The sequence below is a fragment of the Diadema antillarum genome, unplaced genomic scaffold (genome assembly GCF_040938485.1).
Source record: "Diadema antillarum isolate AM-2024a unplaced genomic scaffold, OU_Dant_1.0 scf00000006, whole genome shotgun sequence".
NCBI lineage: Eukaryota > Metazoa > Echinodermata > Echinoidea > Diadematoida > Diadematidae > Diadema > Diadema antillarum.
Genome location: NW_027270895.1, coordinates 5,442,100 through 5,514,188, shown reverse-complemented (window position 1 = coordinate 5,514,188; position 72,089 = coordinate 5,442,100). Strand labels below are relative to the sequence as shown.

Genomic DNA, 72,089 nt, shown 5'->3' with positions numbered 1-72,089 from the left:
CTCAACAAGCATGGATTGGGAGTATTTTTAAGCTACATTTCCCCTGTTCAAAATTCATAATTAATCTTTTTTTTATAAAATGCAAGTTGGCTGAGCATTTATTTCTAGGCATGTCTTGCATTTTTTTTTTGCAGTAATTGGTTGATTAATCTAATGCCTGCGTGTGGCAAGGGAGAGTAAAATTGTCGGCTATATTCTACATTCATTGAAATGCATGTGTTCCATTTCTTTTTGTTTGTTAGTTTTTTCATGTCTCTGGACGAGCAAGCATGTTTAACTTATTAGGTGAAGCTTGTTCTGTACTGATATTGTTACATCCTCTTTCCCCCGTAAATTATCAATCTTTATCAGTTTATTTCAGGTTTTTTGTTTTCGTTCTTGCAATAATGTTGATCACTGAATGATGCGCAAATCGTATGTCTTTGCAAGCTTGATCATGGCATTATTCACATAATTGATTGGTAACAACCACTTATCAACTGTGTGATATCACCATGACTAATAGATACTAGAATATCAGCACACACCTGCCAATAGATTTCTTCTTTTTTTTTCATCATGTCGAACGCTTGGAGCATAGGTTTAGTATATTGACTATTGTATGCTGTGGTTATTCTTTATACACTCCTCCATGCTATAACACAAAGAGGAAACAATCGTGGATTAGAAATTGCGGGGTTACAAAAAGTTTGGACTGATTGTAGAAAGTAATACACATCACGCGATCGTGGTTTCTATTCCTTTGGCAGTTTCCTATCCGAAGAACTTCCTTGTCTGTCTGTCTGTCTCTCTGTCTGTCTGTAAATATGTGTGTTGTGTGTTTCCAAAGCAAGGTTATGCAGCCAGTTATTTACAGTTTGTACTTCCTCACTCTGCATACATTATATATCGCAAAGGTCTGAAGACAGACGTGTTCACTCTATCACTTTGTGTTGCCATGAAAACATAAAAGTGAACAGTTGGAAAAACAAAGTAAGAACGAGAGGGGCCGTCAAAGGCGGCAGACCCACGCTACAGAGTAGTTGCAATACTATATCTATGGGGTCAAAACTACAAGGTCACATTGAATTTCTTACGTCACTTCCACCAAAACACTCTACATTGAAAAAGAGTGCGAAGCGATGATCTTGACATATATGGTGCTGCATGCAACTTTCGCCCAAGATTTCAGTACTTGTTGGGGTCGCTGGTGCGTTTAGTGCACTACGAAATGGAAGCATACGCACTGCAGTCTGACTGGGACCAAGTAAAAAATTGTCCGTGATTGAGGGATGTTCCTCCTACGAAAACAAAATCAATATTGATATAAAAATTCACCAATTCACGGGCCATTTTGTGACGACGGATAGCGAATTTTCACAAAATTTTCACAAATTAAAGGGGATGGCTAGTAACTAATCAGTGGGATTCAGTGGGAATGCTGGGGGATGATTGTTCCAATCCTTGTGGAATTCATTTAAGAGTACATTATATATCTATTGCTGTGTGAAAATTATTTGCTTCAGAATGGTCTCATATTCAAGTAATGTGCAATTTAATGTTTCCGGGTTAGCATGCCTGTACAGTGACGGGGCGATCGTTAACAGCCCGTTAATCATCGGCGTGGGTAATCAACAGTAGCAATACACTACACAGTTGGAGGAGAGGTTGTTGCTTTCTTTTTTCTTACAAAAATATAGAGCCTTGACATACTTCCCTAAAGAGCCTAGTTTGCCGTATAAGTCACCCTCCATTAATACAAACAAACAAACTAGACGAACGACATTAAAGGGATAGTACAGTATTGGTGGAGATGATAATTGGGCTTTTAACTTTTTGCGAGATACCAAGAAAACACTTATGATATGGTACAAAGCATACCATTTTAAGAGGAATTCAAAGTTTATTTGAGGAAAATCGGGTTTGGAATGACTGAAACATCCAAAAACAAAGTAAAACAAAGCGATCATAATAAAGTGTGGGTCCCACACTTTATCAGAATCGCTCTTTTTTGGATATATCAGCCATTTCAAAACCAATTTTCATCAAATAAACGTTGGATTCCTCATGGAATTACATGCTCTTTCATATTTGATAAGAGGTTTCTCGTTATCTCACCAAAAAATATTAGAAACCTGAAATTAGGTCTCAACCAAAACTGTATGATCCCTTTAAACAAACAGATAAACTAAAAAACTAAGACAAGTTTGAAGGACGAATCCTATCTCTGAGGAATACTAAGTAAAGTCTTAGCAGAACCCTCCCCCTTGCAAATTCCAGGGCTGATACAAAACTAGTTGGTATGAAGTAATCCGAACGATATCAAAACACCCTTTGATTTTAAATAATTCTCTTGTAAACATTGTGTTTTTAGGAAGTATCACTATTGATGGCCATCTGGTGTGAGATCGTCTATACAAGATTATTAATGACCATGCAACTTGGTTCGAAGTCTCAAGCCAAGTAACATAGGGTCATAAAGAGGTTTGCGTTGTGTACGCACAAATGACAGCGGTAGATAGCCGAAAGTGCAGCAAAGGGTTTGCTCGAATAAATCATAGACTCATTCGAAATAAACGACCTTTCAGTTTCTATTCTGCTGGCAGTAAGTATCCGAAGAAGTATTTTCTTCTTCTTTTTTTTTCTGGCTTGTGATAAATGGTGCAGCCATTCATATCCACTGGAATTGATTCGCATTCCCAATGGGTAGCAGAACTATGCCCTGCCATGCATATATAAAACACTAGACGTCCGAACGGCGTAGACGGGCATTGAAAATACCAAGACAAAGTATGCTGTCAGTTGCTTGATTCTCTTGTTAATCTTCTCTAAACTTCTAACCGGAGCAGAGGTCCAAGTGGTGCCAAATACGATTGAGAATGGCGATCAGACCAATAAACAGTATGGGAGATGATCAATTTACGCGTCAAGGCAACAGCCTGTTAGACGACAAGCAGGCGTTTCTGCGCCGCCATGAAGCTGAGCGAAATGACGTATTGCCCCACGGATATCTGGAGCAATATGTCTCGAGTCTATGAAATATTTCTGGCCTCTCCCTTCGAGCAAACGCGCTTACGCTGATTTGTTATCTCTGCAGATATTAAATTGTTCTCAAATAGTAAGCTGTCATCAAAATATGAAAAGTTTGAAAATAAAAAGTCTCGCTTGTGTTTTAGTGTCTGGTCGTTGTTTTTATCTCTCAAGTTTTATTTCTTATTACCAGTACTTGTCTTTTGATAGAGATGCTACTTATAGAGAACACATTTCCTGTTCAGCAATCATGTATGAAAGAGTTTGACTTCCAGAACAGAGTTGAATTGGAGCCACCCGCGGAAACCTATTTCCATCAACTCTGTTTTTCGTTGAGTGTAGATCTCCCGCCGTCGTGTCACCGAAGCAACTCATTTGCATATCTATTTTTTTTCTATAATTTTTTACACTGTAAACACATTCAAAATACAGTGCGTATAAAAAAAAGGTAATCCAACTTTGGAGGGCTTCTATTTCATAATTGTCAGCTTTAAAGAGCACAATATCGGTTGTTTGAAAAGACGAACTCCTCCTTTTACTATTGGTACCTAATTATGTTGACAAATGTCATGCATGACTGAGCACATGAACTTTAAGGACAACAATGGCAAATTGCACCTTTTCCGAGTTTGTGTGTTATTGTGAATGAACAATGCATGTCTCACTGCATAGATGAGATCTGTTAATGAAAGTGGCCAAATAGTCCAGCCTGTACGAATGTAGGTTTGTGTTCAGGGCTTGTGTTTAGGGTTTCTCCTAACATTTTATGGCTCATAACCTTGAACATGGCCACCTTTCCGATAACCTGGTCACTCCCACAGAGGCCAACCCACACAGTCCATTTTCTCTGTTCATATTCAACACATAGCTGGCAGCGACAAACCACAAACCATGTCTTGAATATGAGGGGACAAAAAATGGATATGGACCAAGTTATCGACAATATGGCCATGTTGACGGTTATGAAGAATGAAAGGTTGGAAGAAACCCTAAACACGAACCTGCAGATGGGCAGGCTGGCCTAATGATTTGACCACTTTCATTGACAAATCCCATCCATGCAGTAAGACATGCATTGTTCCTTGACATTAAACACGCGAACTTAGAAAAAGCGCAATTTGTCATTGTCGACTTTAAAGTTCATGTGCTCAGTCATGCATGACGTTTGTCAACACAACTGTGTATCCTTAGAAAGAGGAAGAGTTCCCCTTTCCTCACAACTAACACTGCACTCTCCGTAACTGATAATTATAATATAGTAGCCCTCCAAAGTTGGATTACGGGTGGGTTTTTTTTTTTTTTTTGATACGCACTGTAGAACGAATCCGCTGTTCCGCACCTCATCTCTGCACTTACTTCTGCACACAAAGAATATGACATCATTGAGGTATTCGTGGAGTTCTCAGTTTCCGTTAAAATTGAGTCCAAAGATAACATATGGTGTCAGGTGGACAATATTATCTATTATTACCCATACATGGTAGTTTTGCGAGGCAATTGCAGTTGGTATTTTGCAGGGTCGTAGAGGTCAGCGGGCAATATCACTTGGTATTTTCCTCCTTCCGGGTTTCGCCATTCAATTTACATCTAAATATTCCGGTCGACCACGAAGCGAAGACATTCAAGGACGTCGCTGTATGTCGGTTACACACACCGTGCACCAAACAATACGTTAGCACGTAAAAACGAGGACGGTCGCTGCGACTATGTGAGCGGGCGGCGTACCTGATTGTGCATGGGGTTGTGTGCAAGCATGTGGGTGCACTCGTAGTTGAGCGCAGTGGTGTAGCGTTCGACCTGACGCCGAGTGCATTTTGTTACAGTAAATCGGAAAGTTACATTGTAATGTAACTGCTCGAAGATGCCTAAAATGCCTGAAAATGGATAATAATAATAATAATAATAATAATATGGGCTGTCCTTTCGGGGGATACGACAATTCTTGCCCTCACTACTATAGTATTGCCCTCGTCTTCGACTTGGGCAATACAATTCTAGTTCGGGCAATAAAAGTCGTATCCCCCTCAACGCCAGTCCATAATTCTTATATTAATATTCCATCTCGGAGTTCTTATAGCTGAACTCCACTTACATTCGGCTGTGACAAATGAAATTATCCCCCAAAAGTAAATTCATGCTTGTTTAAGTCGTGATAGTTATCAAGTCATTGAATAATGTTCTATATTAATATATCACAAAATGTTATGTAATTATACATAATGGTAGGCCTATATTCTATGACAGGAGATTTATATCATAATCACAATCATATCATATCATATCATATATCATATTATATCATATCATATTACCGATGGTTTGTTATGTTTCTATCTATGAAATTGGTAGCTTCCTGTATAGTGCACAAGTCCGCTTTTCGATTCTCATTGCACTTTGACGCCGACAATCAACTAAACATGACATGATACACAGAAACATACCTGCAATATAGGGGGGGGGGGGGGGGCAGAATTCGGAAAGACATATTCGGCATGAATAAAGGTTGAATACGTAAGCCATAGGTTTTTGGTTTAAATTACAATATTTGCCGGTTGTTCAAAAAAGTGTTCAATCACCGTATGGCTGCTTGACTTTTGGTCCATGAAATATAAGTGCATCTGCTGAAGAAGGCAAATTTGGGTTTGGTTTGTATAATGCGTGTAATTGATTAACTCGTAATCAGAGGAAGACGATAAGATAGTATGATACATTAGCCAAAAAAAAAGGGGGGAGGGGGACTCTGAAGGATGTTCGATTAGGTGTACATCAAGTGGAGACGTAGAAATCAAATTAGACCCGACTCTTACTGAAGGACAGGTCATTGGGCTTTAACAACGTCGTATCGAGATTGTCACCGTGGTCAAATCCCCTTTCAGATAAAAGAAATCGGCCTTAATTCACTAATAAAACACGAAGAACAAAGATCATCTCGAGCAATGAAGTACATGACGTAAATACGGTTGCCAAGTCACATTAACTTTAAAACCGATGCTATGTGTAAAGATTATGCCCCTACCTCCTCCCACATACGCATTTATGCATCCTCCTTTACCTTCTGAGGATTTGATGTTTTCTTCAAAGTTTCTCATCCGGGATACACCCTAAAAGAGTCAACGCTCTATTTTGCCTTGTTTTTTTCTTGGTTGGTTGTATTTTGTTTTTAGAACTTTTTTTTCCAGAAAATCCACAGAACTTTATGGAGGATGGAAGGAGACTCGTGGGTAGGGTGTTATTTCCCCGGTGCATTCTAGTCTTCCCTTTCTCTCGCTCTCTCTCTGCATTCCCACAATCCTAGCATCCGGAATGACGGTGACTGTGGTGAATAAGCCACACAGTCAAGCGTGTTAAGTGTGTCGCCTCTTCACTCCCTGTGGAGCGGTGTGGAGTGTGGATGCTGGTGCCCGAGCTCCTCGCCAGGTCGACAAGTACGTCGTTAACATTTTGTTCCATAAGCGGACTAACACTGTCCATCCGCCATTGTTGAATTTGAGTTGTCTTGTTTTCATGTTTTGATTTGTTAGGTCGATGTGCTTTATTGGCTCGTTTTGTGATTTGGGGGTTGTATTTCTGTCAAGGCATAATCCTGTCCCTAGTATGACCGGGGTGTGTTTCCTGTATTAACTGCCTTGCTGACAATTCACTGTTGGAACTGAAGATATTATTGCGTACCAAATTTTAAGGTTTAGTGCAGAAATAACTGGAGGAACGATTCTCTCTTATATTTCTTTCATAACCAAGGTGGATCCACCAACCTGACTCATATGAAAGCGGTATATCAATCGCAGATGATGATGTCAGGAGAAATGTGATTTCTAAATTGTGTTTCCTGAGCGATTGAATCTGTGATACTCATGCTTCGTTAATTAATAGTGTCTATAAGCCTGCTCACATTTTCCTTTCTGAACTTTCAAGAGATATCCTGTCATGTATGTCAAATGTTGCTGCCTGACAACGTTAAAGTCTGGTATAACTGTAGAGAAAAACTAAACCACAAGCTTCCCTCGGAGAATTTAAAAGCACTACACTGATATATACGTATAACTTAAAGGGTGTGTACAGTTCTGGTTGAGGTGAGGATTTAGCTTTTAACGTTTTGCGAGATATTCAGAAACCACTCTATAAGATGTGAAAGAGCATGCAATTCTAAGGGGTATCAAAAGTTTATTTGATGAAAATCGGTTTTGAAATGGCTGAGATACCCAAAAACAAGGTGAAACAAAGAGATCCTAATACAAGGCGTGGCCTGTCGCCTTTTATTATTATTACTTTTTTTGATATCTCAGCCATTTGAAAACCAATTTTCATCAAATAAACGTTGAATCTTTCTTAAAATTACATGCTCTTTCATATTTCAAAGAGGTTTCTCATTATCTCACTTAGGAATGTTCAAAACATGAATCCCCACCTCAACCAGTACTGTACAGTCCCTTTAAGCGCTATGTTAATGAATATAAAACTGTTTGCAGCGCAGTCATATACATTTGCCCAATCGAATGCTTTTGAAAGAAACGCTCTGTCGAGAAACACTTTCAGATATCAAATCGACTATTTATGGAGAGTCTATGGGCCGATGGTATTTTTTCTATAAAGGACAATGACCGGTAAAGTCTGAACAGTAGAATGTCCTTGTGATTTTTGTTCTTGATTCTTGCAGCAGTATGGTGTATGTGTGCGTAGATGTATGTGTGTGTTAGCCGGAGAGAGTTCAATTAGTCCCCCCCCCCCCCCCCCCTCATTCCATCATTAAAGCCTCATGGATTCGGTGATTTTGATGGAAACACAGGGGTGTGTGGGTAGGTGGGGCGGGGGGGGGGGGGGGGCTCATGGGAGTCTTGGCACCCTAGCAGACGACTTTACGAGCTCTTCCATGCACTTTTACATCCGTGCGTCACTCAATGATCCATGATCTTGCTGATAAGGGAAGACATATTATTAGGTATTCCAATCGCGGGAGTATCCAAATCCGTGTCTGTCTCTGATTCCCCAGTGAACAAAAGAATAAAAACAACAGATTTGGATCATGTTTGAACTTTGTGGTATGACGCTATTTTGCAGGTGCTTTTAACCTTCAGACAAAGTGTCGTCTCTAGATGACCATCGATCCATTTGTTCCCGGGAAGGTTTCATTTTTTTCTTCCTCTTTGTTTTCCTTTTATGCAAGTCTTGATAGTGTAGGTATGCACTATGCCCGATTTACGGTTGGTTGTGATTCTCTCATTGAGTAATATTCTTTCAGACAAACAAATATGACGCACAAGCAGAGGAAAGAAAAAAGTGAGACAATGAATTATAAGAAATTGTACATAACACGATGCAGATAATTCAGTGGTATTACTTTTGGTCTTTTTGTTCTCATTCAATTTCAATTACTGCAAATTGCGTTATATCTCCATCGTTTCTAACCCTGTCCCCTTCCCACTGACAATCACCTTCATCATCATCATCATCAACAACAACAACCCACTTATTTATTCAGGTATCAACATTTAAGTTTTGCATAATTGTGCTTGAGTTAAGTTGAGCACAGGAATCTCGGCGCTTTAGCCACTCGATGAAAGACAAACATGAAAGGATATTTTTAGACATGGAGGCACAATCTCAAAGCGTAACACAACGCCCTTACCTCTTGAACAAAAGACGTTCATAAACGAGTTTTTAACATAAGGGGTGCCGACCCCAATCTGGAAAGCAATGCATCAATCTAGCATCTTGACAGAAAATACTCGTGCTTTTTTTAGTTGTTACGACAAAGAATACTATGATGTGGAAACTCAACATATTGTGTTACCTTTCTTTGTCGGCATCTTTGGACAGTTTATACAAAGCTATAGTCACTTCAAGCACACAAAGGGTTAAACAAAGTGTGTGTGCGTGTGTGTGTGTGTGTGTGTGTGTGTGTGTGTGTTTGTGTGTGTTTGTGCGTGCGTGTGTGTTCTTTTTATCAGTCAGGAAATGCCACAGTCAGAGGAACATCGCATCCCTCTACATACTTCACCGAAGACACTCATGAAATGGATTTTCAGGCAGAAAGTAACACAGCCAGATATACAGCTTATGGCTCTAAACAATCGACAGAAGAGGTTCCTGCAATAATGCTCAAACAGTTAGGTGTCGCCACAGACTAAAATGTCTCGTGATGGTGAGGAAGGATGCGCAAACCGCCAGACGTCTAGATGGCTCGATACCCCTCGAGGTAACACCAGCAGGGTCTCTCGAGCTGGTCTGGGAACTCGTCTTCGGGAGAGGCAAACGTATTAGGCACTGACGACCCTTTAGCAGAAGAGTATTGAGCCTCTAATTGCCCTACTCGACGCTTCACCCCAGTAAACTTAATCCTTCACACTTCGTGACTGGTAGTTTGCTGTGCTTCATTTGATGAAAGGAGGGAATAAAAACAAAACAAAACAGAACACGACAGGAAAAGAAATATGAAGGGGTAGAAACAGAAAGACGAAAGGAATCGAGTGGAATTCAAACACGTGATCTTCATTTGTTTTTGTTTTTTTGTCTATAACTGTCCTAGATGTACAGGCCCAAATGAGAACTTGTGAAATGTCATGCAAACATCAGCACGATAACAGTCGGTCCTTATGGAATGGCTGTGCAAATGTTTATACTTGTTCGGCGCATCTTCGAATTTCCCTTCTTTGCCCTCTTTCCTCCTGAAAATATTTGTGGCGGGAAGCTAATGAGGGCATTTGGGAACCAGCTCACGCGGGAATTATTGTTGACTGCGTCTTTGAATAACGTTTGCATCAGCACCGAACAGCCAACGACGTAATTGCAAGCAGATAGACCACCGCAGATCCTAGACATTTGCAATCTCTCTCCTTTTAGCCAGAGACGCTAACACCATGTCAAACACAATACGAGAGAATCCTTTTAATACTCAGGCCTTTGCAGTTCCTCCGAAATTTCCATTCTGCTTAAGATTTTCTCATTAAATGTCAGACACCGAGCACTCTAAAAGATTCAACAGCAGATGTCTTTGTTTTCCATCCTGGATGACAGTTCACCCTCCAAGCTACGCGAGCGAGGTCAGGCAATAACTATTGTCCCACAAACGCCACGTGCTGACTTAACCCATTTATTTTTGTTCCGGGTCTTTTTTTTTCACACTCTCAAAATTCCCGGGGAGGCATAGGAATCTCATCGCAGAGGTCTGTGTGAGTGTGTCTTGTGTTCTCAAGTCCATGTCGTCTTTCTTCCGCTTCTACTTCTTTTCCTTTTTTTTTCTTATTCCTTCTGACGAGTATCTATTGCAATCCCAGGTGTTTAGAAACCACTGTCCCGCCCTTCTCACCTGTGGCGCCTTCTATTCCTTGTAACAAACACCGTACACACCCCTCAGGGACAGACGATCAATACATGTTGCTAGCTAAGTCGCCCTGCCAGTAACCTCTGCTTCTTTGGTCGTACATCTCTCTGTTACGAAACGACGTAACCCATCGTTGCCAATGTCACGTCCGTGTCGCGTGGTTAAAGTGAACTGGAACATTAGAGCGCTAGCAATAGATGTGCTATAGTTTCGTGTTTCGTCAGCCGTTTCTCATGGCGAAGACATACGTCACTCTCTCTAGTCTTCAGCTATTAGACTCTTGAATGGTTAAGAGAAAGAAAGTACGTAATGTTCTACTCCAATTGTTACGACGTATCTCCCAATCCGCAGTATGGGTATTTTCTGGCGTTTATACTTCTGACAAAAACTGACAACGAAATTGACTGCATTGTTTCCTTAACACGAAGAGCTATACTGTCTGTTCCCGGGTTTGATGATATTCTGCCAAACCTAGGTAAAATCTGATTAGATCTGAAATTGAGCGCCCATGATGCTACCTGGAGACTCCGAATTACGACTACGTTAACGATTGCCGAGCCGAGAACCCTCAGCGAATTCCCAAGGAAGTCTCGATCACTGTTTCAATTTCCTTCCCCTTGTCGACAGCACGATTAGGAAATAGTCTATGTTCCTTTCAAGCCTCTTTTTTTTTCGAGGGGGGGAGGGTTGCGAAACTTCCTTCCATTTAGGCCTTCTTCAATGCAACAAAATGGAGGTAATTTTTGAAACAAAAAAACCACACGTCTTTACACGACAATACAGCAGTGCGAGAACAACCGATCAAACAAAGAGACAAAGACACAAACATTGCATCATGCACGAGGCAGGTAGTTATCCTCTGAATTAGGACATAGATTAGGAATTCATGAGTTGCAGACTCATCCCCCCACCCCCCCCCCCCCCCGTGTCTGAAGGCGATGACACTTGAATTTCTCTTACTAGAGGGATGAATCAGGATGAACGCGTAAAGATGAACAGATCCCGCCTCACACATACCACTGAGTCGTTTGCTTTGGTATCTTATGGGAAGTGTGAATAAGAGGGCTTTTTCGGTCTAAAATCCTCTAGACACATCAATGTCCTCAGAAAAGGAGAGTGGGTTTCCATAGATGCAATTTTTTTTTTTTGGCCTTGCATGCCTATAAGGGGTGTGACTTTGAATGTCAGTTACCTTTCATCGCCGAAGAGAAGCATCAGTTCTGTGTCCGTTTTTATTAAATCTAATCAACCAAATTAACTCAAGTGAACTCGAATCAAATCAAGTGAAATTTCGAAAGCATTCGATCCTTGCACATTGAATTTGCGACGGGGTCGCGAGAGATGAATGTGCACTGTCGCTAAACGTTTCATTCGTTGATGGCCGTTTCTTGTTCCCGCGGGGGAGCCACGTGGGGTCACAGCTGTTACGCAGAGTCTTGGTCGAGATTGCGTCATTCATCTCACATGACGTGATTTGCGCAAGTCCAATTTCACTGCCGCGTTCGAACTCCAATCATGTATCGGTCTGGACACAAGTGCCGGATACAACGTCGATGCGTGTTCATCTCCGTTCACCGTATACATATATAATCAATACATTCGAGAAAATATATATCGATTTTAAAACATATTTTCCCTCTTGCTGACGCCATGCAAAAACTGAGAACGGTCAGGCAACGTGAAAATTGGTAGGAATTACATACACATACACAAAAACAACAACAATCAAAAGCTAAATTAAAGATAGATCGATAAACAGATAATCAAGTCGTAAATAAACGTCAAAATCAAATGATTCGTTTGTTTATTTTTTCTTTTCTTTTGAATGAGTCAATTCTACATTAAGTTGGATAAGTTGTGTAATCGTGCATTTGTGTTAATGTGCGTATTTCATCTTTTTTTTTTCAGAGTTCCCTCGAACGCCCCCGCCCAAGAATTCTTTCAACACATACAAGTAACAAGTAGAGGCAAACTGTCTATATCTAGAGTACCATCGGTCATGATTCTTCTTTGTGAGTGTGTGTGTGTGTGTGTGTGTGTGTGTGTGTGTGTGTGCGTGCGTGTGTGGTTAAGGGAAAACAGTATGGGGCATGCAAACGTTTGAATTTGCTAACACGAAATCTATTTTTGAATGTAGCAAGTATCGCAGAAACCAAACTTAAATTTTCAGCAACCTTACTTGAAGACGAAGGAAATAAGAAGAACAACGCAAAAAAAAATCGAGGTTTTAGATAGTTGATAAACAACAATACCAACAAAAGAACAGAAATTCAAGTCTTTAAAGATGACAACAAAACAGTAGCGACAACAACCGCAACCATCCATACTTCAACCAATGAAACATACCGCATTTATCCCTGTGATTTTACTTTCAAATTTGTTCTCATTTTGTGTGAAGGTGTTGAAGCTGAGGGAAAAAAAAGGAATCTAAAGTAGATATGAACTAATCACACCATACGCCAAAGAACCCATTTTTCTTTTTTTTTTAACTCAAAGTTCCGCATTCAGTGCTCGGGGATTTTGTCATGCTGACCACGATTCGTTGTCCCAGCACTGCATAATTCACGTTTCCCCGCTAATCAAACCTCAATCACGTTCAAATTCCTCAGCCACGGAATAAACAAAAAGACGTGAAGGAACAAAATCCTTTTGGAGGAAAAGTGCGGCAGAAAACGTAGGATTTTCTTTCCTCGGAGTAGCTTGCCAGGAAGGAAAGAGAAAATAAAGAAGAGAAAAAAGTAAACAGGGTGCCAGCTTTCGCTAATATCCAGGCTAAATAACAAGGAAAATGGGACTCTTTCTGTCTTACAATCCTTCCCGCAAAAAAACAGGCTCGTTAATTCAGTGGGGAATATCTGCCCTAATCTTTCGCCCACAGAACTTAGATTAAGTTTAGCTTGTAACGACTTTCGTCAGGTGAGGAAGACTTTTGAGTCATCTATTCAAACGGATACTGTGCCCCCTCAACTTGCACAATCTTGCTTACCGTTAGCTTTTACTTCGTTTGAAACCTCTGATTTTTGTTGTTGTTTTTAGGACAAAATGACTATGTAAAGCAAAATAATGAATATGCGTGTGTATAAATATACGGATTAGATATTTTCAGCATGCTTGATTCTATTCTTCCGCTCATGTTTAAACCAAGAACTGATCAAGAACGAAACTGTCGTTACTACTATGGTATCATAGCATCATATTTCAACTTACTTTGGTGGCTTTGTTTTTATTTTTCTTGGACTTGACTACACATGATTATAATATAGATTTTGTTGGTTTTCTTTCAGTGCTTATAGCAATTGAATCATTGACCCCAAACTCCATCTGCCGACGCCATTATCGTTTTTTGTCAATTACATAATCAGCACATATGCACTCCCATTATCATTATTGTCATCATCATCACCATCATTATCACATGGCTCGACACTAACTAATCCTAAATTTCAAATTTTTTGTAGCCCGAGAGAAAAATTTGGTGTCCCGAAAAAACACACAATAAAAAACATTAAAAGTCCTGTTTTTTTTTTTGTAATGAGTCAAATATTTACGTTTTATGATAGTAAGAATTAGAAGTTGGACATTATCTACTCATAAATTAAACTTCAACAGACTTGCAACACTCTCTCATTCAGTCCTTTTCATCCATCCTTTAAACAAATTTAACTGCTAATTTCCGGCGCAAAAAGTTACGAATTTATTGACATACTTTTCAAAAAATTGTGGTGGCCCGAGGAGGGCCACCAAATTTGCCCTTTTTTGAAATTTGGTGGCCCGACTTTCATTTTTGGTGGTCCCGGGCCACCGGGCCACCGTTAGTGTCGAGCCCTGATTATCATCATCATCATCATCATCATCATCATCATCATCATCATCATTGTCACTATAATGATCATCATACTCCTATCATCATTATTGTTATCATCATCATCATCATTGTCATCATCCTCATCAACATCATTATCATCATCGCCATCATTGTCATCATCGTCATCATCATCATCATCATCACCAATTTCGTCATCGTCGCTCTCATCTGTATTTGTTTGCCATTTATTTATCCAAGCATTAACTCTTAAGGCCAGTTTACACCGAGCACGGTACGGGCAACCTGTCGGGTTTTTGCTATGTTGCGCCAAAAGGAACCACGTCTGGTTCGGTTACAATATCACTTCCCCGCTAATAATTTTGGAACAAAATTAATCTTCTTTAGCTGATTTTGTTGCTCTAAATTTTGACATATTTTGAAGATTTTTTTTGTGATTTTGTATCGAATTACTGAGTCTTTTGTAACAGAAACATACATGGCTCCTTTTGGTCTATCATAAGTCTATCATTAACTGTAAGAGAGTATAAGTATTCACTCATTTTCATTGTTCTTCAATGATATTTATACAATCCATGATATTATTCTATTCACTGCATATTGTCACCAAAACACACACGCACACACACACACACACACACACACACACACACACACACACACACACACATGCACACATAAAATGCTGATTCGGCTTCTGTACGATCGTCGCTCCCTTTCGTATGTTAATCTAGACGCTGTCTCTTGAGAAACTGTCAGTCAATGTGAGCCATAGTTTCACGTCTTGGCCTTTTTGTTTTCTATTTTACGATCTGTTACTTCTCCATTATAGACACCCACACAGGGTACGTTTATAGTTGATTACCGAATATGCAGTAACATTAACCTCATATAACCGCTGGTATCCGGAAAATCTCTCGATGACAGAAAAAAAAATGATGCAGGTATTTGAATTCTTTAATCTTGATGAGCTGGGAGGAAGGAGGATGAAAGAAACAATTTCAAAATGAAATTTAATAAGATGAAAGGGAAACAAAGTAAAACGGGATAAAGGCAGGCAATTAGAGGATATTATTTTGTTTTCTTCATATTGTTAGAGTGATGAACATCATGAGGTATCGATGCCAACATTCGGGGGTTGCCTCTTGAGAATATAACGTCCGTTCCAAAATCAAGACAATCAATTGAATTACTGTGTATCAACTCTCCTGCACAATTCTTCATGGATAATGTTAATGTGCTGCGAGGAATTTCCCGGAAGAAACCAACGAGGAACACTGTCATGCAAATCTAATTGATATGAAAACTCACACGATTTCCATTGCCCCCATAGGATGGGCTCCCCGGCATTCTCTTCATAATTTGATTTGAATATCTTCTCCTGAGATTTTTTTCCCCGCGCTCTTGTGCTTATATAACATTGTTGTTTTTTTCCGTTCCAAATCAAACAAAACATTATAAATAAAGAAGTATTGAAACATTCATCTCTCTCACTACCACAATGTGGGCGAAAAAAAAGAAAGGATGTGAAACAATAAATATACAAAAGTTGTCTTTTTTTCTAAAAAAATAAAATGTACGGTACTTCTATGTGGAAATACCAGTCGTCATGGGGTATGGCAAATTATCATGTAATTCTTAAATCGTTCTACATCTCGTCAACACAGTATCCCGACATATAGTCGACTTCAATTCATTTCCTGAACTGAGTTTGTGTAGTTGTCACGTTGGATACTTTTCAGTGTCAAATAACTCGTCCCACTTTCTCCCAAATACCCGTCATGGTCATAGAAACGACAAGAAAGCTAACTATCATACGCACCCAATTTTAACCAAATTCATTTTTCAAAAAGCATTGCGTTTACATGCATCCCAACGTGCAAAAAGCTTTCAAGCACAATAGATCAATAAAAGACCAGAGAAACATGCCTTACATAAACCGGCAAGCCTGGGAATATGCACTTTCAGAACGTTTTTTTTTTTGATTTTTTTTTAAAATTTGGATTTGATGTAGTTATCCTCTCAAACGTAATTTATAACAGTTGTCATTTTTCCTTCATAGTATTACGTTTCCAGATTTTCATCTTTAAGAAAGAATCTTAATCATAATAAATTATTGTCTGAATATCTGTCCCAGACGCCTTTTATCAGATTGAACATTCTTTTAAACAACCCAATCCCGAAAGACGACAGTAATTACAAGATTTTGAAAAAAAAAAGATACAGGCCTACCATTTTGCAAGATTTCTTTTGCAAACCACGATTGGGAGGAGCAAAGAATGAAAATGATCGCCATTTATCTTAGTATTAAGAGTGTGAATTTGTCATAACATTATTGAAGGAGCTAAGCTAGTCTTTCTAGGCTTTGAGCAATCTGAAGAAAGTGCAACATACGTGCATCTCGTACTGGAGAATAAAATGTGCTTGATAAATAAGCTGATGTCCATTCAATCCTCATCCTCCGACGAAAAACAGTAGTGTGCATGCTTACTATTTTGAAATGAAATTTTAAAAAAAAGTAATAAATAAATAATGAATCCTGCAAGTAGCACTGACCGACACCAACAACTACAACAACAACTATACCAACAACAACTACAACAACAACAACAACAGCAACAACAACAACAAAAACGCCGCTGCTTATTCATTCATCCAGTAAAAAGAAAACATCACATAATTCATATTAATAGGGTCCCGATTCTAGGCCATCAAGCATGCCACCAGGTAAATTAAAGGCACAAAAAAAGGATACATTTCCAAGACTTGTATAATGTGACGACATCGCTTAGGATTGATAGCGTGTGAGAGAGGCTTTAATTGATGTCGGACATAAGAGATCGCATATTCTGCTAAAACGCACGAATCTGCACGACACTGTATCTGGTGATATTTGGCACTGTGCGGGTGTTCATTAAATAATGACAGCGCGTGGTGTTGATTTGATATTGCTGGTGTTAATGTCAATGGTATAACACCCTCCCAGCTTCAATAGGAGACCACACCAACTGGTGTTACTGTGGTGTAAATGTGTTTGCACATATTTTTCAAAAATCAAGTACTTTATCGGAAAATTCTTGATCGTCTTGTTGAAGTTCAAAATCAACAAGAAGTGCAGTTACTAAGAAACTCTAAAATATATATAATATATATATATATACATATATATATATATATAAATGACTGAAATGACACCGGGAGGTGTTAATCTAACACCATAAATGAGCACCAAAAATTTAACACCAGCTCGGTGTTTCATATTCAACATCGGACTTTTTGCAGTGTAGATGGACAGTGAAGGGAGTAGCTTGGTTGGAAAGAGAGAACGAGGATGGGAGCTGATGGAGAGAGGAAAGAGAGATAGAAGGGGGCAGATAATGAGATTAAAGACAGTGTATTAATCAGTGTGGGTGCATTGGTTATTATTCCTTATACTTGCCGAAAAGCTGAGAGACGACAAAAATTATTGGAACACCCTTAGGCCTCAAAGACTGAGGTTGAACACTACCGATGTTAATTAAACCGAATGTTGCTCGAGGCGTTGGTAAAAATAAACTTAAACCTCATAGAATAATATCTCCCGGCTTTATCTATCCGCTTCCTTTAAGCAGGAGATATGACAATTTTCATCATAATGGACTGACCATAGATTAATTGGTGCTGAAATTCTAACAAGCGTTGGTCATGCGAAAGGTGAAAAGTGAATAAAAAGGCGCCGACATGAACTAAATTACGTGTATTTAAGACCCGAAACTATCGTTGAACAAAGAACCCGCCTCGAACCTCATTCGATAACATATAGCAATACCTTTAAAATGTTTCAGTGTATTCCATAAGAGCTACTTAGCAACGGCAACTGTACTGACGTTATAGTTATTTTTCATTTCTTGATTGTATCAAACGGGTATAATTTATCGTAGTTGAAGGCGATGACCTGAAAGAATTCTTTGCGTCATTAAAAACGCCCAAAATAAGCCAAAAAAAGCACGAAAGTATATAGGATTTAATTTGCTATGTTGGTTGATTGTAAATTAATAGTTTGTTTGCTTTCATCCAGGCACACTACTTTCCGTATCCTTGCAGTTTTCGACAGTGACACTGTTCTACACTGGGTGTTAAACACGCTGGAGAGCACTCACAAATGAATTTCTCTTTATATGCACACAAACGTACACTATCATAAAACATTCATGCACACATGCACCGCACATCAGGCATACTGGACAAACACGCTCATATACCTATATGCATATGTAAAATACCTTTTACTTAATACTGTCTTGATACTAAAGACACACGCGCGGACACACACGCTCATATACCTATATACATATATTAAATACCTTTTACTTAATACTGTCTTGATACTAAAGACACACGCGCGGACACACACACAGACACACACACTTACGTTCATCCTTTCATTTTGGTATCACATTACACTTTCAAAGAAGACATTGTACTCATTTCTAAGGGAAAAGAAGAAAACATATGTGTTGGAGCCTGTATGTGTGTGTTTTAGAAAAAAAAAAACAGATAGAGAAGAGTTTGACGTTACATTCCCCAATGTGCACATAATAGATGACACGAACTTAGTGACAACTAGCAATATTTTGTCTTTTCATTATACAGATGCAATCAAGAATCAGTGGACTTGATATTCAGCGTGTCTCCACAAGCCGATCTGATGAGAGAGGTGCCTAGGACCCTTCAATGCGTTATGTAGGAGTTTCTCATCAGGATTGGTCACTTATCGCGTCATTGGACAAGTTAAAATCTCTGGTAAGTGTGGAAAAGCAAGAGATTAAGTACATCAAAGATAATCGTCACTGACGAGTACTAAGTATTTCGAATAATTTATCGATCGTAACTTCTTAATTCATTTACAGTCGGCCAGCACACTCTCTGTCGAGATTAAGGGGTTTCAGATTTATCATGATTTGGTTAGCTCACTTCATCTATTTAGTATGATAATAACATTTAAAAAGTCGCTTTCACCAGATATTTCATCGACACTTTCGGTTCGTTTGCCAGTTATGAATGTGAAATATTGTGAAGGGGGGATAAACCCTAAGACAATAAAAACACATCATTTTGCCTCTTCCACGTGCAAGATAATGTTATAGCCGTTATCAAAAATTGAACGATTTGCTGAATGCCATCGTATAATGACATATGGCACTCTCGAGAGCAATGCCCAAAGTGTCATGCAAAGTGCACTGCCCTGACACTGTTAATCCCCCATTTTTTGCTGGGGGGGGGGGGGGGGGGGAGGAGGGGGAGGCGTAGTTAAAGGGGAACATTGGGAGTCGGTAATTGACATACACTGCAGCCACTTGCAAGAATGTGAAATGCAAGACATGTTTTAATTACTAACACCACAACCACAACCGAAAACAAAAGTTGAAAGTGCGCACTCTGCCCAGTACACACAGTACACACAGCTATACAGTAAAAACTACATGTATTCATATTCTAAAAGTGCGTCATTTAGATTTGGGCATCCACACGCTAGCCTTATGATGGTGGATATCACACGGCGCTACAGTGACGTGCAAGTTCTATTTTCTTTTCCCATGAAGCTGGTCACATCTTGCGTGACGTCTCGGGTTTGTTTTTTTTTTTTTGTGGTGGTGCTAAGTGGATGTTCTTATCTTCACATCACCGATAAAAGACAAAAATGAAAACGCTTCCTTATTTATAGACTTGCTCAAGCACAATACCACGACGAGACAGAATGACAGTTCATGCGACTTTTGTCAGACACTCTTAGAGCTGCAAATGCATAGTCTGTTGTTTGTTATATTTGTGACCGTGCACCTCAAAACGAACATAAAGTCGCACACACTGATTTTGCGTGTAAAACGGGCAGGAAAGTGTGTTTTTTTAGCAGTTTATCTCGAACATTTTTGGTAGAATAATGTGATCAGATGTGTCTTTAGAATCCCTTTTTCATTTCTGAAAAACCTTGTCCACATTCTTCACTTTCAACTCTAATAAATTTTGAAAGGATATTGCTACTGCTTTGAAAGTTGGCATTACTTATGGACAGAATGTATTAATGAGGCATGCTTAATTTCAGTTTAATCTGATAATCACTTCATTGTTGTTACTCTGGCGGTTTACTTCCTGTTTTTTGTCCCATTCATCGCACAGCCAGCACGGTTTGGTAAAGATTATGCGCTTGAATAGACACTGTACTTCAGAGCCTCTTTTCTCAGTTCACACTTTTCCTGAGTTTGTGCTTTCTTTCTAATATTTAGATAGGTTAGGAGAGTCCATTTGATTTGAGTTATACATCATTGTAAAGCTTAAAGTCTGCTCTTTCAGAATATGGTCTTAACTAAAAATTCTTGTCTGTTTGAAGTGCGAGGCTACGACAAATCGATACTTTCAAGCAAAGGAATAAGAGAATCACAAACAAACAAATCTACAGGCGAAATAAAATGTAATAACTACAGGAAAACATCAGCTGCAATATCAAACAACATTTCCTGGAAACAGCTTGTGAAAATTATTCATCTAGTTTTGTATTTGAACATTATGTTATCTGGCCTAAAAGTGAAAGTTAATGCAAAATCACGGACTCTGCTTACTCAAAAATTGGGTTAAAAAATCCAGCACCGCCTTCAAAATCCTTAGATATCAAACTAAATGAGTTTTGTGATAATTTCTCTGGAGCACCCTATATTGCGTTACATAGATCAACTGGTACCAGCCAATTTTCTTGTGGGATTGTGCCCTGCGTCCGTCAGGTGTGTGTTACAAATTCCCGACATTACGCGTTACGAAACACTGTTCCGGGCAACAAGTTAGATCATTCTCATCCGGCCGAGCCTCCCTAGTAATTCAACATTCCCGGCGGAACGCACGCCTAGCTCCTTCTTCCAAGTAGCCAATTTGTTGAGGAAGTAATTCACACGGAGATGCTATTTTGGGAGGAGCGCGAGGACTTAAAGAATGCCTCATTCAGTTCGCATGGGTATTGCCATATAACCCTTTGACTACATGAGACCTAGAGCAACCTCCCCGCAAGCCGACGGCTAATTTTGTGCGAGAGGATTGCTCGATTTAGAGGAGTAAAAATCACCCACACAAACCACAACAAAAGCAACGACAAAACAGCAGAACCAGCAAGATTTTGAATCTGAGCCGGAATCTCAGGAAGTTACACCGTACTTTCGCCCGATGAGCATTACGTTACGTCTCAGTGGCAATATCAATGGTTTGAATAGTTCACATCGAGCAGTATGCACTGGCTTCCCTGAATTCCAAACTCACTCGTCCATAATACTTATAGGATACCTGAGGTCGTGTTTTTCAAACATGTACACTGCATGAACCCCCCCCCCCCCCCCAGGGGTCATCCCACCAGACGGACACCCACGAGTTATACAGCCCACGACTTCGACATTGAAAACAGCTCCATGAGTCATACAGCTCACGAGTCATACAGCCCATGAGTTCGACACCGGGCAAATAAAGCCCATGAGTTCGACACTAGGTAAAAACAGCCCACGAGTTCGACAGATACAACACGGGACTTAATGTGTCGGTCTCGTGGGCCTTGTTAGCTTAGTGTCGAACTAATGGGCTGTATGACTCGTGAGCTGTATAACTCATGGGCTGTATGACTTGTGAGCTGTATGACTTGTGGGCTGTATGACTCCTGGGTGTCGGTCTCGTGACGCGACCCCCCCCCCCCCCCCACACACACACACCTTCCCTTAGAAATAGTTAATGCAAGTAGATATTGGCAGAAAGTAACATTGTCCTACTTTAGTGAAAGCTGTAAAAATGCGAGGGATAAACACGAGATAAACAAATTAAATGAATATCTAAAGACTAGAGAATTTGGTCAACTTGGCCGTCATACAAGTAATAGTTAGCATAACAAAAGCGTGAAAAAGAAAACACTCTGCCGAGAAACAAACATGATCAAAATGTCTTATCTTTATGCGTCTGTGTGATAATGGCTGTTTACTTTGTCTGTCTAGGTGCACAGGGACACACACTTTCCTCCCATGCCTCCTGAAAGAATGCATAGATGGCACGTTGTATTTGAGAAAATATAAGCACGCAGAAACGCACAAAAATAGGTGAAATTAGTTATATTTCGTTTACAACACAAACGATGCGTAAAATCGCATGGCCAGCAAAGTCTCAATCCATAAAGCCTTGCGGATACTTCAAGCTGAGCCTAGGGCGCCATTTTAATTACCTTACTGACATTAAAATGGTCATAACGTCTCGTCATATCTCAATTTTGTGACCTACAACTGCAAAACTCTGGATAACTCCAAGAATATCGACTGTTTGGCAGTGAAATAATCAAGCCTCTGTTTTGTTCTGTTTTTTTTTTAATGCCCTAATTGATGATAGAACCTTACAACTTTAGCGGCAACTAAGGAAAGTTTCAAGATGAGCACACTTGTTAACAAGTTATGCAGTCAATCTTTCAGATGATTAGTCGTTATAAGACAGAAGATTACTTTAAACGCTTAGATAGCATTCTTGATTAAATATGTATGGGTGTGTGTACATGTGTGTGTTTGTGTGGGCATATAAACTATGTGCATATAATTGTTCTGAATCCAAACCATGGTTGGACTTTAACTTGACATTAACCTAAGGACGCGAGTTGATTGACGGTGTAGCAACGTATTTACTTGCGAAGTGAATATTTCAGTTTCAACCTTCGGCTATAAGATGTCTGTTCTCACTTCTTTCTTTTTTCTTTTTTATAACGTAGACTTCCCTTTAACACGTCACGTGCCAGACCATTTCACACGTCCTTTAAAGAGCGCGTTGTGCCAATCCGTCAAAAGTGACATACTTTCCCGCAAGATTGATTGGATTGTCATTTTGATTTCCATATGAATATTGATGATTATCACACTTCTTCCCTAAGATAAGCTTTCACATCATATTCAAATACTAGTAACTTTTTTAGGACTGTCCGAATGTTACCTCTATGGATACAAATGTTGTGGACGGCGGGGGGGGGGGGGGGGCATCCAGACAACCGTTACATCATGTAACCTTTTTGGGACGACACCATTTACGCGTGCAGGGTCAAAGTTACTAGTTGAGTGTGGGAACCCATGTATTAAAAGCCTGGAAGGCTAAATTAAAGCAATCCATGCTGGCATTTCACATTGCCTGGAAAGCTAGATTGAAGCAATCATGGGGTGCGTTCCAGCGCTCTAAAGCAAACCAAAGCGAACTGAACCAAAGCGTACCGTACTGGACTGTGCCAGACTTCGATCGCTCTGTTGAGAAAGCGTACCCCATGTGTTATTTTCAGTGGCGGTCACGCATGATGTAGAGAGAGGGTCATTCACCTGGCGCGCTTAAACTATGCTTTCAGCTGTCCCGAACAAAGAGAATAATGTCTTTGCATTGTGACGTATGCGCCTGATACGCGCATGCCTTACAGCGAACTTTTGGCACCCTTTTGGTAACCTTTTAAGAGCACATCGTCCACTTTTGGCTTGGTTCAGTATGGTACGGTATACTTCATAGGAGCATTCAAGCAATCCTCTGGCGCGCGGCTACGGTACGGTTCAGTTCGCTTTGGGAGAGCGCTCAAAGGCACCCATGGAGTTGACTGCTTTTGATGTATCGTCAACAATACAAACATTTCTGGAGATCATAACAGCCAGAATAAATGAGCTGACATGGAATTCGGTTCCCACAGAAGTTGTTCGATCGTCTCCGAGAGAGTACGTGTCATCCCGACCGTCGTCCGTCGTTTCCCAAAGGGTTGAAGGCAAAGAAGAAAATCGCCCCTGACAAATTATGGCCTGCTGGACGCGCCGAGATTCCCCCGCCGAATGTAATGGGCGCATTTTACGGGGTTATGTTTTACGAGGGCGTGGGTTAAATAGATTCCAACAAGTGGGTATCCATTTCTGCTACCTCCGTGTGGTCGAGATCAATTCCATCCTCCATGGAAGAAGAAGGGGGCGTATCGCGTTACGGACACTTGGGGGACTACGGGGTAATACGGTCAAGCACCGCGTGAGCTCTGCGGCCTAGCAGTAGTGCATGCACGCTTCGTGAAATTGACCCATCTCTACTGTTTCAGACGAACGTATGGCAAAGCACTGTGAAAAAGTACGCGCATGGTTCAAATTTTAATGCATCTTCCTGCTTCATATGAATGGCAATTTCCTCGGAAATGTGATGAGCAGCATGGATTTGAAAGTTCACATGCATGATCACAGTGGCGGATCCGGAGGGGGGCGCACCCCCTCTTTACTGTTTTGTTTTTCTAAAACAAAAGAGATAAAAAAATGGGGGTGGGGGTGGTGCGTTTTATGAAGGCGCATCCCCTTTACGAAATTCCTGGATCCGCTCCTATGATAAAGTGAATTTGATATGGCACAGTCTAGTCTCTGTTTTATTTACCATGCATTATCCAGGACGTATCCAACATCTTTTCGTCTTTGTAATTGTTGCTGTTTTTGTTTTTGTTTTTGTTGTTGTTGTTGTTGTTGTTTACATCATTCTTGTTCTTGTTCTTGTTTCCCTGAACGGGAGGGTTGATGTCTTGATTGTTGAAGTTACTTTTAAGACACAGACACACAGACACACACACAGACACACACACAGACACACACACACACACACAAGGTTGTCATTGTGGGGAGGTAGTATTTCTTCGAGATCCAAAGTAATGCTTATCTTCCCTTCCCGTAGCTAAAAAGGAGAACCCATACTCTTTCCCGTTTTCGTTTTCCAGGGCCTTACTATGTTAAACCTCACATCATCACTCATCTCCCCCCCCCCTTTCCTCCGGTTTTAAACATATTCTTCAACGTTGCTTATCTGAGCTGAGCTGTCCGCCATGTGTTTACCAAGCAATAGCCCAGAGCGCCGCGATGGTTCACGCTGCTACCACCCCTATCCGATGTCGTACGCGCGCGGGTCCTAGTGGAGCCGGTCATCACAGCCGCCTCATGTCGCAGCCTATTAGAGGTCGTTTCTGCGTATTTACGGGCAACGGGGCTCTACTGGATCGAGTTCGATTGGATGGGGAAACAGTTAGGCGGAACTTATTAGTCACTTGATAGCTGGCGTTTAAGCGATTCCAGGGGTCGTGTATCGGGTTTTTACGCATGGGAGCAGGGACAAAAAGATAAGGCATGCAGGTAGAGGAGGTAAGACGATGTTGATTGTGTTGGTATGAGTAGCTAGTTCGTACTGAGACATGCAGACATTACCAACCAAGCAAGCGTGATCATGTCAAAAACCAAATGCATAATAACAAAACAAAATACAAGCTGTGACTACTATCATCAGTCAACAACCACTGGTCAATATCGGACAATACTCGAATGCGCGGTCAAAATGTAGAACACAGCGACTAGTCCTTGTGTTTTGATGGGTTCTTTCAGATGGATTTGCTTTGTATCATGATTGCGCCATACGCGTTTTGTAGGTGTTTGTGAAGCTTAATTATGACAAAAAGAAGCGTTTATGAAAGCAACGACTCTAGTACACTTTAAGTCTACAATAATTATTCAATATTTAGTATTTTCTATTATGAAATGAATGCATGACTGAAATGGATATGTCGATAGATAAATGAAACAATAGTTAAATACATGTAGTTGTAAAATGAATAAGTACATGAGTAAATGGCTATAATATTAACAATTAAACATATTTATAACTTCATATGTCATTATGTCAAATTTAACCAAATCACAAAAATGGGAAAAATTAATATGTCGATAGAAAAATCATGCAATAGATAACTAGATATAAAATTAATAATTAAATCAGTACACGACAAACATGTATAAGCAACTTAACAAATTTATAAATGCATATGTCGTTTTGTCAAGTCTAACTACATCGCAAAAGAAGAAAAAAATAGTGAAAAGGGACACAGACCTTGTGCATTCCAAGACCGAACCAGCCATCTGTTAAATACCCGTTACATGCATATTACGCTGATCTGAGGACGAGTACTCAGTATTTTCAAATATCATAAGATCAAAAAAGAAAACAAAAACGAAAATAATAAAACAAAACGCAAGGTGTAAGTGATCTCTCTGTTCTTTCCTTGGCGCTTTCCCAATGCGAAAATCGGTACTTACCGAATCTATATCGATTCGTCTTGATTTGAAGTAAAGGACAGGAATTTGCGAAGAAATGTTGTCGAGTTCGCAACGTGACATGTTTGACAATGTGCGACGATGTGACGAGAGCAAAGTAATTCTTATAGTGTTCATGCTATCAGAAGTAAGTCATTGTTATCGGGGGGGGGGGGGGGGTGGGGTATTTAGATGACAGTTCTAGGTACCGTCCAATAACCTTGCTTGCAGGTGTTTTAATGTGTTTTTTTTTCTTGTTTTTGTTTTGTAACAAGCAGCTTTACATAATATACATGATATACGACAGAGTCTGTTGTTCTTGTATTTTTTTGGAAATGAATAAATGGATACACACATAGACAAAGCGATAGAGATACAACTGTGAAAAATAAATGATTAAATGCATAAACATTATACAAATGTGTGTTATAGTTGTGATTATGGGTGTTATTTTTAAAGAAAAAACAAGAGAAAGCAGGGGTGGGGGGACGGAGAGCTACGGACATATATAGTCACCCCAGACTTAAAAGTACTATCACTACCACATTTAGCATTAACAAGCTGTTACCATTGTCTATTTACATGTGGAGTTATGATTATAATCTCAATCATCGTAATCATTTAAGTCGTAATTGACGATTATTTCGATAATATTGCTAGAGACTTTAGGCCCACTTTCTGTTTGAAAATAAGTTTCATTGCCATTTTGTTTTCTATGCATGTAAGTTCCGTTTCAAAAATAATAAGTGCATATAAGTGCTCTTGAACAGGTTTGTAATTTCGACAGTGTTCGAAGGTTATTTTATTTTCCTCTCTTTGTCACAAGTAGCGGTCCTATCTATGGTTGAATTTCAATTATTCATTTGGGTGGGTTGATAGGGACCATGCACTTTTAAGGAGATAACTCTCATTTCAAAACCGCGAATATCATATTTCATGATTTAAATCTGATTAAAAAAAAACAAAAACAAATGGAAATAGAGAAGTAATCTTTCGATTGTTTTGATTTCTATTTTTGTTTAATGCATGGTGATGATATGGATTTGTCAATCACAAGCTCGTCGGACATGGAATTAGATTGTGATCGCAAGCAATATGTCTTCATGCGTGGGCTTATACCGACTCTTCCTTTTTTTTCCCCGGCCAATTCATCATACTCGGAGCGTTGCATCCCCGATGACTGATCTGAGAATGAAATAGCGGGAACTCTCTCATAACCCGGAACCAAATACTCCCGGATCGTCACGCGTGATCAATGTCGAGCGCATCGACGTTCTGCATCATCAATCTCATCAAGGGGGGAAAAGATCAACATCGATATCGATTACGTCGAAAGGTTAAAGGACCCTCAAAAATTTTGACCCTATTCATGAAACACGTGACACGCAGCTCTTCGTTTACACATATTCACTGGCAATTACGGGATTATATATTGGAATGAACCACGATGTTGATGAATCAGTGTGCTTCCATTTTTTTTTTGTATGAAAGAAGTACTCGATGATACGAAAATTGCGTATCCGGGCAATTACCCCGAGAGGGCAATTACCCCCTGGCTAAATACTGGTTAGTGGTAAGCTTACAGTGACGATTAGGGTTAGGGTTAGGGTTAGGGTTAGGAGTTTGAGTTAGGGATAGGATTAGGTTCAGGATTAGGATTAGGATTAGGCCCAGGGGAAGGGTGCGGGGTAATTGCCCAGGGGGTAATTGCCCTAGACCCCGAAAATTGTGATCAACGTTTTCAAATAATTGCTATCGGATAATGTTAAGCGGCATCCATATCATATGGTTTGACCTTTTGAGAGTTTCGGTGCTCATGAATATTTCCACAAAATTTGATATACGGACCACGCAAGAGGATACAGCGGTAACATCTTTAAAAAACGCTATAATTTACAAGTACTTCATAGAGTAAAGCTTTAGATATTGCGCTCATAGACGTGAAAGGTGAAAAAATATCCATGTTCCATGTGACTTCTCCAGAAGCCTCCAAAAGAGAGAAATTAACATTACCCTTCATGTGTCAACTGTAGCTCAACTGCATCATAAACGACCGAAAATGTAACCGAGGTGTAATTATTTTGTTACCTTTCCCTTCTGCGAATTGATTTAAAAAAAAATAAGTTGAGCGTTTAAAGGTACCTTTATGAGAGCTAATGATAAACAAAAAGCAAACAAACAAACAAAACAAAACAAAAAATGTGCAGTCGTCCAGAATATTACAATCACGAGGACCTAATCTTTAAAATGGAATGAGAGATGTTATCGTCACTATAGGAGTAAAGATCATTAAATGAACCGCACCTCTATACAATTTTGACTTTGATATTATTGTTCGTAGACATTGTGACGGCCATTTTCCAAAGTTAGTCTCTTTCATTCAGTGGTTTCCAAGGAGTGAGAAACATATCGAGTCTCCGGATGTTGGATGTAAATATCGACTTCACTCCTCCTTGAGGAAAGGAACACAAGAAATGGCCAAATGAACAAATGGGATATCTTCATTGCGCCTTACAGACAGCCGGGAAGGAGTAATTAGAAATAAAAGTTCCAGAGCGAGTGGCATTTGTGATGTCTTCAATTTATCGTCCTCAACAAGGCGATATGGCAAGCTACGCAGCGCGCCATTACACTTTACATGCAAATTTAGCAAGTTAGCTACTCCAAACTGAGGTACTAACAAGGTACTATATCGAAGTGCTCCATCCCCTATTGCATAGTCATAGGTTGAGTGATTAATACATGTAGCATATATATCTATATATCTATATATATAATTTCATGTATATATATATAGATATAGATATATATATATAAATATATATGTGACCGTGCTCCTCAAAACGAACATAAAGTCGCACACACTGGTTTTGCGTGAGAACTGAAAATAAGTGAAATGGGTCAACCTAGCCGAACTTGACTTTTTCATATTTTCTGAAAGAGCGGGTCTTCTATTACATTATGCTAAAATTTGGTATCATAAAACGGGCAGGAAAGTGTGTTTTTTTAGCAGTTTATCTCGAACATTTTTGGTAGAATAGTGTGATTAGGTGTGTCTTTAGAATCCCTTTTTCATTTCTGAAAAACCTTGTCCACACTCTTCACTTTCAACTCTAATAACTTTTAAAAGGATAGTGCTACTGCTTTGAAGTTGGCATTAGTTATGGACAGAATGTGTTAATGAGGCATGCTTAATTTCAGTTTAATCTGATAATCTCTTCATTGTTGTTACTCTGGTGGTTTACTTCCTGTTTTTTGTCCCATTCATCGCACAGCCAGCACGATTTGGTAAAGATTAAGCGATTGAATAGACACTGCACTTCAGAGCCTCTTTTCTCAGTTCACACTTTTCCTGAGTTTGTGTTTTCTTTCCAATATTTAGATAGGTTAGGAGAGTCCATTTGATTTGAATTATACATCATTTTAAAGCTTAAAGTCTGCTCTTTCAGAATATGGTCTTAACTAAAAATTCATGTCTGGCGACTTTTTGTTTGTTTTGAGGTGCAGGGTCACATATGTAAATGTGTATATATATTTATATATAAATCAATATAAACATAAATTAAGAATTTTAGTCCACGTATTGGTTCCAGTGTAGTGCTCAAAAGATGAAATGAAAAGTGTTATGCAACATTAGCGTCCAAGAACCTGTAATCATTAATCATGACACGTCGGGAATTTGGTGCAGCGATTGCAAACAGTTTATGGAAAGTGTCTGATATATCTATCTACAATAATACAATTCACGCACACACATAATTATATAATATATATATTTTTTTCTTTTGTTAATCATATAAGAAAGAGTGGGAGAAAAAAATAGTAGCTATTATGCGGTGATCGCGTTTAGTATAATTTTGATATTTTGCATAGCAAGCTAAAAGCATCCATATGGTAAAAGGTTTACCAATTCACAACGTCCTATAGACAAATCGCAGGTGTTTTACACTCATGTATGTCTTTGTCTATTTGTGTGTTTGTTTTTCTGTTCTTTCGTTCTATGTTAATCTAGCAAAAACTTCTTCATTTCTCATGAGCAACCAGTTGTTATGCATAACTGCACTTTTGTATTGCTCCTTTTGTCATTTGGTTATGTTTTGTTTAAATTTGTCACACCCATATAATTCAGTTTGATTTGATTTGAGAAGCAAAGTAAATACGAACGAACGAAGTAACTAACAACATTTACCATTGGTAGCATGTACGGCTTTACGCTTGCCGTTTAATAATTTCAGACACCGATTACTCTTGTTTACGGCGATAGGATCAAAGAGAGCAAGGACTGGTATTGGGGGCTTGAAATCATACCCGCGGGAACCTCTTGAGCAGTGTCTAATTTTTCCCGGCCATGCGCTTTAACTATCCTAAGCTAATGGATCGGAGTGAAAAAAGAAGAGGAGAGCCGTTACACTGGAGTCAGTGCCTTGGACTTTAACGGAATTTGCCGCGTTTATTGGCTGACAGCGGTCATTGTTTACGTGGGGTGGGGGGGGGGGGGGAGAAAACTGACTTTAAAAGAGATCTCTTCTGTTTTGAAGTGGCCCAATTTTTAAACCGCCTCGTTGCCGTCCATGGGTTACGGCTGGCGGTATTTGGTGCACAATATGTCATTGTGTGTGTGTGTGTGTGTGTGTGTGTGTGTGTGTGTGGGGGGGAGGGGGATGGGAGACGAGCATGTGCCAGACAGACCCCTTTTAGTCATAATACTGTATCATGGAACATTCTGAACCGTTAATGGTCACCCACAGAGAAATTAAGGTTAGTAATTGACCATAAAAGAACCAGTCATCTATTTGCGAAACTTTAATGTGCTAGCGTAAATGGGAGCAGAGCCACTCAAGAAATTCACGCCTACGTTTTCTCCTTCAAATCACTATGCCAGCTGCAACTCGTGATAAATCACATGCAAATTCTCATGGTAACAATCAATATCATTAATGCTTGCAGCGCCTTACGCAGGAAATGTTTCTGTAGCGGAGCGAAAGTACTCCGGCATACTCAGTATGTCACACGTCTTTATTTGAAGTAGTGAAATTTTTACGTTCATTTATCACGGTGCCCCCACACGAGCAAAAGCCAAGAATTATCAAGCAATAGAAAAAAAAAAAGAAATTAAAAAGAGAAAAGGTACACCATGCAAATGTGAGTTCTCTGATCACATTTTATGCCGAACATGCTTTGGTGACCAAGTGTCTGTGAAAACCTCCTGTCCACTGAAAACACTATCAATGACTGTCAAAATCTGGTGAAACAGACAGTACATTATACACCTGCAATGTTATAGAACAACTTTTTTTCTTTCTCTCTCTCTGTCTCTCTCTGTCTCTCTCTTTGTTGTTCTCCCCACCCCCTCCTTGATTGGTCTTTGTAAGCAGGTTTCACTGTACAATTAGTATGCCGAATACTTCCCATCTACCTTAGATTTCAACGTCATTAATGTCACGACGTGTTACCTCAGACACGACAACAAGATACAAAACCAAGTCAACTACAGGTACAGCATCGGGCGTATTGCGATGTGTCTGCGGTTAAGCATCTCCCGACCCGCGGGTGTAAATGGAAACCCGCTGTATTGATCAAGCCCTATCACGAATCCAATTCCGTCCATTATAGAAATTACTTGAGATTTATTTTCTGTTTCTCGTTTTTCCATTTTAGAAGATGGCGGCAACATCTTCGGCTGTTTATAATTTTGTTTTAAAAAGCCCATCAGAATTTTGCAATTATGCATTTGTCCAGCTCATGTATCAGTAACTTTTTTCTTCCGTACTTTGTTCTTTTATTTTCCGGTTGTGTTTTCCTTGACTGATAAAGTGTAACTGAACCCCCCTTTTTTGGCATTAGCGTGCTGAGACGTTATCAAGTTCATCAGTTCCAAAATAGAACACTTTGTAATGGACTCTAACGAAGAAAACAGCAGCAACAACAAACATTCTTGTTTCTTGAACGGTACATTAGGATAAATGAATAAATTTGAAACTGTAAAACACAGACTTTGTAACGAAAGAAGTGTTTCATGTTTCCTTATGATTCCTGTTGAGGGAAAAAAAACAGCAGGATATACTGTTGTTACGGGATGAGAAAATAGAATGCAACATGGATAGATAGATACAGAGAAAGAGAGAAGAAGAGATAGAAGAAATGCATAACGACATCTATCTATATCTATCTATATATTTATATATTATATCTCTTTCTTTCTTTCTCTCCCTCTCTCTCTCTCTCTCTCTCTCTCTCTCTCTATATATATATATATATATATATATATATATATATATATATATATATGGGATATATTAGTTAGTCGTCCACACAAACACCTACGTTCACACAACCTGATATCTTTATTACAATGGTATCTCGCCATTCTGTGTACAAGTGATATGTGATAGCTTTATTAATCTATTAGTCACAGCAAAAAGCATTGCCTACTGGCTATTTAAACAGCAGGGTTTTTTCCCAAGAAATCTTTGGATTCGATAAACTCTATAAGCTTGCAAATTATCATAATCAACCCCACTCATTTTGAAGCAGAAAAAAAAAATAGTCTTCCACAGAAACTTGACAATTGGACATTAGATAGTTAGGATCTAAAAAATCCTGAACTTGTCGCAAATCACATTATTTTGATATTATTCCAGGGTCGCACTACTCAGTCAGAATAGGACAGTGAAGTTGCCTCGACTGAGAGGAAGCAAAATTGGGAAGCGGGATCGAACAGAGGAGTGAAATGTATATGAGAAGACGAACACTTCGATTGTCACTCTTCTTACAGAGGGAATTGGGGACAACATTGGAAGTGAGAAAAGTTATGTCTTTTGAAAGAAAGTTGATAAGATTGTTACAAGGTTTATTGAGGTCAACTGTCGAAAGCAGAGGCAGAAATCAGTCCTTATTGGGGGGCTCCGCGGGGGAACAAATAAGGAAAAGTAAAATCGAGGATGGTATGGGCCATAGACGAAAGGTCCGGACGCCATGGACACGCCAGCCTCAAGCACATCAAGGGTGACTTTTCAGCAAGATGGATTTGATAAACAAATTATTTTTGTCAATATGCCCCGAGGGATGAAATCATTCTTCATTTGATTTACGTGCACGAGACTCAGGGCGGCATGTTCCCGTCGCCATCTGAATCAACTTCATGTCGCAGTTTCCACTTTCTTTTCTTTTCCATTTTTTTTTTCAAATTTATTTTCTGAAAGAGATACCTCTTTGCCCGTCGTCGTTGACTTTCTGCGATGCTCCAATCCGGAGCACGGAATATCATGGTTTCCCTTCATTCCGTAACGCGGGCTGGAATTACAGCCAACAATCGAAACACACACACGTACCATCTCCATTTTTAATTTCCGACTTAAAGCAATGAAAAGCCATTTGACGATTTGATAGACCGATGGACAAAAAAAAAGATTAAAACATATTCAAGACAAGCAAAAATCGTAGATCAAAAAAAAAAAAAAAAATAGGGCTAACTGCTAAACAGGCGTAAGAATTCATGTGGAATTGATTATCTGCGTGCTAGTTGCAGATGAATGTGTACTTGTATAAAAAGCAAACAAACAAACAAACAAAGGCTATTTTGCTGGCTCTCACGGGTCAGGCTCTCTTTGGAGACTGCAGAAGGAAGAGAAGAAGAAGAAGAAGAAGAGAAGAAGAAGAAAAGAAGAAGAAGAAGAAGAAGAGGAAGAAAAAAATGTGACCTGCAATCTTAACCTATCACTATTATTGTTTCAAGGACTGTCAACATGTGATCAAAGATTTATCGGCCCAGAATATGAATATTTTATCAACATAAACATAGGCACTGAAAGTTTAATATGTTCCTTCCAATAACAAGATTTTAAAAAAATATTGACCCACGTGTACATTTTGAAATGTGATCATCATGGAATTGCTGATTGGAATACGTCTGTATCAACCTAATCACGTTCTCACGTAACGCAATTACAGGTGAATTCTAGCTGCCAGTAGCTTGTCTGAACAATCCGTCTTTACTCGACAGTCCTTAGAATCCAAACCTTTTTCATTCGTGCAAGGTATTTTTTTTTCTCGTAGAGAAGGGAGTTTGGTTCACTCAGGTGACCCAAAGAAGAATTAGCAAGCATTATTTGGATTTCCTGTACTTGAGAATAAAGGGGAAGAGCTTAAAGCGTCCCGGATTCCCAGAGAGCAAGACGATTGGTCTCCCCGGAGCCACTCTCGAACTACAAGATTCTACCATTCATCCCTCGTCGTCGAAAAAAGCAGAAGAAGAAGAAGAACAAGAAGAAGAAGAAGAAGATGATGATGATGATGAAAACAAAGCAAACAGGACTGTGTACGATTGGGGCAAGTGTTGGAAGCTAGCACATATACTCGCTAATTTCAGACTGTTGGCTCTCAGCGCGTCTCGAGACCTCTTAACCCTAGGCACTTTCGGGGGCATTTCCGTTCTGAAAGGTTGCTGTATACATTTGACTGTCTAGCATTGATCACAAACAACTAGCCGCAGTTTACAGCACAACGTTATCCGAGAAAGTATTTAGGGGCGTGCAGGGGCTAAGTTTTTACACACATAATATTCTTCTCCTTGTTTCTGAGTCTCGAGACATTAGTCGTCATCCATCCAAAGTGATGGATTGATTTGATAAACGTGTGATATTCGTCCCCCAGCCCAGGGGAAATTGGTCAGGGGAAAAAAAATCAAACTTGGTGGGGACGTGTCGGAAGTCATTTGTGGGAACTCTTGCTGCTCAATCAAGTGCGACTGTAATCTGCATAATGCATCGGGGGAGGGGGATATTGTGGGCGGTAAAGGTGGGACGTATAGGCGATAAATATCGAATCGAATCGAATCGCTTTATACAATAATATGCGATGCTGTGAGCGTTCCGAGCGGACTAAATTACCTAAACCATTAGTTCTCATATTTGCTCGTCCAAGCTTCTGTGGAATACAGCGTTTTATAACGTTGAGTTAGTGTCTTAAAGATTTATTCATGACGCGATATGGCTTCAAGGCTAATGCATTTCTTCGATGAATTTCAATTCTAAAGATTGCTGATATCTGGAAGGGATAACCTTCATCCCATTTTACGGCACTTGATACAGACACATGATAATAAACACAGACTCGTGACCGAAAAGCGTTTGAAGAAAGTGATGCGTTTACTGATGAAAGAGCAAATTTGGCGTTACAATCCCAAGGGAAAAGAAGAAGGAACATAATTTTATTACTGACTGTGTGAGTGTGTGGACGGCACGATCCCCAACCACACAGCTCTGTTTTGAAATGCAAATTGTCTGTTTTAGACGAAATATGATATAGGTTTTAGTTCGAATAGAATCGCAAACGTAATAATGCACCAATACCCTACAGCTCTATCGTGTAATTTATCAATTTACTGACGCTTCTTATAACAGGCGCCACTCATGCGTCGTCTTTTTCCGGCATTTTGTAGGCAATTGCTCAAAAGCTAAAGAAAAAAATCAAGGCCGGATATCAAGCGCAAATTAGATGACGGTGAAGCTAATTGCATACTTGACACATATTTTGCGATGTAAATTACCTCCCTATGGAAGCGCTTTCGAAATCATTGGCTTTTACATATGTGCCAAGACAAATTTAACGTACCTTCCGGGTTTTGAATTCCGTTGCATTGGCAGGCAATATAAAAAAAAAAGTATTTACAAAGCGAACAAAGATCCATAAACACCTACAAGTTCTTCCCTTCCATAGGACTATCAATTAAGCCCATTATGCAATGCAAAACTTAGAAGCACACACCTGCAGCTGCTGCGACAGGACCAAAAACTGAATAGCTTATACTTTTTTTTTTCTAATACTTAATACGGACAACACGCAACTGACTCCTCTTTGTAAATCTTGGTCCACTGAAGATGAAAATGAAAGACAGAATCAGAAAGATACCAAAAGTGAAAATAACGTGTTCTTATTTTACCGGGTTAACTTCCCAAGTGTCCACACTGCTTTAACAAAAACAAACAAACAAACAAACAAACAAAAAACAAAGAAAAGCCCAGTCAGACGCTACCATTACTTCAGAATTACCCTGTATCACTTTATACAAGTCGATTAAGAGGGACATTTTGGATAAGATATCTCGTCCCAGGATCTCGTTGATACAACTAGCAGGTGAATTACCTTGGACACTCTGTATGAAATGAAGAGCCTCGTCCAATTTACACTTTGTCTGTCCTCCCATGTTGTCAATACTAATGATAGCAATACATCTTGACAATGGTAACACTACTACCAAAAACTTTTGAGGTGAAAAAAGCAATGTCGGTTGGCATGTCGTCTTCAACCACTGCATCGTATTTGTCATATTCATCCAGGGTAGTTGTTATGATGAGGAGTGGCAGATCCCCAGTGGAAAACACGCTATTACGTCAGTACCCATTGGTCTTCCAGAACGATTTTTAATTCGTCGGTCCCATTAACTTACGAGAATTCAATTCTTCCCTTAGGGCCACTTTAACCAAATCATAAAATAATGATAATGATGATGATAATAATAATAATAATAATAATAACAATGATAATAATAATAATAGTAAAAATAATAATAAAATGAAATGATAATGATAATTGTAATGATAATGATGATGATAATAATAATAATAATAATAATAATAATAATAATAATAATAATAATAATAATAATAATGACAACAATAATAATAATAATAATACATTACATTTTTAATGCGCTTAATACAATGTTTCTCAGAACAATTCATTTCAAACGTTAGCAGGACTACTTGTTTCCCCTTTGTCCAACCATCATTCTTTTTGTTTTATTCTGGTGTGTTTTTAAACTAATGTAGGCCTACTTTACCTCGATGATCATGATGATGATGTATAGAGTGTATAACAGAGGGTTTTACTGTTGTTGGCGGTGATGGTGTTATTGGTGGAGGTAGAGGGATTGCCGTCCATACATTGTAATTGAAAGTTTTCATCTCTCCTAGACACCCGCGAGACAGCTAATCTATAAAGCTCAATGATGAGTTTATAATTACCATTATGATCAATTCCCATGTCATGTAAAATTGAAAAAGGGAAAAAAAGAACATTGAGTAAAATGGACTTGAGAATATATCACCTTCCTTTCTCCCCTGCAGGGTATTACGACGTAATGTGGCGACTCGAATTGACTTTTTGTCCCGCGCGAATGAGTTACTGATTAATCAGACGACATTCGTACCATAGCAATCTATGAATAGCAACAGAAATGAGCCCAGCCGCTAGGAATCGGGTTTATGGCTATGTTGTCATATAATACGTTTTAAGTTCTTGCAGTCTTTCTTTTCACAACCCTCGTCAGCCTCTTGCCTATATTTGGTCGTGTCCATCTAGAATGATGTGCAACATTAATTTTTCTTTTTCATCGATAAGTGAAAAATTCATGCCAAAAGTGATGATGTTAAAGTCGAAGTGAATTTGGTGCCATTTGAGTAGGAAATCAATTAGCAAGACGGTCAGAGTGGTCTCATGTTGCCACAGTGCCCCTTTCTTACCCCTTACCTCCGATTTGTCTTGATCGCAGTAGCCAATAATGTATAAGATTTACGTTAATGGGGGAACTCCCGGAGGACCTCAACACTATTATTACCCCCAGCAAACAATTATTTTTGCACCTTTCACTAAGAGGCACATTGACCGTAAATCATCTCGTCAGAGTATGTTGAAACTGAAGGAAACCAGGGTATACCCTGATGGTTAAAGATCCACCATATCCATAGCTGGACCCTTCCCCATCAGATCACTATATGCTTCAGTAATACTTATCATGTCCTCCGAGAAATATGCTGCTAAACATGCTAAAGAAAATGCTGCGAAATGTGTGAGCCCGAAAAACCATAAGGCAATTATCAACCCAGGAGCGCGTTTATCACACCCTCTAACATTTCGCTCACTACCCGAGTCAAGTTGTTGTAGTGTTGGTCTACAGCTTTCTTGCCAACTCGTTGGATACAACATGGTTTCCTTTCAATAGCTGCTAAAACAAACCCTCTGCCTCGGCGCGCGTGACCAGGCGAAATACAAGCGCACCGACGGGATACGTTTACCCGTGACATCGAGGGTTTTGACAAGCTAAAACAAAAGCCAAAAAGAACGAAGATGATCGAGCTTATCAAAACGCGTTTCTGGAGCAGCGATAGAAATCGATAATCTTAGACTCAAAGCAGACGGTATCAGTGCGTATCTTGTACGAAATATTACACGACAACATCGATCTGTTTGTGCATAATAGATCTCTTTCTTTCTCTCTTTCGCTGTATTCTTTCTCTCTTGCTTCATGGGGACTTTTATCAATATCGGGGATATTTGTGACGTCTTTCCCCGCCATTCAATAATTATCCTCATCTGCCGATTGTCACAAATTGCCCCGCAGGCGACAAGCCAAGATTTGTGAAACTGAAACCAACATTTCTCCTCGTTACCGTGCCTCACTGTATTATGTATAAAACAAAAGGTAACACAAACAATCACAAGAGCAAAACAATCATCACAGGATATATTTACCTTTGTATTACTATTCAATGGTAGTACAGTGTGGATTATATGTATTTGGGCATTCACTATGTGCCTTTGATAGATACAAGGTGAGAAAGAAAATGAGCCAACAAAGAGTATCCATGATAGTTCATGGAATATGTATTTCTGATTTAAATGATTTTCCATCGGTTTGCCTGGGAGAAGGACAAAGTAATATCAACCCAACTTGGCTTTATATCTTTTTCATATTAAGCAACCTGAGCAGGATTCAATATTGGCTCAGTTTTGAAGAGTCACACAAACGGACAGAAATGATAAGGAAAAAAAAGGCACAAAATTAATGTTAGACTTTTGTTCTGCATTCATTTCACAGGTATCTTACACTGGTCTTCCTTGTGAGATTTATGGATCGTTATGTCATGTTCATATTCATGATCAACACAATGTAGTGGGATTGGGATACGATCAGTCCTTGGACTATAATCCTTGGTCACGACAAAGAAACCATGTGGGTATAAAGATGACGGCATGTAAGGAAATACAGATTAACTCTTTGTTTAACTCTCGCCGTGTGTTCCGTTCATTTATGAGTTTTATTTCAACGTTCGGGAAATGAATAATATGCACTAACTGTAAACTTCTACACGTTTCGTATTGACAAAAACACACTCGGGCCTGTCCAACGTAACTAAAAACTTGACGATATATTTGTATATCACCCTGATATGGCCCCAACAACATAGAATGATATATCTAGTTACAATCTAAATCTTCTCTAATTCAACGGTCAAATCCAGGCATTCACCTATGTGCCTTATAGAGACTGCCTGTATACAAAAGGGAGCTTTAGATTTGCGGCGCGGACGTTTGAGATGACGATTACGTTGGACGTTCTCCTGTCTCCCAGCGTCGTGCTGAAAAAGTAACTTTAGATTACGCTGGGACGCAACGTATGAAAAATAAAATGGCGCCCCCATATGATCGGTGCATCAGGTAGCACTCTATGTTGTGAATTGAGCGGACGTAAAAATAGCCCAGAACGCGTAGTGAAAACTCACGCAACGCAAGCTATAAATAGATCGACTATGATATGCGATTCTGCGCATGCTGAGAACAGTTTTTTTCCCCTCTGAACGTTTCCGTCGCGAAAATCTAAAGCTCTCTCATGATGGAGATGGAAGGGAATCGAGCAAAGCATTTGAATACAAAGAGGATGAGACGGAGTGCTGAGAGGGACAGGAGAGAGGAGAGAGCAAGGGAGGAGTACTCTGGTCGAGTATGTGAAAGGTAAGCGCAATGACATGTAAAAGTCAAAAAAGCAAAATAATGTTAAAGCTTATGTAAACGCTAATAATAATGATAATGATGATGATGATTATGATAATAATAATAATAGTTATTATTATTATGATAATGATGATAATAATGATGGTAATGGCAATTATGATGACTATAATGGTGGTGGTGATAGTGATGATGATGATGATGATTGAGGAGGAAGAGGAAGAGGAGGAGGAGAAGGAGGAGAATTTTTACAATAATGACACAGAGGATAATATTGATGATGTCTGCCATGGTCTACTAATAAAAGATAAAAAAGCACTGCAAAGTAGACCTCCGCCAAGTCAGCCAACCTTTGCACATGGTCCCGGTGGTTTAGTCAAATGCGTACGCGGGCGCACGGCGCAAGTTTCCTATAGAGACCTACGCTATCGACTCCTCTTAAGCGTTTACGCTTTGGCCCATTTCCCCGAGTCCGAGGAAGTCCGATCCACCGTAGTCAGTGGTCCGATCACAGTTCGGCTCATGATTCGGCAGAGGGGGAATCCGATGACAGCTTTAGCAAACTTCTTTCGTGATGTCATAATGAGAAGCACATAATTATGCACGCACCCTGGCATTACTACAGACTGCATGATGCACAGAGAAGACAACGAAGATAACGTTACTTAGCAACACCTACGCGCTTTACTCTTGATGACAGCTCAACTTCGGCAATCTTCGTATCAACGTTAAAGGTGCATGGTCCCGGTGTTTTAGTCAAATGCGCACGCGGGCGCACGGCGCAAGTTTCCTATAGAGACCTACGCTATCGACTTCTCTTTGGCGCTTACGCTTTGGCCCACTTTCCCGAGTCCGAAGAAGTCCGATTCACTGTAGTCAGTGGTCCGATCATGCTTCGGCTCATGATTCGGCTGAGGGGGATGACAGCTTTAGCAAACTTCTTTGTGATGTCATAATAACAAGCACATATTCACGCATCCTGGCATTACTACAGACTGCGCGATGCGCAAAGAAGACAACGAAGGCAACGTTACTTAGCAACACCTACGCACTTTACTTTTGATGACAGCTCAACTTCGGTAATCTTCGTATCAATGCTAACGGTGATCGGCAGTTTTATCAACAGCGCCATCTACACTACCGGGACATGCCCCTTGAACAGTGATCGGCAGTATCATCAACAGCGCCCTCTACACTACAGGGACTATGCGCCTTTAAAGGTGCATAGTCCCGGTCTCTGCGCATCGCGCAGTCTGTAGTAATGCCAGGGTGCGTGCATATGTGCTTGTTATTATGACATCACAAAATAAGTTTGCTAAAGCTGTCGCCCTCTTCAGCCGAATCATGAGCCGAACTGTGATCCGACCACTGACTACAGTGAATCGGACCTCTTTGGACTCGGGGAAGTGGGCCAAAGCGAGTCGATAGCGTAGGTCTCTATAGGAAACTTGCGCCGTGCGCCCGCGTACGCATTTGAAAAACACCGGGACCATGCACCTTTAACTCTTTATGTGCCACGTTCGCATGTCCGACTCAGTCGACGGCGAGCCAACTTCGCATATTCTGCTCAACAAATAAAGCCGCCAAGACCGATCGATAAACCGCTAATTACTGCTAATCCCGCGGCACAATGAAAACGTTTCTCGTGCTTAAAAAATTGTTCCTCTCATATACGGCTTGCATTCTATGTGATGATCGACTATCGAGCGATGTTCCCAACTAAAATAGATTTGCTCGTACATTCTAAGTTTCTGTCACGGTTTTATGTGCAAAAGTCATACCTTTACAGTAATATGGCATTAAAAGTTTGGTTATTCAAAAGAAAAATGGAGAATAGGGTCGTCATACAATTTATATGGAAACAAAGCTTGACATTCCTCTTTAAATTTGCCTACCATTATGCCCATCTTAACAGAAATTTGTAGAAGTTAATATACAAACTGGAAAAACAGAATTCTTTCTCAAAGCATGACTACCTTCATGTCTCAGAATAACGTGGCACACAGGGGGTTTCCACCATGGCACATAAAGAGTTAAGTCAACAGCAGAGCACGCGCTTTAGTGCGCGGACGTAAACCTCCAGAACGCGCAGCTAGAACTCCCAAATACATTAGGGGGGTTCACACGTACACCAATTAGCGTGATACAAATCTCGAGATTTGGAGCGCGATCGTCTTACTGCTATTTTGTACGTGTGAATGCGGCTATTGACCTATTGACGCCAAAAAATCAAAAATCCTACAAAAATCCATAAAAATATCCAGATCACTATTAAAATCTAACGATCTGTTTCTTGTGTCATTATCAACTTTCCCTGCAGCTTCATTCAAATTCGTTGACAACTTTTTGAGTTATTTTGCAAACAGACAACCAACGCCGATGATCACTTAACCTCCTCCTTCCTTGGCGCAGGTAATAACAAACGATAATGCTAATAATGGCACCAATTGATGACAGCAGTATATACGATGGGGGAGTATAATAGATAACCTTAATGTGGCAATGATTGCAGGACCCTCAGATTCCTTTGCATTTAACATTACCTCATACCTTGGAGCTTCTCATTTTAAACACCTGTGTCAATAGGGGCATGATATAATTTTTGCCTCCTCGTTCTCCTGTTTCAAAAGAGTATTTGGATCAGACATGATTCGAACTTAAGATGATAAGTCCGTTGCTCGGCCCAATATTCCACGGTACTCCAACCAACCAGACGAGGTTCGAGGTTGTCTGCAGTTTGTCTAACACGCATGTGAAAAAAAAAAACACCCAAAGGAATCAAACAAAACAAGACAAACAAACAAAATCAAATAAATTTCGAAAAATGGAAAAAAAAAACCAAACAAACAACAAAACATTAGATGGTAGCTTCCTGTTGAATGAACCAGTCGCAGAAGAAATTGTTTCTTCCCAAAATGATTATGGTCGTGTCTCCTGTCACAAAATAGAATTGAATCTGTCACTCATGACGGTATGAACTGCATCTGCAGTCCATCGCCTGGGGGCCCAATCTATAATGCCGGGGATAGAAGGGGAATCTCAGGCCAATAAAATAAGGATTAAGATGACGAAAACAGAACATAGCTCATGCATCATTGATCCAGATGGATCAGGAGTATGTATTGAGGGGGAAAGGGATATAGCAAAGTCTTCCCTTGTCCCCAGGCGTTCTTTAATTCAAGATCATTAAATCATTAGAGATTGTTATAGCGGGAAAACATTAGCGACTGTCGCAAAACATACAACAAGGTCATGTTAAAGACGAAGGCCATCCCTCATCCCTGAACATTCATTGTCATCATCGTTATGGCACCATCATCCTTTTTCATGGCTCTGTATCAAAAACAACAAAACAGAAACAACTAGCTAGCTTGCTCATTGAAACTTTGGGAGTAAATCTGCACTATGTTCAAGTGGGGTTAAATGGGTGTTGAATCTAACAAACAAACTTCTGGAGGGTTCATCGAAACCTAAAGTAAGAGAGTCGTTGTTAGATCCGTTAGCCCTTCCTAAGAAACGAACTTTGGACAGTGTGTACTTACAATGTACGTTATTGGGTTATCCGTGCCAATTGGCAGTCAAACCACACAAAGTAGACTATGTCTCTCTTGTTTCCTTAAACAGTGACACCAGGAGCAATCACGTTATGAATATCATAAGGATGGGGAGGTATTGTCAAGGTGATGAAAGTCTCCAATTGAAATATCCTCCACTCTTTACAACCTCGTTTTTCTTTTGTTTTAATTCAATTCCATTCAATATAATTCGATGGGGTTTTTTTTTTGTCAAAAAAGAAAACATGATTCAAAGCGGTACAAGCTGTCAATTTGACTTTCATTCATCTGATAAGGACAGTTCATCGAACACGAATGATGTTATAACAAACAAAACCAAAACATTAGAATGTTCATTTAGATTTTTCTTTTACTTTGTCTTTGTTCTACTTTTACAGGGCAGTAATCAGAGAGAGTCGTGCTTTCATTGCACTTGATTTTTATATGCATTTGTTCTATCATAAATATTAGTTCAGGAGATGAGGCAATAAAACACAGAGAAAAAAAACCCAAAACAACACAGGTAACACAGTATATAAATCCCCCCAACACACACACACGATCATCTTTCGCACAAAATAAATACCTTCAAACAAACATAAAATCACACACACACTGCACACACACACAAACACACACACACAAACACACACACACACACACAACCTTTTACACAAACGCAGCATACATCATCAAACATTCGCAAAACGCACGCACGATCCTTAAAAAATAAATAATGAATAAAAAAAGAAATACACTCACACAAAAACAAACGCTCACACAAATAACATTCATATTGATGTCATTTAGTAGATCCTCCACACCGACATGTGGTTAAAGCGGAGGATGGCTAAATTGATGACAGGCTTGTTTCCCTAGAGGGGACAGGCAGAACTGTAATCCACATGGTAAGGGTCATTTAGCACTCATCAACACATCCATCAACGTCTATCGTGAAGATAGTGGGTTAACGACCATTATCTATGGATGTTAACGATCATTTGAAGCAGAGATAATCTTTCCTCGCGGTGTGCTTACCGTAAGACGGATTCCACTTTAATCTACAGAGAATAACATAACGTCAGAGTGTACCGGTCGGTCTTGAAAACGAAATAAAAGCACGCTTCGCAAATAAGATCAGAAAGTTGCAAACAGATAGATCACCGACATTTAGCTCATCCGTGCATCATATTGCCTTTGACATTGTCTTTCTCTCTCTCCATCCCCCTCTCTCCCTCTCGATACTATATTGGGTTCCTTACTTACCTGATGTGCCAATTCAGTCTCAAAATTAAATCTAATTGGCCAGGGGCTTAATTACATTTTTGTGTTGGTATAATGTGGCAAAACATTCATCATCATTTTTAGTTTGTGTGTTGGGCTTTTCATTGATTTATTTTCATAGAACGTACTGCAATGTGCAGTCAAGGATGTCCAAGAAGAAGAAAAAAAGTTTGAACGACAGACTGATGGTACCTTCGTATCTGGACGTGAACGTGTATGTGTGTGTGTATGTGTGTTTGCCTTGCTTTTTAAGTGCAGAAGAGTAATATGTTCTGCGTTTTGTATATAGTAATAGTAGTAATAATGATAATAATAATACTAATAATAACAATAATAAGTATAATTATAATCATAATTATAATCATAGCTATAATTACAAAATCATAATAATCATTATCAATTTCAAATTGTATTTTTATTTTAGGGGGTGCTAGGGTGAGGTCGTTTACATAGACAATTTTATTTCTAACAGAACTCAGAGGCTGCTAACAAACTCTAGGTGCAGATATCTGCGACTCTCTGTCACAACGGGAACAGGCCTACAAACTTTGACGTGTACAAACACGCAGAATATAAATGTTTCAGAACTTTGACACCTAACTTGCTCTACACGGAAGCTTGAAAACAGCATCAATATTTCCCCGGGGGCGGAGGACGTTAACTGGGCCATCGGGGTAGTTCAACGTGCTATAACGGTCACGCCCCTACCCTTCCGAAGATCATTCCGAACACTCCCCTATCATCACCTATTCAGTCGGTTTGATCATCTATATATTGGATTGAGAACCGAACCGTACTTAATCGTAATGATCTCCACGCATGCACTATTTTGCCTGACCGTATACACTTCTTCTTTTTTTTTCAGGAGCGTAAAATTGCGGTGATATAACCTGTCGAAATAAGAGTCACCAAGCCTATTTAATATTTATGCGGTCGTATCTTAAGTCATGGTTAAAATGCGGATGACATATAGGCCTCATAATCCCTTCCCCTTGATTAGAAATCCACACCCCGTGCGAGTCGACCGTTGAGACACTGTGTTACCTGGGTATGCAGTGGGGCAAGGGGTCATCGTCTGCGTGGAACACACACATAGAATTTGGGGTTGTTGATATGATATACTGAACAATCGATATGTCATCTCAGGTTTACAAACATTGCGAAGTAATTACGATCTGAACTATACAGCAAACTTCGATCATATTCATGAAGTAGGCTCTCAGCTCCTCACCAAGGTCGTCAATACTTATCTTGCCCAGTGTTTCCAATCTTTAGAAAGACTTTACTTCGTGAAATGGGTATCCCGAAATACTTACGTATCAATTATGACTAGACCCTTTGGCCCGAATTCATGAAGGTGGTACAATAATCATTGAAACCATGGTTTAAACTATGGACAAAGACCGTACTTTTTATGGGGCGCCAAGTGTCGCATGGTCTATTTCGTTACGAAATCAGTCATTTCGTCGACGAAATGACCATTTCGTTAACGGAATGATCATTTCGTCGACGTAATATGTCGTAACGAAATGAACATTAATTCGTCGACGAAATCGACGAAGTGACTGATTTCGTAACGAAATAGGCCATATGACACTTGGCGCCCCATACACAACTACGGTCTTTGTCCATGGTTTAAACCATGTTTTCAATTGTACCACCTTCGTGAATTCGGGCCTTTGGGACAGCGTTGCTTACGCTGGAGAGGCCACCATAGGTAAACAGGAGCACATGATTATCGCGTTCATGAGAGCAAAGTCTCTGAGACGCTGCAGGGCGCCTCCTTACGATAGTCTCGAGACAACGTGCCATCTTTATTATCCATCAGTGTGAAGGGAAGTTTTAAAAAGAGATTAAGATTTGGTGAGTTATATAGATGTCTTCACACTAGAACAATAAACACCAAACGAGTCTCACTCAGTTTATGCTATAGTGTTCCACCATGTGGTAGAGTGGATAGTCATTACCGACTTTCGAATTCGAATCCTTTTGACCACGACCAAATCTTGGGTAATAACAGGGAGATGAGACGGTTCTCTCTGGTAATAATAATGGCAGCGTCCTTTCTAGGAGTAGTGATAGCATTGAAGGGGTTCAATACCCTGGATAATTGAGACCGTCGTCCACCGTCTGTTGACCGGTCAAGGTGACATAATTCATGTAAGATGTCTAAAATAAGGCATGTAAGATGTTTCAGGTGTGCACGACGCTGGTTTTAGACATTACAAAGAAGAAATGGAAATTGAAAGTCGTACTGAACATCTTGCTATTAGTTCGTCATGTAGAGTTTGTGCTTTCATCAAATTTTAATCGAATACCTTCCCACCCACCACCCCCCCCCCCCTCCTTTGAGTCTCACATATTCCATAACTATACACTCATGTAGAGGAATAATTATAGCATCATGTCTCAGGTTACCCTAACCTTCGACTCCAACACGATGTATATTTCATTATCGCATTGAGGAGGCGATATAATCCGAATTGAGGGAAGTGTGGTTTGCTGGACCCGATGCACTTTACAGTATATCGAAATTGCGCAGGCATTCCGTTGTGGCATATCGCATGGCGTGGACTAACACGATAATGTGAAGATGTTTGAGATTTCATATGCCAGTCGTCTCCATTTACTTTTTTTTCCATCACAGATCTGCAGAAATTCAGTGGAACGGATGTGCTCAATGCAAGCTCCTTTTGCAGCGAATAACCTAGTGCCGTTTTGCGGAAGCACGTGCTTGCATATTCCTTCGCCCGGTTTTGCAACTCCGGTAATCCAATCAATATTCCGGTTTCGATTTCCCAATTACAGCAGAACGAATTTGATTTTTAAATCCGGTCTGTCGAGAATACTAACTAACTTTTGCTGTCTTCTTCTTTTTTTTTATTCAAGCAAACAGAATTTGATTTTTTCTTCTTCTTTTTAAAGAAACAACGGAGATCAATGCAAGCAGACGACAGGATGGTGTCGTATATAGCTTGTCGAATTCACCAGTCAATGCTGTCAGCGTGCTTTTAAGAGCACGGCGTGTGCGAATGGCCGGCTCAAAATCGTTAAATAAAAAAGAAGAAAAATACAATCAAACAGTGGCAATGTGAAGAGAGTTGGCAAGGAGAACAGTAGTTCATTCCAATGTCTTTTCACGTTGCTTCAAGTGTTTCCCTCATTATCACTTCGTTTGTTTCAGTTCTCTCTTTGTTTTTCTTTACCTTATATTCGTTTTACGGGGCCAAAATAGCAGGAATTGCATACCTTTTTGCGGATTAAGTTGTACTGTTGTTTTGTCTAATGCTGCTTTGAAATTTATATCTCTCTTCTATTAAACTATAGTCATGATTAGTTTTTAAGTTTTCATTTAAAAATTTAATATACTCTACATTCTAACAAGCACAGAGCTACAAAGTCTCACGCATTCTGAGTGAGACTCAAGCATTTAGGGGTGGTCTCACGATCTCACCCACGACACCCATTTTTCTCACGCATCGGGCAAAGTCTGCAATTTGGGCCCATAATAAGGAGCATAGCACAAAGGATTAAAGTGATAGTTACAATTGAAGGTAAATTTTCCTTTTGTCTTTCAAAATAAGTACAAAATAGCCACTTAAGTATGCACCTGATCGCACTATTAAGAGCTAAAAATTGAAAAAGGTCCCACGGTGATGTGTGTGTGTGTGAGGGGGGGGGGGGGACCCCTCCCGCATCCTCGCTTGCGCGCACATTCGCTCGCCGAGATGCCGAGTCATGAAAATCTCACTCATAAAAAAAAAAAAAAAAATGAACTTGGCATCCCTGGAAGCATCAGCATTAGTGGGCTGAAATCGTTGTTGTCAATGCCGTTGCTTTGGAAGTATTTCCAAGACAACTAAGGACAACATTCTTCTGAAAAAAAAAAAAAAAAAAAAAAAAAAAAAAAAACATTGCTGAGATGAAACCCAGACTTTGAAACCTCTGGATCACTGTGTATGGAAGACACTTTCATTACAATTATTCGTTCGTTTAACGAGAATTCGATGTTGATTCCCCAGTGGCAGATCTAGGGGGGGGGGGGGGGGGAGGGTGGGTGGGGGTGGGGGGTGGTGGGGTGGGGAGGGGAAGGTGAGGGTATGTTGGGTCCCTTATTTTTTATTTTTTTATTGTTTTCTTAGGTGTAGGGTTTTTAACCCCCATCCTTAAGCTTTCTTCCTCTTTCTTAGATAGTCACCGGAGAAAAGGTAGCATAAATGAAATAAAACTTTTTTTTCCTCTTCTTCATCTTTTATTTTGGTTGTCAACCTGTTTTGAGAGAGAACTGGCACCAAAAAAGTCCTTTGTTTTTTGTTTTTGTTTTGTCTTGTTTTGTTTTGTTTTATTTCGTTTGTTTTTTGTGTATTTGTTTGTTTGTTTGTTTTGTTTGTTTGTTTGTTTGTTTTTGTTTGTTTGTTTGTTTGTTTGTTTGTTTTTTTTTTGGGGGGGGGGGGTGACTTGGGGGCTTAGCAAAAGTTAGATCGGTCCCTTACCCCCCCCCCCCTCATACCTTTCAATTTCGTGAAGTAGAATTGCCCCTTCACAAGCCACCTGTGCTTCATTGCAGCAGCCCCACTACTCTGTATTACAACTGTCACAGTCTACATTGCAGTTATATTCCATAGCTACACATTAAAGGGGAGTTTCAGACCAATCAAAAGTTAGTTGAAAAGAAAGAATATATTTCTAAAAGCTCAATAGTGAAAATTGATCAAAATCTGTTGAAAGATAGGGAAGTTACGAAATCATTGAATAGCGTTAATTTCACAAAACAGTCCTTGAATGATCCATATGAACATGGAAGTAGTGAGTTCATGATGTCATCACCCAACACAATTGCCCAATATTTTGAACATGACATCGTGAAATTTCCAGCTTCTTCTTCAAGCACAAATATGACTTCATTTGTTCAAAATGTTTATATATCTGACTGATAAAAAAGTATGTTGAATTTATTCTTCCTCAAATAGCCTTGCTTTACTCTTTGAGAGCAGAATGTTAGTCTTCTTCTGGGGGGGGGGGGGGGGAGGGTCACTGCCATTTCAGGAATATTGTGAGGTGATGATATCATCAGCTCACTCATCTTCAAATTCATATCAGTTGTTTGGGCACTGTTCGCAACAACAAAAACAAAGTACGAATGAGCAAATCTTTAAAATCTCCTAACTTCCTTACTTTTGGCAATTTAGAATTTTTTAGATGAAAAACAAAGAATACATGAACCGAGAACAATGTAGGACCTTCAAACATTAATAATTACACTATTATGCAAGCCTTCATTGGTTGTGTATCCTTTCTCCTTTCTTAAAAGAAGTTTACTCCATTTTCCTCGTTAAATTGATCGCACGAAGTAGGAACTTGATCGCCTCGATCCGATTTTAATGAAACGTTCACTTTTCTGCTTTTAGAGTTTTACTCATTTCTTTTCAGCCTAACTGTTAACAGGTCCTGAATTCTCCTTTAGAGAGAGAGAGAGAGAGAGAGAGAGAGAGAGAGAAGGAGGAAGAGGAGTAGAGGGAGAGAGAGATTGAAAGATGACCGAAAGTTAGAGAGCAAAAAGGTCGGACCTATTGAGTTTGGGACAGATTTTTCTTTTTTTCCGTCTTCTTCTTTTTCTTTCTTTTTTTGCCACATTGACGCCAGGGGGCAGTGTTGTTCTTGAAAATAGGAGAAAATTGCCTGGACAGGTGTATTGCTTTGTAGGGAAAAAAAAGAGAGAGATGGGAGGGGGGGATTAAAAGACAGGGGGAGGGGAGCATATACGACAAGGCATGAAAGCACGCTTGAAGATCACCATGACTCCTTTTTTTTTTCAAAATCGATTCTATTCACACGCAATGCCACGATTCCACCCCGAACTATTTGTTTCTCCTGTGGAAAGGAGGTTTGAAAAGTGGTAATAAGCACTTTTCACTCACCTGCTGTCTCTTTTTGTCAAAGGGGCAATTATGTCACCACCATTATTTTCCTAGGTAATGATGTTATCATTTATAGTTTCATAAAAAGGAGCAAATTACCTACACAGTGATATGCATTGTGTATAATTCAGAATGAATAGAATGAACAAAACCATTTATTTGTGAAAGCATAATAATAGAATATATGGGATGTGCCATAATACACTGTACATGTATATTTATGCATATCACATGTATGTAATAGATGTGTATACACAGGCGGACACTTTACAGTTTCATTAGAATTTCAGGGCTTTTTTTCATGTATAAAAAATTGTCATGTTTTGTCGTGAATAATAATCTCATCTTAAAGGAAGGACGGAACAAATGACATGATAAAGACAAACAAAAACAATAAAAGGATCTGTGAAAAATAGCAAATAATGTGCATGAAACGTAGTTGCAGCAGTAAAGCAGCTGTGAAGAGGAGTGGGTAGGGATAGTGGCATTTTGTAGAATAATCAATACGTGCTGATATGTGTGTGCGTGCGTGTTGGTGTGCGTTTAGATTTACTATTATGCAGATCAAAGTTTGCTGTTTCACGCACAGCGGGGTGGAAAATCGGGTGCTTACGTTCCATATTGCATTGCGCTGCAACGCGGTGAAAGTTAATGTTGTAGCATGAATATTGGCTTTCTCGATTGGTGATGTAAGATGTAAGCTCCCCAAGCAGTGTACCAATGCATGCATAACGCTGCAAATTGCATAGACCAAGAAAACGCCAAATTTCAGACAAAAAGACAAAAAACGAACGAAATAATATGATTTCCTTTCTTATCAGTAAGTACTGCTGGTGGGCAGTGAACCTTGGTAAATTCGAATGGCTTGGATGCCTCTAAAGTACATCCGTTTATTTGTTTTGTATTGTTTTGTTTTATGTTTTTTCTTTTAAATACATTTGTACAATCCCATGCTTTCGTTTGCGCGGGAAGTATTGTGACGTACCAGCAACAATTCACACACGAGCTGTCTCTGTCAACGCAACCGAGTGATGCATTTGACTTTGTGATGCACAGTCAAATACATGTAACTCTATTTCTACAGCACAAAATAGACAAAAGTGTAATACACAACAAGGGAGTTGAAAATGTCAAACTAAATGCCACAGCATCTTTGACAAAATGTGTTATAATTTGACGATACGCATAGCAAAAGCAAAATAAAAGAAAAGAAAAGAGAAGAATGACAGAGAAAAAAAACCCTATATATATATATAATATAGGGATTCAGGAACAGAGAGAGAAAAGAGAGAAAATAAGTAAGACAGACAATATGAAATAGAGAAAAGAGAAGGATGGAGAAAAGAACATGGAGTAGAAGGAGAAAACAACAAAGGTAAGTAGGTGTGTAAAGGAGAAGAATAAGAAGAAGAAAAGGAAGAAACAAGAAAAACTTAGAGACATGGATATGTCTACGAGTATATAAAGCGCACCTCTTGCTTTGCGAATATGCGTATACCCTACCCAGTGACGTCAGAAGAGAGCACCTGAGGTCAAGTGGGTGGGTAGCCAGAACCCTCAAGGCTGCCAGCGGTCGAAGGAAAGTGGGGGGGGGGGGGAGGATGAAAAGCAGACATACACTTAGATATCCATCGGCAAATAGGTACCTAGACAAGTAAATGATCATAATTGTAAAAGTATCCTTAATTAAGTAGAGTACTGATCGCTCTATAAAGCGTGGCAGCGCCATTAGGGATTGTTGCATAGAGAATGTCAAATAAAGGCATTCATAAGCGTGGATTGATTATCTATAACATTATTTGATATTATGTCCATCACGCGTGCTGCATACATTTAGTACATGAAAGCAGCATAAATACGAATCTTATTTGGTTATACATTTCCGGATGTTATTAGCTGCGTTGTTATATGTGACCCTGCACCTCAAAACAAACAAAAAGTCGCCAGACATGAATTTTTAGTTAAGATCATATTCTGAAAGAGCAGACTTTAAGCTTCAAAATGATGTATAACTCAAATCAAATGGACTCACCTAACCTATCTAAATATTGGAAAGAAAGCACAAACTCAGGAAAAGTGTGAACTGAGAAAAGAGGCTCTGAAGTACAGTGTCTATTCAAGCACTTAATCTTTACCAAACCATGCTGGCTGTTCGATGAATGGGACAAAAAACAGGAAGTAAACCACCAGAGCAACAACAATGAAGGGATTATGAGATTAAACTGAAATTAAGCATGCCTCATAAACACATTCTGTCCGTAATTAATGCCAACTTTCAAAGCAGTAGCACTAACTTTCAAAAGTTATTACAGTTGAAAATGAAGAGTGTGGACAAGGTTTTACAGAAATGAAAAAGGGATTCTAAAGGCACACCTAATCACACTATTCTACCAAAAATGTTCAAGATAAACTGCTAAAAAAACACACTTTCCTGCCCGTTTTATGATACCAAATTTTAGCATAATGTAATAGAAGACCCGCTCTTTCAGAAAATATGAAAAAGTCAAGTTCGGCTAGGTTGACCCATTTCACTTATTTTCAGTCCTCACGCAAAATCAGTGTGTGCGACTTTATGTTCGTTTTGAGGTGCACGGTCACATATATAGTCACCAAAATAATTCGCACCAACAAATTCTCATGAAATTACACCAATATGATATTCTCCATGCAAAAACGAAAAACGAACTTTAAAACAAAATTGTTACAATACGTCCCAGAAAAAAAAAAAAAAATCTTCCGAGGATTGATGAACATCTGCCGCAATGAAACAGGAGAGTCGCATTTGAAATTCGATTTTGATTTAATTTAATTTGATTTGATTTGATTTGATTTAATTTGATTTGAAGTATTTCCCATAATAATCATCCATGATGATCATCAATGATATAGATATAATATAGATCACAGCATTATTATGATGAGCTAGCGTATCACCAATAAATACACCAGAATAAATATAAATATTTATCATATATATATATATATATATATATATATATATATGTATATATGTGACCGTGCACCTCAAAACGAACATAAAGTCGCACACACTGATTTTGCGTGAGGACTGAAAATAAGTGAAATGGGTCAACCTAGCCGAACTTGACTTTTTCATATTTTCTGAAAGAGCGGGTCTTCTTTTACATTATGCTAAAATTTGGGATCATAAAACGGGCAGGAAAGTGTGTTTTTTCGCAGTTTATCTCGAACATTTTTTTGTAGAATAGTGTGATTAGGTGTGTCTTTAGAATCCCTTTTTCATTTCTGAAAAACCTTGTCCACACTCTTCATCTTCAACTCTAATAACTTTTGAAAGGATAGTGCTACTGCTTTGAAAGTTGGCATTAATTAAGGACAGAATGTGTTAATGAGGCATGCTTAATTTCACTTTAATCTGATAATCCCTTCATTGTTGTTACTCTGGCGGTTTACTTCCTGTTTTTTGTCCCATTCATTGCACAGCCAGCACGGTTTGGTAAAGATTAAGCGCTTGAATAGACACAGTACTTCAGAGCCTCTTTTCTCAGTTCACACTTTTCCTGAGTTTGCGCTTTCTTTCCAATATTTAGATAGGTTAGGAGAGTCAATTTGATTTGAGTTGTACATCATTTTAAAGCTTAAAGTCTGCTCTTTCAGAATATGGTCTTAACTTAAAATTCATGTCTGGCGACTTTTTGTTTGTTTTGAGGTGCAGTGTCACATATATAGCGAATAGGCCTACGTAATCCTTAAGAAGAAAATGCAATCAGTGAGACTAACACGCTGATAGGATATCTGCGCTTGCAAAATCCCTTTCAGATTTTCTATGCCATTAAGATCTGTGCATTAAAAGGATATTTTATTATATGCCTACTCCCGTCTGTAATGCATCATGCTGTCCATTATATTTTGTTTTTAAATTCAAGGAGGTATCTCACATCCCCCTTGGTATATTCATTCATTCAAGTTAGGTGAAATGGCTATAGGCCAAAATAAAATAAAGCTGTATGTATTCACAAATACAACCTGATAGTCTAGAAATGTAAACTGATGAGCCAACGATTTGAAATTCTAGAATTGTAATATATAAAAAGCATATAGTATGTATATATAATTATTATATATATATAAGAAATAAACTGGTAATGCATTTTTTGCCAATAAAGAATGATATCACTCGACTCAAATTTTCAATGGCTTCCGCCTTCTTCAGAAGTTTTGACAAGTCTGAAGATATATCAATGATATTCTTTATTTGAGTTTCAGGTTCATTTTAGCAACGAAATTAATATGAATAAAAATAAGCATCTGTATTCTTCTAATATATTTTCATACACCCACACACACACAGAGAGAGAGAGAGAGAGAGAGAGAGAGAGAGATACAAGAACATCGCATGAGAGTTGGTAGCTTGTTGATTTCTTCCAAAGGTGACTCAATATTTGTCATTGTCATCCTACTGCACGACAGCTAGTGTTATTTCATAAACGTGCAGTCTAATAGAATAATGCCGAAATTTAGTGCCATAAACATTGGACAAGGTCCATGACAGACATCATAATATCTGCCATTAAATGGAACTCAAAACGTTCTTTAGACCTTAGTGAGCAGTTCGTGATTCACACGCAGAGGTACCGCAATTCATAGGGGAAAACACTGACACTCTCCTGTGATTTTTCTCCAAGATCAGCGCTAATTTTCGAAACACGCCTAATCTGAGCACGTAAGTTATCCACAATTTCGCCATGATTATATTCCGTTTTGTTTCTACAACATGTATGTCCGTACTCTATACCGTTGCAAATGGAACAAAGAATTGCTTCTCATCGAATGTTTCTGACACGACGCGTGTGTCGAAATATTGTGCGAGAACACATGCGGAAGCACATGCCGAAAGATAATTTTTTTTCGCTTCCTTTGATTGCCAAATTGTTTCTATAAAGATGTTTCATCGTGCCAGAGAGTCATGCTTTAAGACCCAATTCTCGTCGCCTCATTATGTAAGCCTCTGACATTTGACATCTTATGCCATTTACTTCAAGACCGAAGTCCTTAACCTTTTATACCTCGATATCCTCACTTTGATCCGTTTAATCGCCTACGATGTATGATACATTTGCTATGAGAAGGGTTGATTTATCTCAGTGCAGATAAATATGAAACAGAGAAAGATACAGTTTTGGTTGAAACGGAAGACCCGATCTGAAATTTGACATGTGGGATAATCGGAGGAGAGTCCCTGAAGCCATTCATTTGGTCAGAAAATTAGTTGTGCAGGTCTGCCGTTGGCGGTATTAGCGGAAGTGGAACTCACTGGCAGAATCATGGCGGGATGTCAGCTAAGCCACCAAGCGATGAAAGGAAAGAGTATCAATACAGTCTTGCACAGCCTTCATCCTTACATAAGGGGCATTCAGTTACTGTAATTTGTAGCTCCGTTTAATACTTTGGGTACCTATTGTTATAGAAAACTCCTGGCATATTGCACACACTGTCCAAAGTCACCGACAGGCCTATGCACAAAAGGTGGTTAAATGAAAACATGTAATTAGAAAATTCGACGCCGTAGTAAGTCTATTATTTGATTTTGTTCAATCTCCGCTGTCGATGTATGCTTTATTGTTTGTGTATACTTGTGTATAAGATGAGTACATGTATCAGTTAATGTCTTGTTCCATTTCCTTTTTTTTTCTGCATTCTCTCATTTCTATCCAATAAGAAAGTATTTTAAAAAATGAAAACTTTTGTTTTTGCTTTTTCGTAAAGTTACTATCATTATTGTTCGCTGAAATACAATGCAGGTGTAAGTGCATGTTTTCTCTATCCCAGTTACTGTCGTTTCGTTCTATAATGTAATTATCTACAGATTGATCTTCAAACACGTACGTCAATGAACTGACTCACAATTGTTATTTTACAAACTAATTAGCTTTAAGACTAAGAAAATAATCAAGATTCTACGATCACTCATCCAGACATACAACACGCACCGATAATATTTTCATAATTATGTTCTTACCATTTAAATATATTCAACCAATTGCCTTCGAAAATATGATTAGCAGAGAACGATTAAAACAATCTGCAGTTTCGTTAAATGAAATTCGGGTTCACGCTCATGAACAGGGCAGACTGGGTTTTTCAAGTGTATGCAGCCATGAGAAAGGGTCTTGCAACTTAGAGAGTATTTTGAAAAAGAAAGAACATTCTTGTCTTTATCTTGACGTAGCGAGCAAACTATAGACTGTTTAAAGTTTGGATTTTTTTTCAGGACATAGCAACGTGAATTTGGTTGAATGAAAGCATTGCGAGAAATAATGTATTCTCTCCCTCTCTCTCTCTCTCTCTCTCTCTCCTACAGGATGATTGGCACACGTCATTCAATAGTCTTTTAAAGTGTCAAGTTATATCCGTAGAATATGCTCAATTATCATCCTCCCTACTTATCACAAATTTTCTTATTTCTTTCATTATTCGTCCTTTAGAGCCCATCATCGACAAAATGGCGTATAACTACTCAGAGCCGTATGAAGACCCCTACATAAGTTGGCCTATACGAAACATTATCTTGGGCACATTCATCCCTATATTTCCCCTCACCATTGGCGGCAACTGCCTCGTCATTTGCGTCATCTTTCGTAATCGGAGCATGCGCACAGTGACTAACTTTTTCCTGGCGAACTTGGCCGTTGCCGATCTTATGGTGGCGCTGTTCTGCATCATCCCGCAAATGATGTGGTTCGTGATGCCCACGTGGCCGCTGGGTGCCGTCATTTGCAAACTGCACAAATACATGCTGGGTGTGACCACCACAGCGTCGATATTTATCTTGATGGCGATATCCGGTGAGCGATTTGTGGCCATTATCTATCCGCTGCGGATACGACATGTCCTCACCATTAAACGTCTTTCCTGCATTCTTTGCTTCTTGTGGATTCTCAGCTTCCTTGTCAGTATCCCATTCATCCGGTATTTTGAGGAGACCAGCATTAATGGCAGTCTGCATTGCAGCCTTAGTCCGAAGGTGTCCGTGGATGAAGTGCTCGTGCATGACGTCCTTTACTTCATCCTGTGCTACGTGCTGCCCTTGCTCGTAATGGTGTACTTCTACGCGCGGATTATTATCAGTCTGTGGCTTCGTGGCAGGGCCGTGTATTACAGAACCTCCAGACATGGGGATAAATCAAGCTCTGGTTCCACGGCAGTTGAAATGGAAGTGCGCATGCACACTGGTGGAAGCATTAAAACCCACGCGCACAAGACAGCTGACCATGTAAAGAGAGTCAGACCTGCACAAGAGCAGCATAATGTAAAGGAAATTAGGGACACCATTGTTGAAGCGCCGGTGGAAGACCCCCAGTCTTTAAAGATTGGTCCATTTTTCGTTGATTACCCTCCGCCGTCACCCCGCCGATCGCGAGATGCCGTCACGGCGTCGAAGTCATGCGAAAACATGTTTCTTCTGGGCAGCTGCCAAAATTCTGAGCGACTGAATCCTCCACTGGGAAGAACAAAATCTCAGTCAACAGGAGCAATTGACCACTACTACCAACAGCTTCAGCAGATCGACAGGGATAACGAAGGAGACAAACGTATTGAAGCATCAGTTCATAAGAACTTTACAGAAAATCGTATTGGAAATGGCAGCGCGGTCAGATTTGGTGGGTCATTAGATCGCAGTTCTGAAAATTGCATGGAAACGGGTGAAGGACATGGTGATGACGAAAATACGAGACACGGTGTGGACAACATGCCCCTACGTCCAAGGCCCCGACCGGTCAGACAGCGAAGTTCGGGGTTCCTCCCGATGAAAAACGGCTATGAGTTTCTTTCCACGATTGATGACGACGACGAAATTCTGACAGAATCACAACATTTTCATTCGACACCGAACTGTGTTCCACCGAGAGATGGGAAAGCGGAGCCTAATTGTGTGCCTAAAATCGTTCCGAGTTCAGACAAAGCAGTTCATAACAGCGTGGTGGAAAACCATCGACCAACTGTCATGGTGGAAATCGTACCGGCAGAGTCACAAAGCCCAAACAGCAGAGCCTCACAACGCGCCAAAAAGATTTCAAAGTCAACCATAGCAACGCGAAAGAAGGTGATTCGTATGCTAGTAGTTCTGGTGGTCGCTTTTGCGACGTGTTTGTTCCCCATGCAACTCTACGCAATTTGGACGAATACTGGAAGCTTTCCATACACCTCTCGCTTCGGGGTTTTGTACATACCATTCCAATACCTCGCGTACTTCTTCAACAGTGCGTTGAACCCGTTTCTGTACGCGCTTCTATCTGACAACTTTCGCATGCGTATGCGTGAGACGCTTGATTTCCGAGGATCCTCGCGGCGCGCGCGTTGGATGAGAACGCAGACGAGACTGAGGTCACTGACATCGGAAGGTACGGACAATGACTGGGTAGCGTAATGATTGTGTCACACCCACGCCATTGAAATAAAAACACGCAATCACTCGGTGAAGAGCATTTCGAACTCACTAATGAAGTGTATTTGAGATGAGTATACATGATGCCTGAATGGACTCCTTATTTTCATTGAATTATTATAACGTATTAGGTCTGTATAATTTGAAACGGAAACAAAACGCTAATGAAGTGGATGACATTCCGAAAGTGATATGTGTCTCTGAAAGATATGTGGCCTTTGATCGCGCTCAGCTTAAAAAAAAAGGGGGGGGGGGTGAAGGAACCTGCCAACCCTGCTTGCTATTATCGAGTACAATGTAGAAGTTGAAACAATAATCAATGTGCAGTGTGGAAATAACAAAAGAAAACCGAAGATTTAAGGGCATTATTCAAGTTACACCAAATAACGTTCAGTTGACATAAGTAGTCATAGTTTATCCACCAAGTTATTGAAGTATCATGTACCATTTTTTTTTCGTAAAACTCTTGCATCTTTCTTTGATAATTGCTTGCTGGCAAGTTCACGGATACACAGTAAATTGCATAATCGACAAGGTCAGAACAGATTACTCAAAAGTACAGAACATAGTTTAGTGTTAAGTCATAAATACGACGCTGATTTCGCACGTTCGTTTTCTGTGTCATCCGTTATCATCTTAAAGTTTAATCTGTTTTCTAGTGAAAACAAACTTCCAGAGATAATGCACTTCTAATTTAAAGAGTAAAGTCGTTAATGAAATTATTTGTCAAGTTAGATACATGCTCTGGCATCCTGTATCAATGTAAAGTGCTATCAGACAAATGTGATTGTCATTTTGTGACCGAGTGTTGACGGATTAAAGAGACATGCCTTAAATTCAAAGATTTCGAGACAGTTTTGCTATTATGTTTATAACGGGTCAATATCATTGTAAAGTTTTATTTTTTTGCGTCTTTTCGCAATGTACGTACTTTCTTTATATATGATGTTCTTTTGTCCCGTGTATGTAACTGTTATTATTGCTTCGGACATGATGTTCTATCACACTTCTTAACAAACAGTCTAAGTCAATGATCACAGCCTTGTTGGCAGGACAGTTCAACTTTTTTTCCGCCTTTTCGCAATTTCGTTATCATCGCCTTTTACAGTAGCCTACATGTTACAGATGTTTCATGATCCGCTAAGTAATTTGACATTTGGCACGACTTGCAAAGACAATAGGACATTTCTTCGTAAAGCCCTCCATTTTAGTAGTATTCAGAATCGATTAAGAGTTGTGAGAAAAGAAAATGTCAAAATATGATCCTGCAATATGCTACGATTCTTGTGACATTTAGTCTGTGACATTGTTTTTTTTTTCATTATTAGAAAAAAAAAAGTTGAATAATGGAATGATGAAATGGCGATATGTAGTGCCAAGTCATGTGCTCTTCTCTGTTTTTTTTTAATCTCAGAATCACATTAAAATATTTTGCTCAGTTATTTCGCATATAGAATGATAGTTGTAAATCCTTCAAAACTATCATTTTAAAGTATTTTTTGAAGTGTGAAACATTTTTGAGATTGTTTACTTTGATTTCTGTCAAACTAATTACTTATGTATGAGAGTTTTACAAATTTTTTTGTTGTTTAAAATGTGATAAAATGAGGTAGAAATGTGGAAGCATCTATAGAAAGTGCTGTCTAGAATATCTTTGATATGTATGTAAAAATCATAAAAGTCAAAAGTCATGAATAAATAACTATATAGGTAGTTTTCTATCGGATGTATTTTCATCATGTGTATTGCCTTGTTGCTGCTATTGTTTTGACAGGTGGAGAAACATATTATCTTTCACTTGAGCCAACAAGTGTTCCGGTTGCACAATGTCCAATAGCTTCGTAATTCCTAGATTTAGAACTGCTCCGGACATTGGCAGCACGTCGTTATAAACTTCCTGTTTTCTAACTTGGTTGTTCCTTAAAAGTGATTTCCCTCCACTTAATTAAGAGTTAGTATGAAAAGAAATGGTTAAATTTCATATCTACCAGAGTGAGGATATTAATCAAAATTGGATAATATTTATGGAAGTCATTAAATCGTGAAGTTTCGCCAATTTAGCTAATATCTAGCTCTTCCAGAACTATTTAATAGCTCCGGAAGAGTTGATGTGAACATTCAAAATGTGCGAGGTGATGATATAATTCCCTCACAATTATTGGCCATTGATTATGCATACAAAAGAAAACAATGACGAAAATTTTTCAATGAAAACATAAGGTCTCATGCCACTCCTGGCTTAATATCTGCAAACTATCAATCACTCAGATATATCTAGGACTACCTACGGCATAACTAAACTTGGACAAATCAATTGAAAATTTTCAAGATTTTGTGTTCAAAATAAATGTCTATAGTTGAGAAGCAATGCCATTATCAACTCACTCATTTGTATAATTTTTTTGCATTGATTGAAACTTAAAATATGTCACAACTTCTTTAAATTTCATGACTTTAAATCACATTTTTAGGTTGTGCTTACAAAATTCTACCCGTATTTTGTTTTGTTTTGCTGTGTTGTGTGTGTTTTTTTTAATCAGACTAAGTCTTAGGGGTGGTCCGGAAATATAGTTCTCTGTGTTGTATTTTAGTATGCAGTAACAAATTTAGATTTGCCAATGTGATGGTGACCGGGGCCCGTTTCATAAAACTTGTCATCAGTGACAAGTTGTCATAGATGTGACAAGCTACTGAAATCCTTGCATCTGATTGGCTGAGAGCAACTTTGTCACAGAAATGTGGCAGTTGTCATTGATGACAAGTTTTATGAAACGGGCCCCGGATGTTGGCTCCTGCAGCCAAAGTTCCTTCAAGACTGGAGGATAAAGACACAGTCGTTTTCAGGCATCTGGTTGACTCTCTCGTGTAATTATCTCTATGTACTATGTTAGTCTTTGTTATGTACCTGAGCCTTCATTGCTGATTCATGTATTAAACAGCTACAGAGATGCAATTTTGAAATCGTTTTTCCCCATTAGTTAAATCAGTGCACTATGCGCATTGACAGAATGTAGCCGCAAATTATCTTTTGATGTACGGCTGTGATTTCTCAATAACATGCTCCAAGAGATGGCGAAATTACAAACACACCCATCTGCCTCATTGCAAGAAAGTCTAAACAACTTATCTTGAATAATGATCTGGGAGGACGTTTAGGATGGATTGACGATGGACGACGAGGCGACAGCCACGGCTTAGAATGACCGATGACACTTCATCCGCGAGTGATTTGAGTCAGTGTGGGGAGCAATGACTACAACGTGACTTTGCCTTCCGTCAAATAAATCACATTTTGGATTACGCCATGTCTTTGTGGTGGTTAATTTTGGGAGGGGAGGGGCGGGTAAATCCTATTCTTGCATTGAATAAGTCACTGACGCTTTGATGATGACTTTTTGACTGAATACCTGACATGACTGATTTTTGAACAGCTTTTCTATTGGCAAATCAAATATTGACGGACGTGCGGACATTCTGACCATGCACGCCATTCAGCATTAGGCACTACAAGGTGTTTGGAGGTAGACCGTATCATAATTTCAACCTTATCTCTGGGACATGGGTATAACTTGAAGTAACAACAACTTACTAGTATATGACGAATCTTATACCATGGAGCTACAACACGAATAATGTCACTGCCGTCAGAGCCGGGGAAACTGAAATTGTAAGCCAGCTAAAAAAAAAAAAAAGTAAACTGTCTATATTCATTTGATGTTATTGTATAGATGGGCTGATTTTATAGTCTTTGACCTGATGTTGTTGGCTTTTTTTTGTCGCACTGTTTTTTGTTTTTTTTTTATTTTGGTTAGGTTTATTGCCAGACTAATATTAATGATACTAAGATTGATAGTTATAATTGATATTATCATAGTCATTGTTATTTTCATCAGTATTATTATTATCATCATTATTATTGTTACTATTATTATTATTGTTATTATTACTATTATTACTATTATTATTGATATTACATTTATTACTGTTATAATAATAATAATTACTATTATTATTAAACTAATTATTGTTATTAATATATAATAATGTACCCAGCAGGAAAGGTGGAAGTCGGAAATCACCCTGAGAAGTACACTATTTTGTTCTGATATAACTTAATACATTATTACATTCAATATTCTTGTTCCTCACTGAGCATTAAATCTATAACGATGTAGGACCATATATTACCGTAATGTCAGGTATCACATTGAAACAGAGCACTAAAACTGATTGTCGTGATAACAGAAGGTACCGATGGATTTTGTCCCTTATTACGGCAATAAAGATTACAGGCGGCTGGAGTTATAAAACTTTTGCTGTTGTTTATTGGGAATTGCAGCTATAAGTTAGTGGTCATTATACCAGAATCAATGCATAAGCAAATGATATAGGTAAACCATACGCTGCGGACTCTGCTGCACATAACCGCGGCTTCAATAGAAGAGGTGAAGTAAACTTAGACGTTACAAAATATTCTAGGATGTGCTTTGAACCGGACGCGTTTGTTTTGGTTTTTTTTTCGGGAAAAGGTGAAATATTGAATGAAGAAGTTGTCTCTATTCCAATACTTGATATTCAATGTATGCAAAATAGTACCATTTCAACACTGTCAAAATTGATCTACCTTGCTTTATGATTACGGCCGAGTGATTGGGGGAAAAAATAGTGTTACTGCATATCTTCCGGAAATGGCACAAATGGATTAATTGGATTTAAAAGAGACTTTTGATGGAACCGTACACTAATTAAAACAGATGTTCCTTTTTCTTTTTCACATGAACTCAAACGTAGAAAACGCAACACCCTTGCAACTATTTGGAGGTCTGTATCAATTGTCATGTTGAGTGATTTACTGCTACGCCGTTTGAACTACCGCACTTTCTATCCGTAAATTAGTGTCAAGTTACTTGCTCCTCTTTGACGTTGGGTTAATGTGAATAAGTATGCTGGAATTAACTGTACTTCATAAATAGGTACATATTTATTCAAGACAAAAAGACCAGAATTAAATGAGACTAAATGGACCCTATGACCTATGACCATGGTAAACTCGACATGACAGTGCACCTCGACATGACACCGCATAGACGACCAATACTTACCATTATATAGAAAACACATGCTAGCAAATTATGCCAATCAAGAATTGCTGAGCCGGGGAGGGAGGATAAGGCATCCCCCTTCCCCTAGCACACAAATGAATCACCTTTCAACAAAAATGGAACAAAAATAAAATTAGGGGACAAATCGCCCCCCCCCCCCCCAAAAAAGACTCTCAAAGATGGGTTACATTGCAGATTAGCCATTGAATCCCCATCGGCCAACATCCGCACCCACCCCAACCCAACCCCCCCCCCCCCCACACACACACAAATGCCCCCCCCCCCTTCCGACAGTTACTCCTTTCAAACAAATGCATACATTATCTTGTCATGAGTAAGTTTTCAAATTTCCATGCTTACGACGCATATGACGAACTGCTTTACTCTCTCATTCAATACGACTTGTCCAGCGATGCCTTTTGTACTTGCGTCGATTTCACTGGAAACGTCCCGAGAGCATGGACCGCACTAAAACTGAAATCATTGTTTACATGGCTGTAATCGTTCATCCGAAGGTTTCGGGTTGACCATCAGCATGGCCTGTGGGCAACATACCCCCCCCCCTCACTTTTCCGTGAAGGGTGACAAAAATGCAGTTTTAAATTAAGTGTAAAAGATGGAGAAGTATGAATTCAATTCTCTCGATACATTTCACAAGGTATTATTTTCTTCTTTTTCTTTTTCAAACGAATGATTAAGTTCTTACTGACCTTTAGACAGATAGATCACTCCTAGATGCAATGTGAATGTATCTGTGTGTGTGTGTGGGGGGGGGGGGGGGGATAGTAGCATTTGTCCGTAGTTTATATTTCGTTTTTAAGTTACATTCAGAATGAAAGAAACGATCGATACAATCTGTGAATTAAAAAAAAAAAAAACCTAAAACAATTCCTTTATTCTATGCAGAATTCAATCTAGTTGTATATCAAATGTGTTAGATTCCTGCCAATGTTCAACTCGTCTACCCTTTATATCTTAAAAAAAAAAATAAGGTGATTGAGTTTGTTTTTCGCTTGTGTGAGTGATGCACGTTTTGTTGTAGATATATGATGCTAAGACGCTGAGAAAGTACAGACTACGCACTAAAACATTATTGTAATTACCGTGAAACTTAGCAAAGGTTGTCCAAATGCATCTTGCTCACCATCTTTGCCCTTTATGCTGGAGACATTTCTTACGTCATCTTATTAAGATATATCCAGTTGTATTGCTCGTGTGCACCCATTTCTGTTAATTTGCTTCTTGAAAGAGTAATTAAATATAGCATGTTTTGTGTACTGAAGTGTCACTGGAATAACATTTCACCTGATAATAATAATTCTGGTAATTATTTTCATATCTTCCGTTTGCTATATTATTGACACTGTAAGTGTATCGAGTGTTATGTACATAGATATGAATTGTAATGTATTAAATGATATATTTCAAATGAGCCAATATCAAAACGATTAAACGTTGATTTGTTTCAGTTTTATGTCAAATGGTGTACCGCTGTCCTTTTCTTCAAGTGTATTTTTTACCCTATCATGCCTGTTGAAGTGAGGGTAAACATTCAACTTTTCACTTACTACGATTGTATCATTCCATAATCTTTTATTCTTTATCTCACACATATTTTCACAAAATACAGTTCGTAATTTCCTCTTTGAATTAATTACGCCATGTTCGCATTTTCGGACCTTTGGAATGACGAACCTTAATTCCTTTTCGGATCAAGGAATTTTCGGAATAACCAACCTTATTTTCTTTTCGGCCAGACTAAACATAGCAGTAACTAACTTCGCAATTTAATTCACAATCGTTCCGAATAACGAAAACTATTTTATTAACTACAGCGTATTGGTGAACATTCAGACGCCCGGAATCTGCACATTTCGGATAACGAAACTTTGGAATAACGAACCTTATTCCTTTTTCTTTTTCCCCAATCAAAATGAACCTTCGGAACAACGAACATCACCCGAAGATATCTTGTCTTCCCGGGTAATTCTAAGAGATGTAAAGTATACTTGCGCATGATGAGACTTTAACTCATACCTTATACAAAGTAACAAAGAAGAAAATACTGCATCACAGGATTTGGTCGGCTTTTCCTTTTCTTATCTTTTTCAAAATGGAAAAAAAAACCATCAAATGGCCCAACAATACTGTGACTAAAAACGGTTGTCATGGATACAATCATTATGATATGGTGTTTCGCAGTATTAAGTGTTCTATATGAAGGGGTCGGTGCAATATAGTGCTAACCCACACAATAGTCATTTTGAGATAAACGCTGTTGAATCTTTGGAAAGTCCATACATTGTACATTAATAAAACATGAATGCATGCATTTTTTACCATCTTATTGGTTGAATTCAAATATGATATTTTCACGGAGGTTAGAGTGAAGGATAAGGATTATGAAAATGCATGTAACTCAATTTTGACCAAATTGTGTGTTAGCACTATATTGCACCGACCCCTTCATACAGTCTTTAAAACAAAGGGTGTTGTGACCACAAAAAGTCAACAAGCGTTATTCTATTTTGCACTTTGATTACATATTGGTCCTGAGGTTACCACATCCATAAGATCATTAATTGAACTTTCACAATGGAAAAAGCTGATTATTTATCACATCCCCCACCCACACACTAGAGTTGCGCAAGTGACGGAGCAGCCATGAATTATGCAGAATAATGTGCGTATAGTTATGTTCTCATAATTCCCAAAGTGTTTTTCTTTTCTTTTCCCCGCATTTCTTGACTGTAATTCTGTTTCAAGTAAAAAAGATATATATATATATATATATATATATATATATATATATATATGACCCTGCATCTCAAAACAAACAAAAAGTCGCCAGACATGAATTTTTAGTTAAGACCATATTCTGAAAGAGCAGACTTTAAGCTTTAAAATGATGTATAAATCAAATCAAATGGACTCTCCTAACCTAACTGAATATTGGAAAGAAAGCACAAACTCGGGAAAAGCGTGAACTGAGAAAAGAGGCTCTGAAGTACAGTGTCTATTCAAGCGCTTAATCTTTACAAAACCGTGCTGGCTGGCCACCCGAGTAACAACAATGAAGGGATTTTCAGATTAAACTGAAATTAATCATGCCTCATTAACACACTCTGTCCGTAATTAATGCCAACTTTCAAAGCAGTAGCACTATCCTTTCAAAAGTTATTAGAGTTGAAAGTGAAGAATGTGGACACGGTTTTTCAGAAATGAAAAAGGGATTCTAAAGACACACCTAATCACACTATTCTGCCAAAAATGTTCGAGATAAACTGCTAAAAAAAAAAAAAAAAAAAAACATTTTCCTACCCGTTTTATGATACCAAATTTTCAGCATAATGTAAAAGAAGACCCGCTCTTTCAGAAAATATGAAAAAGTCAAGTTCGGCTAGGTTGACCCATTTCACTTATTTTCAGTCCTCACGCAAAATCAGTGTGTGTGACTTTATGTTCGTTCTGAGGTGCACGGTCACATCAGAACGAACACATAACGGTCACATAATTATATATATATATATATATATATATATATATATATATATATATATATGAATAGTCTATTCTTTACTTGCGGCATTCTCCTTGTTGGAGGTAAAAAAAAAAAACCCGTAGAGAATAAGTGAAGATTATTATGCACAACGACTCAAATGTTTTCTTTAATTGTCTATGTCCATACATGGTGCGATTCCTCTCCCCCTCGGACGTGTGATGACAGGGAATTTATAAGGATTTTCAAGTGTTTCAGTCAGCCACTGACGTTTACGATATCCAGAATTTCTTAACTACATCTACAGGAACAAAATCCTTTGGCTATGTGACTTCCCTGATCTATCCTCAGGATATTCACACAAGTGGTCTCTAAATAAGGCGCTATGGACAAGCTATTTCATATTTATCTGATTCCGGACGTTGACTTGGAAAGGAGCCGATAGGTTTTACTCTAAAGCCCTATATTTCTTTTGAATTACCATTGCATATGTTTTTACTCTTTATAGTAGAATAGAAAATATCCAAGGAGTTCATGACGTATTGGAAATGATTTTCGGAAATTCATCTTCTGAATTGAGTTTCTGCTTGTGAATACAGCAGAGCGACCGCAGAAATAATATGTTATATCCAAACATTCACAAACTCCGACTGCATTTTAATCACCATCAAACAAACAAAAAAAATGCAGTGAATTCGACATGTTCTATGCTTATGTTTACGTATGTGTGTGTGTTTGTGCGCGCGAGTGCACATAGAGATTCACTATTTTCAAATTTTGAACATGGGTGGGTACATTCAAGCTATCGGTTTTGTCGTGTGGTGGGCAAGAAGAGAGATCTCAATTCTGAGAAACAGCTTTGTTTTCCATGAAATTGTTTAAAAAGTAAATCGATTTGTCAATTTTGGAATCAGAGTTATGAAAAAAAGAAAACACTGTTATATTCTTGTGCCAAACGGACAGATGTCTGCAAACACTTATTTTTAACACTAACAGTTAAAGTATATGCAATTGACATAGAATTTATCGGGCAATCAATGTGATAAAATTTTAACATTTTTTATGCTACGATCGACCAAAGATTACCTTCCAATTTGATATCTATATTCATAAATCTGAAATACCCATCTCTAGGATGGTATTATCTTGACATAGAAATGTATTCCTAAAATGTGGAATGATATCCGTCTCTCTGTAGATTCCTCATATAACCCTATTTTCAATTCCACTTGATCGAGATTATTTTTTACTTTAAGTTGCTCAAATTCACTGTATCCGTTTAAGGAAGCAAATTATCATATTTGTCCAGGGTTGGAGTCTGCGTAGAGGGTAATATAATATCAAAATAAGTAAGAGAAGGAAAGAGAGAGAGAGAGAGAGAGAGAGAGAGAGAGATTAAGAGACAGAGGTGGGGGACCGTGATCAGAATATTAAGTATTAGTGAAACAGCTTGCTTGAAGAAAAACGCAAATATGATATAAATTATATCATTATATTTCACAAAGCAACTCTTCTCGATACCTAATGCACTCTTTACAAATTTCTTCAATGATTACATGTTATCTAGTCTTCAAAATGAGGATAAAGAGGGAGAAGAAGAAAAAAATATGAGAGAAAAAGAAAGGAAAGAAAAGAGGAAGAATCACTATTATTTCCGACCAGTCCGCGCTTGCCCTATTAGCCAAAGAATTAAGTATTCATAGAACTGTCAACTCGGCCTATCAGTAAGGTTCGCGAAACGTTGCACACAATCAGTGTCGAAGATAGTCTAGTGGGATTTCAGGGAAAGATCTCTCTAGAGCATCTTTGAGTAAAAGTTGAATACCGGACACTTTCGCCTAGACAGTATGAGTATGCTGAACACAATATAGTCCAGTTCCAACAGAAATTCATTAATCTTGGTCATCTAATTGCCACAAATTAGCAATTTGAGAGACACATTTTGTAGTGAAACTGTAAAATAAACAGATTGATTCTAAGTCTTTATACATGAAATGGAATCCACAATTTGATGGATGCATATTTCCGAGTTTCTAAATCCTTCATCTGTATGCAGAGCAGGTTCCAATATGCCATTAAGCACCATTAGTTCTGGAAGCCTCATTTCCATGCCAGTTTAGGCATTTTGCTTGTTTGTTTGTTCGTTTGTTTGTTTGTTTTGTTTGAGTTTTGCAAATTAAAGCACATAATTAACAAATGACGGCACAAACATATTCATTAACTAATCAATTCATCCATTCATTCATTCATTCATCCATCCATTAACTCACCTATTTATTCACTGACAAAATACGACGTATTCAGCCTACGCTGTTTTTCTTTCCGTATGTGCATGAAATTCATTTAAAAAACATTATTTGGAGGGTTTAGAAGAATCAAGTATCCTATTTTTTGTGTGTATGTGTAAATGAAGTTGCCCCTGCATCAGATTCATGGTTTGTTTGTTTTATTATGAATTCTTGTTTAGGCTATGTCCATCCCTTCATTTCTTGACTTGAGAGTCAAGGTGTGTAGGGACCACCCCCTTCACTTCTTCGGTGTCTATACCCCCCCCCCCCCCCCCCCCCTGCTGCTGCTCCCCTTCAACCTGTTATTTTTTTCTCTTTTTTTTTCTTTTTTGTTTTTGCTTTCAGTATAGTTAACGTTTAAAATTATGCAACAAACGTCACGACCAAAAATAACTTCTCCATTTTCGGATTAAGGCATTCCCGGGTATGGGAATTTTGTAGGGATTTCGCATATCATTATAACGAAACTTCGGAAGGACGGAGCCTCCGAATTACCATCATCAACAAAGATTAGAATGTGGCGTAATTTGAATTGATGGCATTAATCATTTTGTAAAGTGCAGTTTGTTGCTGGGTTTATACCATATCAATATGCTGCATGAGGCACGTTAATTTTATTGAACAAACACCTGTCGGGATTTTTTTTTAACCTCTTAAGATATTTACTTTACCTGCGTGAATAGGTCTGTTTTTTGCACACATACATGTTACATATTCGAAATGTACTTGGTATGAACAGAACGTTTCCATTGCATGATGATGATGATGTTGCTGTTGTTGTCGTTGTTTTGGTAACCATGTCATTTCTCACTTTTCCATTAATTACCTCGTATAGTCCAGCATGCGACGTATTTTCAGCAATCTTATTGCATCAATAGTATACAAAATAATGTAGCTCTTTGGTTGCCCATCAATAGATGGCGCGATTCTAAGAATCAACTGAAACCTCCCACGTAAAGATCTGTCCGTTAAAATAACAAAACAAAGCAACAACAACAACAACAACAACAACAACATCAACAGCAAAGGAAATAAAGAAGAATAGAGAATATCTTGCACTTTTTTACATCTTTTGAAAAAAAATATGCGGATATTCCTGCCTGGCCAGATAATTCTAAAATACTGAAGAATGCAATTTGTTTATTTGTTTGTTTGTTTGTTTGTTTGTTTTGTCTCAGACAAAGAGTGTGAATGCCATACGTTGTAAGCTCTTGTACTAGGTGTTTCAAAAGACATTTCCCACTTTTGATTCTTAATAATTCAAAAACTATATATCAGATAACACTGTCATTGATATAAGTGATAGCTGAATAGTGTACAATTTGGATGAAGGTGGTTTAGATATGAAAGCATAAATAAGTTTCATGAAATCCATGATTAATTTCACAGTTAGGTTCCAGACTTTGCTCTATTTTCAACCCTCTGTACAAAATGTCACTTTGCACAGGGGTCAATGGGTGTGTATGGGAGTGTGTGGTTAACACCCTGACAATGGTCCTGAACAATGGCCAGGGTTTGAATGCTTCATTATTCATTCATGAGAAATTCCCACTATCACAGCTAGTCTTTATTCAGCCTCTGGCAGTATCTGTGTAAAGTCAAACGCCTGTCGATACTGTCGTTGAGTCGCGTCAGTGCTTTCCCTACTTCTGAAAAACAAAATTACAATGAATACCTTCTGTTCTATCGTAAACGTGGTGACAGGAAGTAAAGAAAATCAATTAGAGTATACTACACTTGTGTATACGGAGCCTTAAATAAATCTACTCTGAAACAAATCGCCCCAATGATAAATGCTGCTGAACTCTTTACCAAAAATAATCTCTTTTTATCGAAAAAGCGAAAAATTTGTCAGACTATTTAATTAGTAGACAGTTGTATTAAAATGAGGAACTTTAGATCATTCATGCTTATTTATATCCAAAATTTAGTGATATGTCAGAAGCACAATTTAAAAATGATTGCCAGCTGGAA

The 72,089-nt window shown here is 38.8% G+C and overlaps 1 protein-coding gene across 1 annotated transcript; it reads left to right on the top strand.

The window, feature by feature from the left end:
* The first annotated feature begins 18,884 nt into the window (after window positions 1–18,884).
* Window positions 18,885–59,208, top strand: LOC139715544 (uncharacterized). The gene is made up of 2 exons (XM_071627112.1): window positions 18,885–18,932; window positions 57,266–59,208. The coding sequence occupies exon 2, from the start codon at window positions 57,283–57,285 to the stop codon at window positions 59,206–59,208; it is 1,926 nt and encodes a 641-aa protein (XP_071483213.1). The 5' UTR covers window positions 18,885–18,932; window positions 57,266–57,282.
* The last annotated feature ends 12,881 nt before the right edge of the window (window positions 59,209–72,089 follow it).

Excerpts from the sequence above, each read along its gene's own strand:
- LOC139715544 (XM_071627112.1), top strand. The coding sequence starts at position 57,283 with ATGGCGTATAACTACTCAGAGCCGTATGAAGACCCCTACATAAGTTGG.